The sequence below is a fragment of the Girardinichthys multiradiatus genome, chromosome 1 (genome assembly GCF_021462225.1).
Source record: "Girardinichthys multiradiatus isolate DD_20200921_A chromosome 1, DD_fGirMul_XY1, whole genome shotgun sequence".
NCBI classification, from domain to species: Eukaryota; Metazoa; Chordata; class Actinopteri; order Cyprinodontiformes; family Goodeidae; genus Girardinichthys; species Girardinichthys multiradiatus.
Genome location: NC_061794.1, coordinates 48,831,957 through 48,903,078, shown reverse-complemented (window position 1 = coordinate 48,903,078; position 71,122 = coordinate 48,831,957). Strand labels below are relative to the sequence as shown.

Here is a 71,122-nt window from a genome sequence, read left to right as displayed (position 1 = left end):
TCCAGCAGAACCAGAACCAGGCTCAGTGTGAGCGGCCATCTGCCACGACCCACTGGAGGTTTGAGAGAACAGAGCAGAGACACAAAGAGAACAAAGAAGCACTGATCCAGGAGTACTTTCTATGGGAAGGAAAAGTAAATGTTAATGGATGTAGCTCCTTTAGTCGTTTCATCTAGAAAGAAAGAACAGATAAACTCTGATCCAGTTTTCAAGGTTAGAGTCTGAAAGAGAGCACATAGAGTTAGTCACAGTAGAAGCTCAGTCAGTAGCCATGTCTAGGAGAGAGAAAGGGTTAAACACTAAAAGACAAGGCCATGTGGATCATCTGTAGAAGGTGAGCATTAAGTTGTTGCCAGCAGAAGTTCGGACAATGCCCCTCTCCAGAAAGGTGTCACAGGTAGACACAGAGTCAGGCCAGGTGTAGCTTCTAGGAAGAGAAAAGAGAGAACAAAGTTAAAAGCTGAAATAACAGCAAATAATACAAAATTGGAGAGTAGTATGAGAATGTAGCAAAGAGGGTGAAAGTGGTCATTATGTCCTCCAGCAGCCTACAGAGATAGTTTCAGTTCAGATTATTTAGTAAAGCGGCGCTTATTTACAACAATGTCGTTTCAAGGAACCTCATAAAGGGTCCCACTGATGGTCATTGTTCTACTAAAACCACAAGGATTGGGATACCTCTCTCTGTCAGACTGATTATAACCATTGGAAAAGAGAAGGGGTCATACAGGTAGCAGAAATGGAGGGTGTGTTTGCACCTCAACCATAACTGAGCCGGTTTAGGCTAAACCTGACTCCCCCTTACTCCATCCAACAGGGAGGGAGGAAGGCTCCCTCCCTGATAAACTAAGCCACTCTAACTATAAGCTTTATCAAAAAGGAAAGTTTTACAGGTCCTTCTCAAAAAATTAGCATATTGTGATAAAGTGAATTATTTTCCATAATGTCATGATGAAAATGTAACATTTATATATTTTAGATTCATTGCACACTAACTGAAATACTTCAGGTCTTTTATTGTCTTAATACGGATGATTTTGGCATACAGCTCATGAAAACCCAAAATTCCTATCTCACAAAATTAGCATATCATTAAAAGGGTCTCTAAACGAGCTATGAACCTAATCATCTGAATCAACGAGTTAACTCTAAACACCTGCAAAAGATTCCTGAGGCCTTTAAAACTCCCAGCCTGGTTCATCACTCAAAACCCCAATCATGGGTAAGACTGCTGACCTGACTGCTGTCCAGAAGGCCACTATTGACACCCTCAAGCAAGAGGGTAAGACACAGAAAGACATTTCTGAACAAATAGGCTGTTCCCAGAGTGCTGTATCAAGGCACCTCAGTGGGAAGTCTGTGGGAAGGAAAAAGTGTGGCAGAAAACGCTGCACAACGAGAAGAGGTGACCGGACCCTGAGGAAGATTGTGGAGAAGGGCCGATTCCAGACCTTGGGGGACCTGCGGAAGCAGTGGACTGAGTCTGGAGTAGAAACATCCAGAGCCACCGGGCACAGGCGTGTGCAGGAAATGGGCTACAGGTGCCGCATTCCCCAGACCTGGGCTACAGAGAAGCAGCACTGGACTGTTGCTCAGTGGTCCAAAGTACTTTTTTCGGATGAAAGCAAATTCTGCATGTCATTCGGAAATCAAGGTGCCAAAGTCTGGAGGAAGACTGGGGAGAAGGAAATGCCAAAATGCCAGAAGTCCAGTGTCAAGTACCCACAGTCAGTGATGGTCTGGGTTGCCGTGTCAGCTGCTGGTGTTGGTCCACTGTGTTTTATCAAGGGCAGGGTCAATGCAGCTAACTATCAGGAGATTTTGGAGCACTTCATGCTTCCATCTGCTGAAAAGCTTTATGGAGATGAAGATTTCATTTTTCAGCACGACCTGGCACCTGCTCACAGTGCCAAAACCACTGGTAAATGGTTTACTGACCATGGTATCACTGTGCTCAATTGGCCTGCCAACTCTCCTGACCTGAACCCCATAGAGAATCTGTGGGATATTGTGAAGAGAACGTTGAGAGACTCAAGACCCAACACTCTGGATGAGCTAAAGGCCGCTATCGAAGCATCCTGGACCTCCATAAGACCTCAGCAGTGCCACAGGCTGATTGCCTCCATGCCACGCCGCATTGAAGCAGTCATTTCTGCCAAAGGATTCCCGACCAAGTATTGAGTGCATAACTGTACATGATTATTTGAAGGTTGACGTTTTTTGTATTAAAAACACTTTTCTTTTATTGGTCAGATGAAATATGCTAATTTTGTGAGATAGGAATTTTGGGTTTTCATGAGCTGTATGCCAAAATCATCCGTATTAAGACAATAAAGGACCTGAAATATTTCAGTTAATGTGCAATGAATCTAAAATATATGAATATTAAATTTTCATCATTACATTATAGAAAATAATGAACTTTATCACAATATGCTAATTTTTTGAGAAGGACCTGTAAGCCTAGCCTTAAAAGTAGACAGGGTGTCTGCCTCACGGACTAAAACTGGGAGCTGGTTCCACAGGAGAGGAGCCTGATAACTAAAGGATCTGCCTCCCATTCTACTTCTAGAGACTCTAGGAACCACCAGTAAACCTGCAGTCTGAGAACGAAGTGCTCTGTTAGGAACATATGGACCAATCAGATCTCTGATGTATGATGGAACTAGATCATTAAGGGCTTTATGTGTGAGGAGGAGAATTTTAAATTCTATTCTGGATTTAACAGGGAGCCAATGAAGGGAAGCTAAAATAGGAGAAATATGATCTCTCTTTTTAATTTTCATCAGAACTCTTGCTGCAGCATTTTGAATCAGCTGAAGGCTTTTAACTGCATTTTGTGGACATTCTGATAGTAAAGAATTATGTTCTGGAGGTGAAAGAAGGAAATCCTAGAAACCTGTTTAATATGGGATTTAAATGACATGTCCTAGTCAAAGTTAACACCAAGGTGTTTTACTTTATTATCAGAGGTCAATTTAATGCCATCCAGGTTAAGTGATTGACTAAGCAGTTTCTTTTTTAAAGACTCCAGTCCAAAGACAAGTTTTTATATCTTCAAGACATGCTTGTAGTCTATCTAACTGGTTGGGTTCATCAGGATTTATGGATAAGTAAAGCTGAGTATCATCAGCGTAACAGTGAAAATGTATCCTATGCTGCCTGATAATTTGACCTATTGGAAGCATATATATAGTAAAGAGAATTGGCCCAAGTATTGAACCCTGTGGTACTCCACAATTAACCCTGGAGTTTAAAGATGATTTATCATTTACATGAACAAACTGGAATCTGTCAGACAGATAATATTTAAACCAGCCTAGCGCTGTTCCCCTGATCCCTACAGCATATTCCAGCCTTTCTAAGAGAATATTATGGTCGACTGGATCAAATGCAGCACTGAGATCTAACAGAACCAGAACAGACACAAGTCCATTATCTGAGGCCATAAGAATATCATTAGTGACTTTCAGCAGAGCTGTTTCAGTGCTATGATGAGCTCTGAAACCTGACTGAAACTCTTCAAACAGGTCATTGTTGTATAAATGTTCACACATTTGATTAGCAACTATTTTCTCAAGAATTTTAGATAAGAATGGAAGATTGGATATAGGTCTGTAATTTATTAAATCATCTCGATCAAGCGAAGGTTTCTTAAGAAAAGGTTTAATTACAGCTAACTTAAAAGCCTGTGGTTCTGATCCATTTACTAAAGATAGATTAATCATATCTAAAATGAGGCTGGTAATCAGAGGGAACACTTCCTTAAATAATTTGGTTGGGATTGGGTTTAACATACAAGTTGAAGGTTTAGATGAAGCTAATATTTCTGATAACTCAGGAAGCTTCACAGGATCAAAACAGTCTAAACACAAATCAGGTTCTGCAGTTATTTCCAATGTTGTCTCCCTTGCTGAGGATGAAGTAATCATCTTCAGGAGTATGTCAAAGATTTTCTTTTTAATAGAATCAATTTTATTTAAGAAGAATCCCATAAAGTCATGACTGCTGAGAGCTAAGGGAATGGATGGCTCAACAGAGCTATGACTCTGTGTAAGTTTAGCAACTGTACTAAAGAGAAACCTAGGATTATTCTTGTTCTCTTCTATTAATGATGAGAAATAAGCTGTTCTAGCTTGGTGAAGTGTCTTTTTATACAACAGTAGGCTATTTTTCCAGATTAAGTAGGAATCCTCTAGGTGTGTAGAGCGCCATTTTCTCTCCAATTTTCTAACATTGTGCTTTAAAGTACGCAGCTCTGAATTAAACCAAGGAGCTAGCCTCCTATGAATGATTACCTTCTTTTTCAAGGGGGCTGCATTGTCTAATGCATCACACAATGATGAAGAAACACTATGAACAAGAGAATCAATTTGTGAAGGGGAAGAAACAAAATTATTGCCCTCCATTGTGTTTTTCAGTGATAATGAGGAAATTAAAAGTGGAACAGATTCTTTAAAGGTTGTTACAGCATCACCTGATAATGATCTACTATAATAAAATTTTCTTTCAGGTGTGGAGTACTCGGTTAAATTAAACCCAAAGGTTATTAAAAAATGGTCAGACAGGACAGGGTTATGAGAGAATATTGTTATGTCTTTACACTCAATGCCATATGTCAGCACAAGGTCCAGTGAATGAAGACAAAGGTGGGTAGGTTTGTTAATGTTTTGAGCAAAGCCAATTGAGTCTAAGATAGCATTAAACGCTATATTTAGGCTATCACTTTCAGCGTCTACATGAATGTTAAAATCTCGTACTCGTACTCATCGTCTTCCGCTTATCCGGGACCGGGTCGCGGGGGCAGCAGACTCAACAGAGACGCCCAAACGTCCCTCTCCCCAGACACCTCCTCCAGCTCCTCCAGGGGGAGCCCAAGGCATTCCCAGGCCAGCCGAGAGACATAGTCCCTCCAGCGTGTCCTGGGCCTCCTCCCGGTGGGACGTGCCTGGAACACCTCCCGAGGAAGGCGTCCAGGAGGCATCTGGTATAGATGCCCGAGGAACCTCAACTGGCTCCTCTCGATGTGGAGGAGCAGCGGCTCTACTCCGAGCCCCTCCCGGATGGCCGAGCCCCTCACCCTATCTCTAAGGGAGTGCCCGGCCACCCTACGGAGGAAGCTCATTTCAGCCGCTTGTATCCGGGATCTCGTTCTTTCGGTCATGGCCCAAAGTTCATGGCCATAGGTGAGGGTAGGAACGTAGACCGACCGGTAAATTGAGAGCTTTGCTTTTCGGCTCAGCTCTCTCTTCACCACAACGGACCGGCACAGCGCCCCCATTACTGTGGCAGCCGCACCGATCCGTCTGTCGATCTCCCGCTCCATTCTTCCCTCACTCGTGAAAAAGACCCCGAGATACTTGAACTCCTCCACTTGAGGCAGGAACTCACCTCCAACCTGAAGAGGACAAGCCACCCTTTTCCGGTCGAGAACCATGGCCTCGGACTTGGAGGAGCTGATCCTCATCCCAGCCGCTTCACACTCGGCTGCGAACCACCACAGCGCATGCAGTAGGTCTTGGCTAGAGGGGGCCAGCAGGACCACGTCATCTGCAAAAAGAAGAGACGAAATCCACTGGTCCCCAAACCCGACCCCCTCCGGCCCTTGGCTGCGCCTAGAAATCCTGTCCATAAAAGTTATGAACAGGACCGGTGACAAAGGGCAGCCCTGCCGGAGTCCAACATGCACTGGGAACAGGTCCGACTTAGTGCCGGCAATGCGGACCAAACTCCTGCTCCGCTCGTACAGGGACCGGATGGCCCCTAGTAAAGGGCCCCCGATTCCATACTCCTGGAGCACCCCCCACAGGGCATCACGAGGGACACAGTCGAATGCCTTCTCCAGGTCCACAAAACACATGTGAACCGGTTGGGCAAACTCCCATGAACCCTCGAGCACCCTGTAGAGGGTATAGAGCTGGTCCAGTGTTCCACGGCCGGGACGAAAACCACACTGTTCCTCCTGAAGCCGAGGTTCGACTATCGGTCGGACTCTCCTCTCCAATACCCTGGCGTAGGCCTTACCAGGGAGGCTGAGGAGTGTGATCCCCCTGTAGTTGGAACACACCCTCCGGACCCCCTTCTTATGAAGGGGGACCACCACCCCAGTCTGCCAGTCCAGAGGCACTGTCCCCGACCGCCACGCAATGTTGAAGAGACGTGTCAATCATGACAGCCCTACAACATCCAGAGACTTGAGGTACTCAGGGCGGATCTCATCCACCCCCGAAGCTTTGCCACCACGGTGCTTTTTAACCACCTCGGTGACTTCAGCCTGGGTGATGAAAGAGTCCAACCCTGAGTCCCCAGCCTCTGTTTCCACCACGGAATGCGTGATGGCAGGATTGAGGAGATCCTCAAAGTACTCCTTCCACCGCCCGATAATGTCCTCAGTCGAGGTCAGCAGTCTCCTGCCCCCACTATAAACAGTGTTGGCGAAGCACTGCTTCCCCCTCCTGAGGCGACGGACGGTTTGCCAGAATCGCTTAGAGGCCAACCGGTAGTCCTTCTCCATGGCCTCACCGAACTCCTCCCAGGCCCGAGTTTTTGCCTCTGCCACAGCCCGGGCCGCAGCACGCTTGGCCTCACAGTACCCGTCAGCCGCCTCAGGAGTCCCACAAGCCAACCACAGCCGATAGGACTCCTTCTTCAGCTTAACAGCATCCCTTACTGCCGGTGTCCACCACCGGGTTCTGGGATTGCCGCCGCGACAGGCACCGCAGACCTTACGGCCACAGCTACGGGCAGCAGCATCGACAATAGATGCGGAGAACATGGTCCACTCGGACTCTATGTCTCCAACATCCCCCGGGATCTGGTTGAAGCTCTCCCGGAGGTGGGAGTTGAATACATCGTTGGCCGAGGGCTCCGCCAGGCGTTCCCAGCAGACCCTCACTATGCGCTTGTCTGTCCGGCTTTCTCCTCCTCCAGCGGATCCAACTCACCACCAGGTGATGACCAGTGGACAGCTCAGCCCCTCTCTTCACCCGAGTGTCCAAAACATGCGGCCGAAGATCTGATGATACGACAACAAAGTCGATCATCGACCTCCTGCCTAGGGTGTCCTGGTGCCAAGTCCACTGATGGACACCCTTATGTTTGAACATGGTGTTCGTTATGGACAATCCGTGACTAGCACAGAAGTCCAATAACAAAACACCACTCGGATTCAGATCGGGGAGGCCATTCCTCCCGATCACGCCTCTCCAGGTGTCACTGTCGTTCCCCACGTGGGCGTTGAAGTCCCCCAGCAGAATAATGGAGTCCCCGGGAGGGGCACTATCCAGCACCCCCGACAGGGACGCCAAGAAGGCCGGGTACTCTGCACTACCACTCGGCCCGTAGGCTGAAATGATAGTCAGAGACCTCTCCCCAACCTGAAGGCGCAGGGATACGACCCTCTCATCCACTGGGGTAAACCCTAACACGAGACGGCTGAGCTGGGGGGCAACAAGCAAACCCACACCAGCCCGCCGCCTCTCCCCGCGGGCCACTCCAGAGTAAAACACAGTCCAACCCCTCTCAAGGAGATGGGTTCCAGAGCCCACGCTGTGCGTGGAGGCGAGCCCGACTATTTCTAGTCGATATCTCTCGACCTCCCGCACAAGCTCAGGCTCCTTCCCCCCCAGCGAGGTGACATTCCACGTCCCTAGAGCCAGCCTAAGCATCCGGGGATCGGGCCGCTGAGGTCTCCACCTTCGTCCGCCACCCAATCCTCTTTGCACCGAATGTTAAAATCCCCCACTATAATAACTTTATCTGTATTTAACACTAAATCAGATAAAAGGTCCGAAAACTGATCTAAAAATTGAGAGTAAAGGCCTGGTGGACGGTACAAAACAACAAACAGAAGAGGTTTTAGTGCTTTGCAATTTGGATGAGGAAAACTAAGGATTAAATATTCAAAAGAGTTGTAGCTATTGATTGGTCTGGGACTAATCAATAAATCGGACTGAAAGATGGTTGCTACTCCTCCTCCTCGCCCAGTATTTCGAGGAATGTGAAAATTTAAATAATTAGTAGGGGTTGACTCATTTATAGTAACATAATCCTCTTGCTGCAGCCAGGTTTCTGTGAGGCAAAATAAATCAATCTGATTGTCACAAATCAGGTCACTAACTAGCAATGTCTTTGAAGAGAGAGATCTTATGTTCAGTAAGCCACATTTAATTTTTTTATTTTTCTTTTTAGTCTAAGTTGTGTTTATTTTTATGAGATTTTCCTGATTTCCTCGTTTTAGATTATTTTTTAATCTATTCAATTTTGGCCGTGTTGGGACCCACAGCCATGGATTTCAACATTAAACTCCGGTACGGACATTTCTGGAACTTTCAAAATAAAGTGCATTAACCTTCTTCCGGCACAGCTAGGAAACGGGATAACTGCAGACATCCTGTGACGCCACTACCCGAATAAAAACACAGCTGTTGCTACATCCGCCCTCTTTCCACACGGCCTTCGAGAATGACCGGTCAGGGGAGGCCAAGCGCGCTGATGTCTTTTGCTGGCAAAAAGACATAAACTCTTCTTCTGGATCCAAGGAAGCCATACGATCATCGATCATATGCAAAGATAAGTACGGATGAAATACTGTCTGTGTATCCGGTATTTTCATTCATGAACGGGGGTAATTAAGGTACCAGCATTGCTTGACTGTCTCTCCGAGGCCCCGCAGACGCAAGCGGTGTTCGAGAGAAGCCCCTGCAAAGACGTGGTCTCCCAGCCTGGAAGGAAGACAGCAGAGACCGCAGCGGACAGGACGAGCCGCCCAGCTCCAGCTCCGGAGCTAACCCTTTTGTTCACAGAGCGAACGCACCTTCAACCCCCGAGGTTAGCTGAAAGCTAACCTCTTGTTGACTGTGGACGTTTCATCAAGCTTCACCCCTTGGACAACGTTTCCTCACCATGGTTCATGAGGTTAAGTGTTTTGGGCAGAGACAGATTTAGGATGAAATGATCTAAACGTTTTTCCTTTTATGAAGTTTGTGTGAAACTCAGCTACCTTTGTGCTAGCAGGCTATGTGTAGCACACGTGCCAGTTTGTGTTCTTTGTATGTTTTAAGGTTAAGATAAACTTTATTTAAAGGGTGATTTTAAACAGAACATTGCTCATAACGCGCCGTCCGCGCTTATGCATTTTAACCCTTATATTAACCCTGGTGTTTTAAAGGTATGTGTTGATTCTGGTGCTAAGCTATCAGCTTCTTTGTTAGCTAACCGGTAAGAACACGTGCTTGCTGCTAAAGACTATTGAACAGAAAGGTTGTTGGTTTTCAAGCAAGTGAATAATAGTCCCTGAACATCATTTACTAGATTTGATAACTAAGTAAACACCATTAAGCTCCATTTCTCCAGAAAGATTTGGCTCTTTTCCAAAATATTCCCTTAATAATATTTCTTCGAATATTATTTCAATAAATAAAGGCAGCTAATTAAACAACGTTGAGAATTAGTCATCCAGAAGGTTGGCTTTATTCAGCAGATCATTCTTTAAAACATTATTTTATTAAAATAATATTTAATCTGATCTTACATTGTGAATGGTTGTCTAAACATTTGCTGATTATTGCCTAAGTTGGTTCCAAGACTAAGTTAACTTCATTTCCAGATTCTTCAAGATAATCCTTGGTTCTCAGACATAAACATTGCATGGTAATGTTGCATCACTCTTTTTGGTCATAATTATCAATCATCTTTAATCAACTTGTTTATATTGTACATAGTCCATGAGTCTTCATTATTCTTTAATTCTGCTTGGTAGTTTAGTTGGATTGTTTTAGCAAAGTAAAGAGTTTGTTGATTGAAATATGTTTGACTTTGAGTTGACTTATTTTTGTTAATAAATTCTTGTATTTTAAGAAATTGTGTGAATTTATTCCATATATGTGCAGAGTTTATGCTGTTCAATAATGTCAGAGCTCGTCTCACACCTTTCTATTTTGTCCTAATACCATCGCCTTACTGGGCTGGTATTCACAGGACAACCCTTAACAGACCCAAATATTATTTGATAAAATATTAAAATATTAATGTTAAATATTAAATAATATTCTCAGATTCATAATTACAACAGCCGTGGGCGAGACACTGTCTTAATAGGGTAATGGGTGGGTAGCAGTACAGAAGCTGCAGAGAGGAGTGTTAAACTACGACCCTGCTTCCTGGTCTGAACCCTGGGTTGTCAGAGGTTTGGAGAACTAATAAATTCGGCCAGATTCCTAGAAAGAAGAGCTGCTCCATCCAAAGTGGGATGGATGCCGTCTCTTCGGATCAGACCAGGTTTTCCCCAAAATGTTCGCCAGTTATCAATGTAACCCACATCGTTTTCTGGACACCACCTAGACAGCCAGCGGTTGAATGACAGCATGCGGCTAAACATGTCGTCACTGGTCAGATCAGGAAGGGGACCAGAGAAAATGACGGAGTCCGACATTATTTTGGCAAACTTACACACCGAAGCAACACTAACTTTGGTGACCTCCGATTGACGTAACCGGGTGTCATTACCGCCAGCGTGAATAACAATCTTACTGTATTTACGCTGATCCTTAGCCAGCAGTTTCAGGTAGGATTTGATGTCGCCCGTTCTGGCCCCTGGCAGACATATGACTATGGTCGCTGGTGTCTCTAGTGCCACGTTTCTGACTATGGAGCTGCCAATTACCAGAGTTGGCTTCTCAGCAGGTGTGTCGCTGAGCGGGGAAAATCTGTTAGAAACGCAGACGGGTTGGTGGTGACCTGTGGGCTGGGATCTAGGACTATGCTTTCTACATACCGTCACCCAGCCGGCCTGAGGTCCCGGCTGCGCGGGCTCTGCTGAAGGACTGCCACGGGGAGCTACCCTCGTTGGCTCCAATTCCGACAGCCTCGCCTCCAAAGCCACAAAAATGCTACATTTATTACACGTACCATTATCACTAAAGAAGGCAGAGGAGTAACTGAACATCTGACACAGAGAGCAGGAGAGAGGAGAAGACTCAGAGAGAGAAACAGCAGAATGGGTAGCCATGGTGGAACTAAAGCTAACGCTAACCTAGCGACCCCTTACCATTACTAGAAAAACCGTGTAAAACACGGAGGTCCCCAAACATTAAAAGTAGCAACAGAGAGTATGCATTTTAACGTGCTTATGTATTAGAACAAGTAAGAGATATCACAGTAGAGAGAAATCAGATCAAACGAGAGAGCTTCACACACCAAACAATCCACCGAGAGCAACAGTGGAAACAGGAAGTGACGAATACGCCTTACCACGTCTTCACCGTAAGCAGCATCTGCAACAGAGCAGATCAGAGAAGTCATAAAAACTTATAAGTAGAGCTTCACAATTCTAAGAGAAGAAGTGGGAGCAGGAGAAAAAATATTCTGAGCAGGCACTTTATTGAAAACAACAGTTGAACTAAAATAATTTGTTCATCAGCTGAGCAAAAGTTTAAACACAAAGCTCAAAAACCCCTCAAAACAGAAATCAAAGTATTAAGAAAGGACTCATTAATGAGAAGCTCCACCATTCTTAATGATCACTAAACAATCGTTTCGGTGCTCTGGATGCAAGTGTCTCCAGGAGGCCAGTGGGAATGTTGCTCCATGTGTTAAAGATGGCTTCACGAAGGGCATCCGATGTATGAAACTAATGTCCATTCTTGTAAACTTCTCTAGCCATCCATCCCCAAAATGTTCTCAATCAACTTTAGATCAGAGGAACGCGCAGGATAGTCCAAAGAATGACGTTAATCTCCTGGAAGAAGTCCTTTGCCAGGCAGGCAGCATTGGCCTGTTGAAAAACCCAGTCATCACCACACAGAAGAAGGTCCTCAGTCATGAGGGATGCCCGCTGCAACATCATATAGACAGCTGCTGTTTGACGCCCTGCACAACCTAAAGCTCCATTATTCCATTAAAGGACAAAACACCCCAAATTATGATGGTGTGTCTTGACAAATAGCCAGTCAGATCCTGTGGCCCAGCACCGGTGACATTTTTTGGGTCTACCACTAGAACTATTTTATGACCCTCAGAATGTTTTAGGAAAAAGCCAATGACTGTTTTACTGTGTCCAACCTCAGTAGCCATGGCACGTTGTGAGAGGCCACTCTTATGCACCTCAACTGTCAGTCTGTGAATGGGTGGATGACTGACTGTATTGTAAAATGCTTTGGGGTCATAGATAAAGCTCTATACAAGTGCAGGCCACTTACCAACAACCATGCCACGTTCAAAGACAGCTTTTTCCCTTTGTCATCAGGAGGTCCTGGCAGTGGCAATACTTGACAGAAAATAAAATGGAATCCAATTTTTTGGACAGAATTTGGATTTTAAAAGCTGTGGTCCAAGAGTTTGATCAGCTGACACAAGCATGTTTGAGTTTAAATGCAGTTGTCAATAAATTGTCTGTTCAAATTATTTTGTCTTTTTCTCCCATCTCTTGTTTTAGCATTGGCTGACTGCCCGAACGAGGGCTATCCCCCAGTGGGCCCACCACCTGCAGGGGGAACCATGAGGAACCAATGCAAAGAGGATCGGGCAGCGGACGTAGGTGGAGACTTCGGCGGCCCGATCTCCGGATGCTTAGGCTGGCTCTACGGACGTATTAGTATTATATGTATTATAATATTATATTTTAACCCACCATTTCTCCTGCGACATCATTCCAATTACTTCTTATTCATCAAGAAAACATACTTCATTTCATACAAATTTGTAATTCAAAACTATTGAAAAAATGAAAGGATAAAGTGCGCAAAAGCAGAACCCCCATGATTATGGAAGCAAATCGTTACCATATTTCATATCATATTTCAAGTGAAAAAGCATTTCCAGAAATGCTTTTTCATTTTAAGAATGTGACTACATTATTTGACCCATAAATAAAATTAGTAATCAATCATCCTATTTGCATTTTCGTCTTCATGACTTCACATTTTATGCCATAATCAAAAAGAAAACAAAGCAGACATTGTTTTTTCGTGGTCTGCATGCAAAGTTCTGCCCAGAACTCAAAAACAAAAAAGCATTCCGAGCTGCGGGCGCAGCAGAGTGACGTCAGCAGCCGCTCTTCCTCAGCTCCCTGCTGACCGAGCTACCCATCTTGTTCGGTAGGGGGCGCTGTGCACGTCTGCATTGCATTACATTGCAAACGTGCCGAGAAATTGATTGAATTGCAGCAGGGCCGAGCTCAGTTTGTGGCAGTGGCAGGAAGAACTGGTAGTTCCGGTGGCAGGCTGTGGCATCCTCGTGGCAGCCTTATGGCCTGGGACATCCAGCGTGTTTTTAAGCATTTATTTATAATTTTCTGTGAGTGACAATTCAGAATAGCCGCTCATGCTCTATAATAAACCGTCTGTTTGTGCAATAAATCTTCGTCATCCTTTCAACACGTCACACATACACATAGTGCTATTTATTTTCCATGTCAAGTAAATACAATCACCTTATGTTATGGGTTTAAAGCTGTTTATTAAATAATAATCAATAATGAAATCATTATTTAAAGGTAACAGGCTATAACAACAATGACATCCCGTTTGCCGATAATCAGCATCAGCTTCCACAAAAACAGCGGCAACCGCATTGGCAAGCTTTTACGGCCGGTCTGGCACCTTCTGGCATCCTCGCGGAATCCCCTGCCACCCTGCGGCAGGCTGTGGCAGCGCCGGTGGCAGGCTCTGGCGGCCACCAGAACTGCCAGTTGTGCCTGCCACTGCCACAAATTGAGCTCGGCCCTGCTGCAATTCAATAAATTTCTCGGCACGTTTGCAATGTAATGCAATGCAGACGTGCACAGCGCCCCCTACCGAACAAGATGGGTAGCTCGGTCAGCAGGGAGCTGAGGAAGAGCGGCTGCTGACGTCACTCTTCTGCGCCCGCCGCTCGGAATGCTTTTTCATTTTCGGGTTCTGGGCAGTACTTTGCGGGCAGACCACGAAAACGAAAAAGCAATGTCTGCTTTGTTTTCTTTTTGATTATGGCATAAAATGTGAAGTCATGAAGAAGAAAATGCAAATAGGATGATTGATTACTAATTTTATTTATGGGTCAAATAATGCAGCCACATTCTTAAAATGAAAAAGTATTTCTCGAAATGCTTTTTCATTTGAAATATGGTAACGATTTTCTTCCATACACGATGATCATCTAAAAGACAATAATATAAAGGTAATATTCCCGTACCAGGGGAGAATGCAGTACTCTGAGCTTCCACAGGAAGGCGTACAGGAGCAGGTCTTAGCTGGATCAGTTCTGGACATGTTCACTTTTCTAACAAATTCTACACACCCTCCATTTCTGCTACCTGTATGACCCCTTCTCTTTTCCAATGGTTATAATCAGTCTGACAGAGAGAGGTATCTCAATCATTGTGGTTTTTAGTATAACAATGACCATCAGTGGGACCCTTTGTGAGGTTCCTTGAGACAACATTGTTGTAAATAAGCGCCGTTTAACAAAATAATCTGAACTGAAACTATCTGTGTAGTTATGCTGCTATAGGCTTAGGCTGCTGGAGGACATAATGACCACTTTCACTCTCTTCGCTACATTCTCATACTACTCTCCAATTTTGCATTATTTGCTGTTATTTTAGCTTTTAACTTTATGTTCTCTCTTTTCTCTTCCTAGAAGCTACACCTGGCCTGACTCTGTGTCTACCTGTGACACCTTGTGACACTGAACCTGGTTCTGGTTCTGCTGGAGGTTTCTTCCTGTTAAAAGGGAGTTTTTCCTCTCCACTGTCGCTACATGCATGCTCAGTATGAGGGATTGCTGCAAAGTCAACACCAGTGACTGTCCACTGTCTCTACATGCTCATCCAGGAGGAGTGAATGCTGCAAGTCACTGACTGGATGCAATCTGCTGGGTTTCCTTAGATAGAAAAACTTTTTATCCAATTTGAATAAATAACTGAAGCTGACTGAACTGTTCAATGGTTACGATTAATTGGAATGTATGAACCTGACTGTTGTGAAGAACCTTGAGACGACATGTGTTGTGAATTGGCGCTATATAAATAAACTGAATTGGAAAGAAACCTTACAGTATTATAACTGTAATACTGTAAGCCCAGATTCAGACTGGAGACCATTTTGCTGTGAGGTCACATTAATTGGTGGCCATCAATGTGAGGTCACATTGATGGCCACCATACAGTCTTTTTTTCCATAATTTTGACCATTTTAACATTTTGATTGTGAATCAGATTGGAAACAGGATTGGTTTTAGTGTGAGTCACTGCCAGGGGGTGGGTAGCCAGGGAGAGGTTAAGGAGCTGGGTGCGCCTGCTATAGTCTGGTGGGGCCTACAGGTTGTGTCGCAAGGTGGTCTGGGGGAAAGGAAAGGGGGTCTCTGCTGTGCCTAAGTGGAGTTTCTTAGGTTTGGGAGGAATTTGTGATATGCAGAATCGTTTGATATGATTGGTCAGATTGAGTATTTTGGGCGGGGTCTGAAGAAGCCCACGACGGTCAGAACAAATTACTTACTTTCCTGCTCCCAGCGAACCCCAGTAAGCTATTGATCTTAGCCCCAGTTAGATAGTGATCTTAGCCAGCATGCTAAGCTACACACTTTTTCAAATTGATTTGGATTTTATTAAGCTATGCTACACATTTTGACTCAGTTGCCATGGTGATAAGTGACAAGACTGTCATCAAGCAGTAGTCAGAAGCACCAGCAGCTCACCCGTTGCTTCTGCTCAGTAGTCTAGCAATTAGCCATCAAGCTAAATCAGGCTACACCAAAATGTGTAGACGATATTTTAGGAACAGTTAGCACAAAGCTCTTTCAGTACACTGGCGGCTAACTAGTCTGTTAGATTTTATTCCACCGCGGTGAAGTTAGTTTTAACTTGGATATTGGATTTTTGTGCTCCATGAATTTAGTGGCTTCTTCCTCCCGTTTGACCCGATGCTGGCAGTCTGATTGTGGGCAGCACCTCCCTGCCTGCTCCCTCCTCCACAAGGTGGTTCGGTAAGGACCGTCAATACATTTCTGAACCAAACACTCTTGAGAAACAAAAATTAATAGCTTTCATGTCTTGAGATACAGTGACACAAAGATAACAATAAATCATTCTATTAGATTATACAGATGAGACACCATCATTTTTTTCTGATTTAATGCATTTTCTATTTTTAAAGAATTTTTAAATCAAAATTCCTGATTTTTTTTATTTTTTGATACCTTTCAGGTCATGTGACCCAGTGGTACAAAATTAATGTTGAGATTCGTCAATGTCAATGTGTACTGCTAAGGTAGACATACACTTCTGGGGAATAAAATTGAGTACCAAGTAAACACCCTAGTGTGTAACAAAAAATTAATATTACTGTCTAAACATGTATTATATATTGTTTTATACTTCCAGTGTGATCCAGTGTGATGACTGTGATACATGGTTCCAGGCCCAGTGCCTAAACACAAACAGCACAGAATATGAAAATGCAAAGAAAGGCAGCTGAAAATGTCCATAATGTTAGAAATAATGCTTGAAATAAATTGTTATACATTATATAATGGAAATTAAACTGTATATCGGTTAGATTACTTTAAGCCTGTGTCTCATCTGTCATGTTAGAGTAGAATAATTTAACAATTTTTACTTATCATTTATGATGACTCTCCACTAAAATACCAAAATGGCTTCCCAGAACATTAATAAGTCTCTCAAACCTAAAGTTGATTTGAAAAAGAAAGAAGCAATTCAAATCAAAGACCATGTCGCTGCCATGGAGCACTGCACTCAAAATAAAAGGGAACGAGGTGACGCTGAACCCACAACTCCAGCAAGACACCGGGTGAGAAATGACTCAGGTCAGCTGAAGAGGAGGGAGAGGAGGACATTTCTCTCAGAGAATATAATGAAAGGTATCACACAGGTTGGAGAGAAAGTGGACAATATTGAACAACAGGTGAGACACAGCAGTATCATGCTCGCTAGCCTAGCGAAATGTATGCTAAAAAAGTTAAAGAATGCAAGACTAGGGGGAAAGAGGGGAATGCTGACCTTAAAAAGAGGCTCAGAGAACAGGAAAGATACAGAATGAGGTGGAGCCTTTGTATGAAAGGCTTGAAGGAGGAGAAAGATGAGGATATCAGGTCTTCAATCATTGATCCTTTAAAGCACATCATTCCTGAATCTAAGGCAAGGCTTGAGGAGGAAGTAGATGTTGTAAACAGACTGGGAAAGAAGATGAGAACAAACACAGAAACGTCAATGTTCTGTTCACACGATAATGAAGGAAGAAATCTGGAGGAAATCCAAAAACACTGCTTACTGCCAAAGAGCTGAGCATTAAGTTTGCCGAATGCTACCCAAAGACTTTTGGGAGGAAAGAAATCGTCTTTGGCCACTTATTGAACAAGCCAGGAACGCGGGCAAGGTGGCCTATTTTCGTGGTCCCATTGGATATATGTGGTCGCCAAATCAGAGGGGAAGGTATTCATTCAAGATAAGATGGAGATGCAGGATGTGTTAAAGGACCTGCTAGTATAACTCTTCAGATAAAGTTCCCTATTGCTCATTTACTAGATATAATTCATTGTTATTTGTTTAGCCGTTCTTAGTTTTAAATCAGGTTTTCCTTTTTAATTCAAGGGTTTGTTTTTTGTTTCTTTAATGTTAAATGAGAAAAGTGTATTTGGTTCACTCAATGTTAGAATCTTAAAAGACATAGTCAAAAGGAAGGCATTATTATTAAGTCAAACTGTTTTTTATTTTCAAGAGATTCAGTCTTCAAATACAGATGAAACTTTTTGGGCTAATCTATGGGGTGACAAGATTTTCTTCAGCCATCAAATGGAAGGTGTGGTAATCTGTTTTAACAATTTCCCTGGATAAATTGTTAAAACACCAAGGAGACACAAATGGATACTAGTTAACAGTCGTGACCAAATCTGACCACCTGATCCTCATAATAGTTAGGGTTTACGGCTTTAATAATTATACTCTCTAAACAGAATTCCACTGGATGAATATCTGAATTTAAAACTTACTGATCATGTCCTTATGGTGGGGGGGGACTTGAATATGACTCCAAATGAATGGTTGGGTAGGTGGCCTCCAAGACTGGGCAGACAACAATACAATGGCCTGATAAACAGTTTTATGACAGATAATAACCTAACCTTTAATCCAGGGTTTACTGAATATTCATGGATAAAACCTAATGGACACTGTAGGTCTAGACTGGATTATTGGTTAATAAGGGATGTTCTTTTAACATACGCCACAAAACTGGCAATCTCTAAAGCACCACTATCTGATCATTGCTTCATAAGGTTAACAATAGGACCTAAAATAAAGATAAAGATACACCCGGTATTAGACAATGATGAATATTGCAACAGGATTAAAAATTATTCAAAGATGTGGAAACCGATCACTAAATTACAGATGACATAAATAAATGGGAATTTTTTCAAATATTAAATAAGATTGGATACAATATATTTCTGCAAAGAACTTAGGAAGAACAAAAAACAGTATGAATGTGATCTATTCAGAGAAATTTATCAAATTTGTAACTCTTCACATCCAAATAGTCAAACATTAATGGAGCTACAAGCTAAATGAGATGCTTTATATTTGCAAAGGGCACAAGGTGTTTATGTCGGGTCAAGAGGAAAATGGATTGTTGCTGGAAAAAACGATTCTGCATACTAAGAAAAAAGTAGACAGCAAAGAAACTCTATAATGTCTTTATTGATCAACGATGATGAATACAATGACAGTAAAATTGTTGAAGGAGAAATATTTGACTTTTTTTCCAAACTATACACCACTAACTTTTCAATTCATGATTATCCCTTGCAACCACTGTACAATATAAAAGTGAGAAAAGAGGTAAAATATTTAGCAATAATCGTCTTTAAAGATAAAGCAATATCTGAGGAAAAGAAAGTCTTTAGCAATATGGAAAACTGTGAATTAAATGGCTGCAATGAGATATCACCATCTTTAGAAGAATCCTCCTAACCAAAACAGATAGCTTATCCAGGCTGATTCACCCAGCATGCTCTCTGTCGGCGCCGCCATACATTATTTAGACCATAAACAAAATCAATCTTAAATTTGTATAGAAGAACAGATGTCATTACATCAGACAGCAAGATATGTTTAAACGCTGTGAGGAAAGTTGTGGTAGTGTAACTGATTTTAGTTTAATGAATGGCATCTTAAAACTGGCCTTTCTGGTTTTTAATTCCTAATCCTGTCTTTCAAACTGTCGCTGGAATGGATTTTCTTCTGAAATGTGATTTCGATTTGAAGAAACAATTTCACACCACATAATACTCCACCATGAATCTACAGGCATGGTCTGTTTCATAGGTAAGCTGTATTTTTTGAACTAAAATGTTTAGATTTGAAATTAATCTGGGTTATTTCACATTTTATAAATGACAATTAATTAAATGATCATTTCATTAATTTCCCTTCGGGATTAGTAAAGTATTTTTGAATTGAATTGAATGGTGATGTACTACTGTTCAATGATTTCTGTTAGAAATTTAATCCTGTTCTTGATTTACAACAAACTGATAAAAGCAAATCCAACACTTCTTAAGTCTATATTTAAAGAAGATTTGGTTCACTCCAAAACTCTCCCTGGTCTGAGTCAGCTGCATACAGAAAACAGAGTTTACAGATAAAAAATTACAAATAAATCCATGAGGACAGTTTTACAGAAGAGATTGCACCCTGCTCAAGTTAAACGGCAGTATATTTTTATGAATTTTAGTACAGATTTAAAACTAGGACAAAATATCTCTTGTTCCATCTTCTTCTAAAAGTTAAAAGAAAGGCACTTTAAACCTTTTAATGACATCTACTAATTTTATGTTTTTATCAAGTTAGGATTTAAATTTGATGCCCCAGATGCACATTTTGTGAGGATGAAGATCATCTCTTCTTCATCTGTAGTGCCACTGCTTTTTGAGTCTATAAGGTTTGTAACGTCTGTAGCATCTGTAACGTCTATACGTTCTGTAACGTTTGTAACGTTTGACTGACTGACTGCTTCATGTTTTAAAAATTCATTTTAACTGAAAAATTAAAAAATTAAAAGATATTTTTGTATTTTTTCCCCAAACTCCCCTCCTATTTACTGCAAAGAGCCCTACTTTAAAGGAGCCCAGGTTTTTCTGCTTGTACTGGCCGACGGTCCTGCTTGCTGGCTGGTTGTGCTTGTGACCTCTGATCTGCAGTTGGTCACCGACCTTGGAGCTCACACTAGCTGACTTGGCCAATGTTGCTTGTTTTTGCTTTCACCTTTACTACCTTTACCTTTATGTTTGCTTCCCAAAATAGGTTCTTCGCTGCATCCTAATGGCTGGATCTGAATTAGGAACAGGTGGAAGTGAGTGTTTGTCTGCTTTATTTTTACCTGAGTCTAAGCTTTCCTCAGCTGTTTGTGACTGACTGGGTCCTGGAGGTGTGCTCTCCCCCACCTCAGGTTCTGTCTCCGGGTGCTTTTCCATCTTTTTGTATGACGCGGTCACATAAGGGCTGTTGGTGGCCCCAGACAGATGTTTCATGGTGATAAATTCATGATTCAATCCATTAATGGGAGTGATCCGTCTTGAAGGATTGATATCCAGTATGTATTTGAGAAGATCAATGAAAGATAGTAAATCTGCCTTTTCAAAAGGATCCTTTGCCTGTGGTCGCATGTTTTGCAAGTCATCCAGAGAGTTCAAGTCGGAATAAACTCCACGACGTAGGACAATCTGCTCTCCGGAGTCCTTAACATATTCATCTGCTGTTTTCAGCAACCAACTGTGTGTAAATTCCCCCGTGACACACTTAAAAAAGGTGTCTGTGCTAAATGCACAGGTCAACAAAGTATCATGAGGCTGACCTAAAAGTTTAATCATCACGCTTAAAGTTTCGTATTCAGAGCCTGAGGGAAACAGGTGGCGACCAAGGTATAGAAAAGATAGAACACATCCTAGACCCCACATATCTATAGCTTCATCCAAAGGAAGGTCCAGGATGACATCCGGGGATCTGTAAGAGAGTGGCTGCTTGAATCTTAAATTCGTTAAATTATAGGTTCTGGTAGAAAGACCGAAATCTATCAACTTGACACTCAACGGCTGCAGCACATGGTCAACTAGCATGATGTTGTCACATTTTATATCTCTGTGTGTCACACCTATGTTTTTAAGGACATTTAAAGCTACAAGCAATTGCTGAGCAATAACTCGGATCTCGTTGACGTCTAAAGGAACAAAATACTTACATTTGATGAAGTCATGCAGATTTATATCCAGCCTTTCTAAAGCAAGGCAGAACTGGTTCTGGTAATCAAAATGTTCCAAAAAACACACTATATTTGATTTGTCACTCTTAAATTCTCTGAGTGCCTTTAAAATTTTCATTTCATTCTTACCTGAGGCATACTTACTTTGCTTTACTACCTTTATGGCCACTATCTCATCAGTGCCCAGTTTTTTGCAACTCACCACTTGTCCATAACCTCCGCACCCCAAAATATCTTCCACTAAGTATTGGTTTGTTTTGCTACAAAGAACAGTATTTTTCTGGATGTTGAAATCTGCTTTGGAAGGAATTCCTGCCATTTCCAAGAATCAAAGGGTTAAAAATATCTCTTAAAACCAGGATGTTCCTTCAGAGATCAGGGGGAATTTCAAGTGGCAGAGAAGCTTAGAAACTCGTCTGTGACGTCAAGAGTCAATGGCGTCATTTAACTTTGATCTTTGTCAGGACGGGATAACGTCATAGCGCACCATGGAACCGGAGATAGAGCTTTGAAGCCTAGGGAAACTCGTATCCAGGAAGTAATACGGTCGAATTGATTTACTGATCCAGGACCGGTTCTAACTGTCGGTGTGACGTGTTATTCCTACCTGAGCCTGGCGACAGCTGCTCTCAGGTCAGTTTATTCCACGGCTGCCGGGACCTGAGATACGGAACAGCAGCGGCTCGTCTCCCGCTACCGTTCCAGCTTCAGTCTGTGGTCCATTACCGGCGGGTAAGGTTGTTTCCTGTTAGGAAACAGCAAGTCAAGATCCAGTCTCTGAGAGTTTTCCACTGTGATGGAGTTTCCTTCAACAGCTGAAGCGCCCCCTTGTGGTTAAAGCAAAGAACACCCTGCAGGAACCAACCATCTTCCTGTCTGCTGAGAACCAAGCAGGTTCGCAGTAATGCAGAGTTTCAGTCTTTTACAGACTGATTCATTTATGTTTGTTTGGGTTGTTCTGATCTACAGCTACTGAAAAACTTAGAAAAAGAAATGTTGGCCTAGGGAATCATGGGGAATATATATATATATATATATATATATATATATATATATATATATATATATATATATATATATATATATATATATATATATATATACGCACAGACGCAATAGGGATTAAATAAAGATCACTTTACTTACATCAAGTTTCAACACTAAATCTCAACCAATATATAATGTTAAAAAAATCATACTGAAATGAATACATTAAAAATATTAATTGAATCAAGAAAATAACAGTACAACATAATTTAATTTAAATAATAATGATTTAGGAATAAAAACAGGATGAAGCAACTGAACATTAAAGTCTGATAATAATAATAAACGTTATAATTCATAGACTTAGATACTGTATTTCTTTTGTTTGCGTTACTTTCCGGGTCACATGACGTATCGCCATCATCATTATCATCATCGTCGTCATCCGCTCCTACTACAACCCCCCCCCCCCCCCCCCCCCCCCCCCCCCCATTGTGTTTTTGTCTAAATTTTAATACATTTAAAAACATTGAAATGAAAGCGTTATTACGCTCCCTCTCTCCATATTGTTTGTTGTTGTTTATCGCCTCTCTGATCGTAAATAAAGACTAATTGACGCAAAGCACGCCCTCCTCCTCCTCCTCCTCCTCTCCATCCCTCCATCTCTCCTCTCCAGGCAGCAGGATGGACGTCGTAAATAAGGTACAGAATCGAAGCATCCTACTCTTATTTAGGCTCGGTCTGTCCGGTCGGGGTTCGGTTTCGGCTCGGGGGCGTTTTGTTTGTGTCCTCTTTTGCACTGATGCAGTTATGAGCCTAAGCTCGGGTCCCGGACCAGTATTCGGGTGTTTCTGTTGGCTTGGTTCTGGTTTTATTCCTGTCTGCAGGAAAATCATCTGAATCAGGAATTTTTCTGCGGGAATGAAGTGAAATCAAGGTGCGCGGCTTTGTGTGTGTGGTTGTAAAATGGCAGCTGGGGGAGGAAGAGGAGGAATCTTCCTCTCTGTTGCTGCTGATGAACATCATCGCTCGGCGCTGATGTTGTTTCATTTCGATCCGAATCTCTGGGTTCTGGTAGATGTTTCCCAGTAACTAAGGGGACGTTTTGGGTTCTTCTCATCTTCCTCAGGAACAGCTGGAGATGAGGACAAGTTTCAAATCAGTTCCCTGCAGGACCTGAGTCAGTTTTCTGGAGGATTGGCTGTTTAGCTGATACGAGGCACAATTTGTTCTGATTTAAGGGAACCAGGCCAGAACCAATGAAGCAGGGTGTTTCTTGATTTTCTTCTCCAGAAGGTCTGACTCAGCCAGGAACAGCCAACAATGAGAATCTGGAAAAATTCTTGAAAACTGTTGAAACATTTCCCCATAAACAACAAGGGGAGTTGTAATGATAAACCCTGTCCTGTTTGGACCTCCATCTCTCTGCCATCCTTTCCATCAGAACCATCAGGAGGTTGGGCGTTTGTTGACTGAGATTCGCTCACATTAGATTTCAGCTTAATATGATTCTATACAAACTAGACCTGAAGGTTCTGTTTAACTTGTCAGATCTCCTACAGAAAGCACCGTAGGCACGCACAGTGACTGTTAGTGGTCCGAGTTCTATGGAAATCACCATAGCAACCAGCTGAGTGCCTGGTTCTGACACCATCGGATTAGCTTTAATCAGGGAGAACTGAAGGAAGCAGATGTGTTGGATCTTCATGGTTCCTCAGTCATTTTCCCTCAGTGTGATGTAATCATCGCTTCCTGCTTCCAGCTGGTCTCATCAAGCAGGAAGCAGCTTCATAAATAAAGTGATGAAAACAGCTGTCAGCTCTCACCTTAACAGGTAAGCTGCTTCGTCTGGACATCTGGATCCTCAGAGTGATGGATGAACACTGGTTCACCATTGGAGGAAATCCAAAGCTTCAGAGAAATCAAACATTGATCTAATTTGTCTCCCAGGCGAAATTATGATCTTATTTATCTCACAATTCTTTCTTGTAATTTTATTTTATTAATATTGTAATTTCAGGTTCTATTTTGTTGCAGAATCTGGTCTTGTTTAAAAAACAGTTTATTTTCTTCTGAATGAACTGAGAAGGGTGGCGATAATAACCAGTTTTCCAGCCATCAATAGACACCAGAGGAAGAAGAATAAAAAACTACAAGGATGAATTCATAGATAAAGGAAGGATGATGAAGAGATGCACAATGCAGCAGGAAGTAGTACTGTTAGCTTCTAGATCTTCATCACTTGTCTTTGCTCTGGATGATTGATTCCAGGATCTGACTCCGAATTATCTGGATCATATGAGGCCATCTGTGAACTGGAACACAAAGATCCAAAACAGAGGTGATCTACGTCTGTACTGTAACAGATGAAACCTGGGGCCTGGCTGGAAGGAGACAGAAACTTGCCCGTCACCATGAAAGGAGATTAAATCTAAAAGTTTTGAATATGTTACCGGGTCAGAATCATCATCACACTCTAAACTAAACATTCTGTAGGAAAATCTGAGAAAAATCCTGAAACTTAAACTGTGATTTCAGAAAAACCGAAAAAGGGAACTAAATGATAAGTAAGTCAAATAGAGTCCAGCTTTTGTGACCCAGTTAAACTTTGAATGACGGTTCTGATGGAAAGGATGGCTGACATATGGAGGTCCAAACAGGACAGGGATTATTACTGCTGTAATCCAACTACCATTACTGTCTATGTTTAGCAGGTTTTTGTCCTAAACACCATATGATAATCAGAACCAGAAGCTGACTGTGCTGCACATGGTCGGGGTTTACCAACTCTGTGGGTGGAGCAGAAACAGAAGAAGAATCTCATGCACTGTGACAGACAGTGAGAGTCTGAAAACTACCAATGAAGACCAGCCTACCTGCCCGAGAAAGGATCACACGGAGAAAGAGGAAGGCCTGAGAACTGGATAAGCTAGAGATGGACCAATTAATCAGTTGGAGGTCCAAATCAGCCAGTTTTGGTTCTGAAGAAATACTGAAAACTTTTTTCTATTCATTAAACACCAGGACTAGCTGAGTCCAAGACCTGCTTCTATCAGAAAAGACCAGGACCATCTATTGCTCAGTATGAGGGATTGCTGCAAAGTCAACGCCAGTGACTGTCCACTGTCTCTACATGCTCATCCAGGAGGAGTGAATGCTGCAAGTCACTGACTGGATGCAATCTGCTGGGTTTCCTTAGATAGAAAAACTTTTTATCCAATTTGAATAAATAACTGAATCTGACTGAACTGTTCAATGGTTACGATTAATTGGAATGTATGAACCTGACTGTTGTGAAGAACCTTGAGACAACATGTCTTGTGAATTGGAGCTATAGAAATAAACTGAATTGAATTGAATTGAAAAGACCAGAACCATCAGAGTCCGAGACCCGTTTCTATCAGAAAAGACCAGGACCAGCACTGTCCGAGACCCGTTTCTATCATGAAAGACCAGGACCATCAGAGTCCGAGACCCGTTTCTATCAGCAAACACCAGGACCAGCAGAGTCCAAGACCCGTTTCTATCAGAAAAGACCTGGACCAGCACAGTGTGAGACCAGTTTCTATCATGAAAGACCAGGACCATCTGAGTCCAAGACCCGTTTCTATCAGCAAACACCAGGACCAGCACTGTCCGAGACCCGTTTCTATCAGAAAAGACCAGGACCAGCACAGTGTGAGACCAGTTTCTATCATGAAAGACCAGGACCATCTGAGTCCGAGACCCGTTTCTATCAGCAAACACCAGGACCAGCAGAGTCCGAGACCCGTTTCTATCAGAAAAGACCAGGACCAGCACAGTGTGAGACCAGTTTCTATCATGAAAGACCAGGACCATCTGAGTCCGAGACCCGTTTCTATCAGCAAACACCAGGACCATCAGAGTCCGAGACCCGTTTCTATCAGAAAAGACCAGGACCAGCACAGTGTGAGACCAGTTTCTATCATGAAAGACCAGGACCATCTGAGTCCGAGACCCGTTTCTATCAGCAAACACCAGGACCAGCAGAGTCCGAGACCCGTTTCTATCAGCAAACACCAGGACCAGCAGAGTCCGAGACCCGTTTCTATCAGAAATGACCAGGACCAGCACAGTGTGAGACCAGTTTCTATCATGAAAGACCAGGACCATCTGAGTCCAAGACCCGTTTCTATCAGCAAACACCAGGACCAGCACTGTCCGAGACCCGTTTCTATCACGAAAGACCAGGACCATCAGAGTCCGAGACCCGTTTCTATCAGCAAACACCAGGACCAGCAGAGTCCGAGATCCGTTTCTATCAGAAAAGACCAGGACCAGCACAGTGTGAGACCAGTTTCTATCATGAAAGACCAGGACCATCTGAGTCCGAGACCCCTTTCTATCAGCAAACACCAGGACCAGCACTGTCCGAGACCCGTTTCTATCATGAAAGACCAGGACCATCAGAGTCCGAGACCCGTTTCTATCAGCAAACACCAGGACCAGCAGAGTCCGAGACCCGTTTCTATCAGCAAACACCAGGACCAGCAGAGTCCGAGACCCGTTTCTATCAGCAAACACCAGGACCAGCAGAGTCCGAGACCCATTTCTATCAGCAAACACCAGGACCAGCACTGTCCGAGACCCGTTTCTATCAGCAACTGAGACCAGTTTCCATCCTTCAAGGTTTCCTTCATGGCATCTTTCTATGGAAGAACCAACTGGTTTGCTTTTCACAGTGTTACACATTAATCCCTATTTAAAGGTGTGATTAATCATGAAATAATTCAGGATTACTTCAAAAGCTTCTTGAGTTCCTAAACAAGTAAAATGACATCGCTGATCCAGGAAATACTTGGACCTTGCTGACAGCCTTTCCACCAACCAGCTTCAGACTTTAGCAGCAGAACAGGTTCTTATAGTCAGAGGGTACAGGATAACAGGTTTCTTTGAGCCCATCTGAAGTTGAGCTGAGCTAGACGTAATGAGGTTTGTGTAAAAGTTGAGATCTGAGGTGTTCCTCAACACATCACCATCAGGTCTGTAAACCACTAGCACCAGCATTCATCTGGTTCTGTCTAGTCTGGGTCAGTCAGATTTTATTTTAGCCAGATCAGTCTGCTTCTGATTTTGTTAGATATGAATGGTTCTGATCCAACCGAGCCAGGCTGCTTCTGACCTACATGGCTCTTGTTATGACCCAAAGCCAACTTTTGGCCAGATTTAGATTTCTGGGACTTTGATTTCAGTCAGTCTCAAATTCATTTCTGGGCTCCTCCCACTTTCAGCCGGCTCATACACCTGCTGACAGAAAACAAGCTGAGCTGGCATGTCTGTCTGTTTTTGTGCTGTTTATTAACCACTGTGTCTCTGTTTGCTTCCGCAGCTTGTGGCCCAGGGGCAATTCAGGGTCCTGAAGGTTCCTCTGGGCTTCATCAAGGTCTTGGAATGGGTGAGTTCTTCAGAACACACACAGGTTCTGTCTCCTCACATGTGATGATAAGGTTTCTGTCTCGCTGGTGAAATTTAGCGTCTAGCAGATGCTGGGACTTTTAGTTCCTGCGTCAACTCATCTGTGGAGTCTCATCTTTCTCAGCTCCATGACTGTGATATCTTCTCCATCTCGCACCAGTTCTTCGCCATCTTTGCCTTCTCAACCTGTGGCAGTTATTCTGGGATGTTCAAGATGGCAATGGAGTGTAAGAACCGGACGGAGAGCAACCTCGGAATAGAAGTGCAGTTCGAGTATCCATTCAGGTCCGAACATTTCTCTTTAAATGTCTGAGCGTGCTGATGGAAGAACATTCAAAGTTTGTGAATTATTTCACTTGGCAAAAACCCCGAATTAAAATAGACCAATCAGAACTTGTTTGTCTCCATGTTGCTGCCCCTGTTTGCTCTTCATCATCACTGACTGACTCTTCTTCTGTTAGACTTCACCAGGTGTACTTTGATGCCCCCACTTGTAAGGAGAGGAACACGAAGCGCATCTTCCTGGTTGGCGACTACTCCTCCTCGGCGGAGTTCTTTGTCACCATTGGAGTCTTCGCCTTCCTCTACTCCACAGCGGCTCTCAGCATTTACATCTTCTTCTATGAGAAGTACAAGGAAAACAACAAGGGGCCACTGATTGTAGGTGCATCATGTGGCCGCCCAGATAACATATGAGAGATGTTGTTCACACTCTGAGAGTCCCTGTTGGTGCTGTTTTAGGATCTAGGAGTGACAGGAGTTTTTGCCTTCATGTGGTTGGTGAGTTCAGCAGCTTGGGCCAAAGGTCTATCCGACGTGAAGACGGCGACTGATCCGAATAAGGTCATCACCTTGATCAATGCCTGTGATGAGAAAGGGAACACCTGCCGTGAAGTCCATGACCCGGTCATGTCTGGACTCAACACCTCTGTGGTAAGACTGAGTTAGGCTGAGTCTTTGTGAAACAAGGAACTGACTCCAGAATCTGCAGTTTTCTAAATATCCTTCATCCAACAAAAGTAAATAAATATATTTTCAGTCTGGTCTGCTCCCTAGTACCCAGTGTGTTTCCACCCAAAACAGAAACCCCTTTCCTCACAATGTGTATGGGGGGGCGAGGAGATTAGTTCTCATTTTCATTCTGAGGCTGTAAAAACATCAGGGCGTGTATTCCCAAAGCTCCTCAGAGTTTCTGAGAGAGCTCCTATCTTAGCCTAAACATTCCTGCCTAGGACTCCCAGCTTCAGAGTGATTCAGTTCTCTGCTGAGAGCAACTCCGAGGAGACGACAGAAACTCTTCTTAGTTAGTAGGTATGGTTGACCCCATTACTAGGTGTGATGCTGTCTTCTAAGAGCTGTGATTGGTTGTTAAAAACGACACAAAAAAACAAGTGCGCTCCCAGTAACCAATGGAGAGAAATTAACTGATAGAATTTAGACTGGATTCAAAAATGTTTAAATGATGATGATGAAACTTAGCAAAATTAAATTAATGTCACACAGCATCAACATGTTTGAACGTAGCTTATTTACATGATTATCATTATTATGATTTATTATTACGTTTACTCTCCATGCTGGTTGTTTTCATGCTGCATCTATTTCATATTAAGTCATTTCATGTTCATATTCAGCATTTTACTGTGATCTTCTTGTTGAATGAGGTTTAGTTTGGTCAAATGTCCTCTGGTGGAGGAGAAGAGAGGAGTGTTAAAGGTAGATTTGGTTCTGGGATCACGGTGGGAACCAACAGACATTCCCAGTAGATCAATGCGTCGTTCCCTCTGCTTTCAGCACCAGCCTGGAATGTGAGCAGTTCTGGTTCCTGCTGCATTCAGAAGCTAGAGAGGAGATAGCAGCACCAGAGAACTTTTTGTTCCCTTTTTATTCATGGTTATTAATTATTGTTTCTAGTATTTATTGATCCTTCCTAGTATCATCTTACTAGAGGTTGACCTTTAACCTGTCCTGCTGCTGAAACTATTTCATTTCCTCCTAGAGGGATGATAAAGTTAATCTTATCTCTATATTAATAATTATATGATTGTTCTAGAAGTTTCTGTTCTCATTGACTCGACTGTTTAGGAGGTGGATCTCTGCACCATGGAGCTGGTAGCGTTTTATTCAATCACTGTTGTTCATTGGAGGAGAAGATCTCTCCTTTCTCTCTGTCTTTCCTCCATCTTCTCTGCTTCAGACACTCTTAGGTTCACTAAAGGTCCTCCTCACTGCTCTGAACATCTCCTCACGTTAGGAGGAGGCTCTCTGAAGATGCTTCATGAATAACTTTTATCTAACTGAGGGAAAATTCTTAGACTTTTCTTAGAATGACGTCACTAAGAGCTACTTTTAGTCTCAGGGTTCTCTGTGAATACGGGCCTGATTGAAATAAGAAGAAAATCTGAAAATATTGGAAAAATCCAGTAAATGAAGCATCTGAAGGAAACACAGGGATGCACTGGTAAAAACATCGGGTTGAAAATGTTATTGTAACATATATTTTCATAGATTTATAAATAAATACAATCTGATGGGAAACTCTGTTAAACGATCTAATTTATAGTGTTGAGACCTATACTCACCGGCCTCTTTATTAGGTACACCTTGCTAGTGCCGGGTTGGACCCCCTTTTGCCTTCAGAACTGCCTTAATCCTTGGTGGCATAGATTCAACAAAGTACTGGAAACATTCCTCAGAGAGTTTGGTCCATATTGACATGATAGCATCACACAGATGCTGCAGATTTGTCGGCTGAACATCCATGATGAGAATCTCCTGTTCCACCACATCCTAAAGGTGCTCTATTGGTCTGAGATCTGGTGACTGTGGAGGTCATTTGATTCCAGTGAACTCATAGTCATGTTCAAGAAACCAGTCTGAGATGATTCGTGCTTTATGACATGGCGCGTTGTCCTGCTGGAAGTAACCATCAGAAGATGGGTACACTGTGGTCATAAAGGGATGGACATGGTCAGCAACAATACTCAGGTAGGCTGTGGTGTTGACACGATGGTCAATTGGTACTAAGGAAAGAAAAATATCCCCCACACCATTACACCACCACCCTAAACCGTTGATACAAGGCAGGATGGATCCATGCTTGACACCAAATTCTGACCCGACCATCCGAATGTCGCAGCAGAAATCGAGACTCATCAGACCAGGCAACGTTTTTCCAATCTTCTATTGTCCAATTTTGGTGAATCTGTGTGAATTGTAGCCTCAGTTTCCTGTTCTTAGTTGACAGGAGTGGCACCCGGTGTGGTCTCCTGCTGCTGTAGCCCATCCACCTCAAGGTTTGACGTGTTGTGCGTTCAGAGATGCTCTTCTGCATGCCTTGGTTGTAACGAGTGGTTATTTGAGATACTGTTGCCTTTCTATCAGCTGGAACCAGTCTGGCTATTCTCCTCTGACCTCTGGCATCAACAAGGCATTTGCGCCCACAGAACTGCCGCTCACTGGATATTTTCTCTTTTTCAGACCATTCTCTGTAAACCATAGAGATGGTTGTGCGTGAAAAGGTGGACAGGTGTACCTAATAAAGCGGCCGGTGAGTGTATAAGGACAGTCCCAAATAAACCCCAACATTGACAACAGGCTACAGTAATAATGCACAGACAGACAGTTTAGAGGAGTCCTCAGAACAGAACATGTGCTGTTTTTATTACAGAAAGATGTACTTTAGGTTTAAAATAAATGCTGTACACTGTGCGCCTCCTTAAATAATGAGGATTTAAGGGAACATAAGTCACAAAACAACAGTTTCAAATGAATTCAGTAAACATGCCTCCCGTCTAATCCAACATCCTGGGACCTCTTGTTGGTCTCTTTACATTTCTATCCTGGTAAACAATCTGCGCGCTCTAGAATAATCCTCATGGATGGGTTATGCAGTGAGGGATGCGTTCACCAGTGTTAAGAGAAACTGAGTTTCAAGCGAATTAGATGCAGAAAGGCAGTGGTTGCTATGGTAATCTATACCAGAAAACTCCTGACATTGTTATTTTGGATGTATCACATGGCACAAAGTGTTACATCAAAAAGCTTCATTATATGACTACATTCTATATATCTACATTATATCAGATAAGTTTTTTTTTATGGTATAATTCTGAAGCTCTTCAAATTTCCGATGACTCCTCCTTTCCTCAGGTAATGTACTAACACTGTCCAAGGAGATGAACGATGCCTGATCCGGCCACTGGAGTTGACCAATCAGAGTAGAGAATCCTCATTATAGGAAATAGACTCCACTCTCCGGATCAATTTCCTCCTACAGTTCTTCCACAGAATCTTTTACAAAGTTTTTCTTCATTACTGAAGTAATGAGGAACCTGTAAGCTGTGTTTCTTTGCAGGCATTTGGTTTTATTAATCTGGTCCTGTGGGTCGGAAACCTCTGGTTCGTCTTTAAGGAGACAGGGATCATCGCTCCTTTCATGCGAGGTCCGCCTCCTCAGGGTAAACCTGCGCCCGATGCCTACAGCCAGCAGGGGGCATACGAACCAGACCCATACGCCAGCAACCAGGGAGGTTATCAACCTGAATACAACCAGCAAGGATACAACCAGGTGAGCCAATGAGCAGGTAACTGCCAAAACAGAACTAGGACCAAGTGTGTGGGGGGCGGGGCATTCAAGTATCTAATAAATCTACAGAGATATTTAAGACCTTTATTCTCCAACCACTCAGAACTGATGTCCAGGCAACCCCTAAAGGCCATTTCTACCACCTAAAAACATGTAGAACTGAGTCCCGCGGCAACTACAGATCATTTTCATCAATGTCCTAGCTCCAATGTAAACACTCAGCCAGAATGTGGAAGTGACACAGTGTTGAAGTTGGCTGAGGGGTTTCCAGTATCATGGCAGTTTGTCAGCATCATGGTAGCAGCTGGTCAAGATGCTGGGTGAACCATAGTGAAAGCATATCCATGATGCAGGTCCTGCTACGGCTCACTAGTGTGGTCTGGTCATGGAGAACATGAAGTGTGGCTGATGACGCTCATGTCTAGAAATACTGTAACTGTCAAACCCAGGGTGGCTGGCAGTGCTTCAATGAAATTATAATATTCTTGTTGCACATAGGAAGCTTCATGCAGCTTCAGCAACTCACCAATAAACCTCATACCACCCTCGGACACCCTTCATTAGCCTTCAGGATGCAAAGCAGTTTCATCACAGGTGGACCTGAAGGTTCTGCTCAGAAAAGCCCTTCACCTCCTCCACCATGCTGTTGGTCTGCTAATGAGCTGACATAAAGTCTGATAGTGATTCCTCCTGCTCTGCAAGGCTGTAAATGAGAACTCAGAAGCTTCACACTCACCGGTGACCTTATTAGGTACATCTGTTCAAGTTCTGTTAACGCAAATGGTGAATTAGCCAATCACATGGCGGCAACCCAATGCATTTAGTCATCTAGCCATGGTAAGGAGAACATGCTAAGGGTCAAAGTGAGCATCAGAATGCAGAAGAAAGGGGATTTAACTTTGAGTGGGACATGGTTGTTGATGGTTCCTTTGAGCAGGATAATGCTCCATCTAACAACACACAAATGATCTGGGTTCTTGACCCTAACATTGAGTTTACTGGCCTCCACAGTCACCACATCTCAGTCCAACAGAGAACCTTTGGGATGTGGTGGAACAGGAGATTCCCACCATGGATGTCCACTAGACAAATGTGCTGCAGATGTGTGATGGTGATCTGAATATCTTTGATGCAATAGACCATCTGTTCAGAGGGTAACCTGAAGCTGTGGCTCACTCTGCTGTTTCTGTCTCCAGGATACAGAGTATGGTCAAGGCTACGGCCAGCAGGGGGCACCCACCTCTTTCTCCAATCAGATGTGAGGTGACAGGAAGCAGGTGAGTCCAGCTGATGTTTCACAGTGAAGGCTGGATGTTGTGAATACGTCATCATCTTTCTCCTTCACAGGAAGCACCGGAGTGGACCAATAGTGGGTCGCCTGCAACCTACCCACAGTGCAACACTCCTGTCTGTCTGCGGCATTACTGGGTGGGGTGGGTGTCTGGGGTTTGGGATACATGTCCACTGCAGTAAATCAGTGTGTAAATGACAAAAAGAGTCTAAATGAGAAACCCAAAACTTGAACAAGCAGTGCTGAGTAGAACCCAGTGGCAATGTTGATCTTCATATTCGGGTCTGTATCTGTGGACAGAATGTATGTTTGTGTTGTATAGATATCAATTTGAACAAATATACAATATCATCTCAAGCCTTTCTTCTTGTTTCCTACTGGACCCCAGGATTTGTTGTTGCAATAAGCCCCACCCCCAAAACCAGATTCTCAGCTGCCAATCATGATGCTGTTCAGACTGGGTTCAACAATCAGATTCAAATAAAACCCAAACAACAATCTGGATAAAAAACAACAATCTGCCCGTCCACCAGCATTGTCTCCCAGCTGTTTGTCTTGCTGCATGTAAATAACCACACAGGAAGTGATGTCATTCTGGACTTGTAGTGAACGCAGTCTGAACGCAGACATGGTGGCGCCCATGGAAACTAGACCAAAAATAGCTTCCTGCCACTATGAGTAATTAATGAGCTGTGTTATCTATTACATTCCTGCTGGATAAATGTCCGCCTGAAGGTCCAAACGTCCACCTGAAGGTCCAAATGTCCACGTGATTTACTTCAGCTGTGACACAGTTACTGAGTGGGAGTTTTCCTTGAAACCCTGTTAGAAATACAGACATACAAGCAGAATGCAACCAAAGAAATCCACATCCAGCAGTCTCTCATCATAACCCTACTCTGCTCTGATTGGTAAACCCTAGTGGCTGATCAGCCTCCACCCAGGTCAACATTAACCTGGAACAGTTTGCTTTTACTGATGGTACCAAAAACCTGCAAAACAATTTCCCTCACATTGACAATTAAAAGGATCTCAGTTTCAGCAGTGATAATCCCAGTCTTATTTAGACCATCACTTCCATCAGAACCATGATTCTAAGTTTAAACGGGTCACAGAAGGTTGGCCTCTACCTGACCCAGTTAGAATTCTGATTTCTCTTTCAGTTTTTCCACCGATCACAGTTTAAGTTTTAGGATTTTTCTCAAATGTTTCCATAGAATGTTTAACTTGGAGTTTAATGATGGTTCTGACCTGGTGAAATCTTCAGAACCTCCTTTCATGTCCACTGCCTCATCTTTCTCCATCCAATCGTAGATATTTCAGTCTCTTTCCAGCCAGGGTGTCTCCTGCTGCTGTTGGACTGGCAGTTTTCTGATCAATCAGAGCCCAGAGTGCAGAGAGACACGCCCACAATCCCCTTCCATTAGATTTCAGTTCTGGATGGTTCTATAGAAACTGGACCTGAAGTTTCTGTTTAACCTGTTAGAACTCCTACAGGAAACACAGCAAACCCATAACCATCTACATGTGAGGATACCAAAATGCTCAAGAATGTCACTACTTTTAGTTTCCACACAGTAACTGAAGCTTAAGTTCTTGTTGGTGGTTCTGTCTGCCGGTCTCATAAAGACTGCTCCTTGTAGATCCCAGAAAAGGAGGGAATCACTACAGCAACCAGTTTATTGTGCCACAGATGAATTCTTCCTCAGGTCCGGTCCTGTTTCTTGGAGGATGCTGGGTTTCAGGCAGCGGCTCCATCCTTTAGCACAGGGTTCCCCTACTAAACTAGCAGGAGGTCCACTACCTCCATCATCCAAACACTGAACATTTTAAATCAACTAACAAATATATTTTCTTTTATTTGTATTTACCGTTTAATTAACACTAGAGGTTTTGTTTTTTTAACTACTGATCAATTATTCATCTGCCCATGAAATGATCTGCTGAACAGAATAGAGCAATTCAGTTTAAGCACCAATATTAGATGCTTTGAATGGCTCCGTCTAGCTGGGTCAGAACATCTTGGTAGAACAGTTCTGCTCTCCTTGTGCTTGTGGCAGGCAGGGCTATTTGCTGAACCTTTTCTTGACGTTTTTGTCCTTCTTTTGCATCTAAAAGTGTTTCTGCCACAGCTTCCAGGCACCCTTTAATCATCTCCCAGTCAGTGAAAGGCTGTTTGTGTTTTCCTGAACTCCACGGTCCTCTCAGTGAACCCTCTATGCTCACTGTTAAGATATTATCGGGTATGTCCCAATTCAGGGGCTGGATCCTTCGAAGGACTCGGTCTATGTGGGCCGGGTCCTTCGTCGACCGCTAAAACCACGGAGGCCGGAAGTGAGCAGCTGCGGATTGGCACGGTCTTGCCTCACGGCCGCGAAGGCTGGCAAGGCAAGGCGGCAGTTACTACGGCGGCAGCGGACAACTCCGAACACATCGGAGCACGTTTGATATTAAGCGATGTCTTGATAAATCAAGCAGATATTTCACGTCTACACAGTTATATTCCCACACTAAAAACATTGCAAATATGGCCTTCGAAGGATCCAGCTACTCATGCTGTCCCTCAGTTCATTTGTTCTCCTTCTCCTACAGTCAGACCCAGGTTGATGGCTTCGGTTGAAGTTCTTATGTTTGGTTTCTTAATGTCTCTTTAGATTTCCACTCCTTAAAAGTCCAGCTGATTCAGAACATATAAGGCAGGCTGACCTTACACCCTACGGAGGTCAAACGAAAGCGTTTGCGTCTGTCCATTCATCTTTAAATGTGTGATTTTCATAATCCACTTTACGTATTTCTGACAAAGCCGTCGTCTTTTACTCACCAAGACATTGTACTGTCAGCAAGCGTGAGCTCCCAAGCTAGTACCCTAACAGCTGTAGCTGCCATAGCTCCAGCCGTCAGTGACTCAGTAGAAACACAACCGGTACCGTACCGAGTGGAGTGGTGCCGCGCTGCCTACATCGAGCAAGGACCCGCATAGCTTCTTCTTTTGTCGTTTTCTGGTGGTTGTTGCATTACCGCCATCAGCTGGCTGGGAGTGTGGACCAGAACATCACTGACCCACATAGCTGCCCGTCGCGCCTGTTCAAAAGTCAGACGCAGCAGCCGACAGGAGTGAAATGTCTATCAACTTAGTAAATAAGAAAATGGTTTGCGGTCCGGATTTGGACCGGAGTCCAGGGTTTGGGGACCGTAGAACCTTTTCTCAGGTTTTGCAGTGAGCTGCTTGAAATGGGTTTTTAGCTGAAATCAATCAGTAAAAGTTTATGAAGTGGCCATGAACAGTTCAGTTCAGATTTGTGATCTTGTCCTAAAAGCCCCTATGGAATGGTGTTGAAAACTAGTGCTAGTGCTAACAAACCTAAGCAGAACATCTGGTTGCCCATTGTATATGTCATGTCCATATCAAATAAATTAAGTAAGTAAGTGCTCCAAGGACAGGATGAATGAAATAAAGCATCTTCATGTTGAGACATAATGTCTTATTGATGTCCTCATGTTTTTCCTTCCTCCTGAAGGGAAAGTTAGGAGTTTTAACCTTCAGATGGACATTTCTTCTAAGCCAATCAGAAATCTCTCTGGAACGTTCTCCTAAAAACATGGTGATGCTTCTTCCTCTTCTTCTTCTTGGGTTGTTTTTTTTGACAGGGAAGCTGTTTCTGGCATTGGTATCTTCCTTCGTATGATGAAGTGTTTTCATTTGAAGTTGAATGAAGATTAGTGTGATTCTGGTTCCTGTTTCCTATGTGTGAAATTATTTCCAGTCGATACCTCATCAGTCATATGCTTTTTTTCCTCTTCCTCACCTATGCATCATTTTCACTCTTCATCCTTTTACCTCCTCCTCTTCCTCAGTTGTTCTCCATCATGGCTCTCCTCTTAGCCTCTGTGATGTAACTTCCTGTGATATTAAATTCTGCCCAGAATCAGTAACCATGGCAATGGTGTTGACAGTAATCATGTGTGTTTGTGTGACTTGTTGCCATGGAGACCGCCCCTCCCTATTGTTTCTTTAGTGAAAGGTTTCAATAAATCATAATCGATGATGGTCTCAGTGACTGTGTTTATTGACCGGACTGAACAGACGGATCGGGACCTGAACGGATCCAAGGAAGAAAATCAGCAACACAGACCAGGAACACACAAATAAATATAGATATTAAAAATGATCAGAGTTAAAAGATGAACATTTTGATGACCAGAGGCCTGTTTCAGGAAGCAGGGTCAACAAGCCCCAAGTAGACCTACTCCACTCTATCATGCTGTGGGTTTTCGGTTTCAGAACATGGGGTGAAGCTCGGGTTACTCAACTCTGAGTCAAGTTAACCCTGAGTTCAGCACAAGCGCGAGTAAATAAGAAGCCCTCACCATGGCAACGTGAGCAAGTTAGAAGCCTTGAAGTCTCACCGATGGAATCAGAAATGTTGATGATGTCATATGGAGAACATTGGCACATATTTCAGAAGAAAAGCAAAACTGTTCCTGCTGCCAAACAGAGTTAGCGAGGCAGAGACCAAGTCAACGCATGAGTGTGATTAGACAGAGAATTAAAGTTAAATTCTCGACACGACACTAATTCAATGTCCAAAAACTGAATAAAGTGTGTGTGTGCAATAAATGTGTGTCTAGGTGCAGCCCAGCAGGCACAAAAAGGACATAGCAGGAAATCAAGATGAAATATAAAAACCCAGTTAAATCGGGTCAGGTCCCTTTAGAAGCTATTGTTCTGTTTAACCTTTACCTGCTGAATTACACAGCATTCACTGGATATATTCAATATGTGCAATTAATGATGTGTCAGAGGTTAAAGGTTGGCTCAAGACTTAATATTAAATAGAGGAGACATGCAACTGAAACAGATATTTTCTGTCCATAAAGCTTCCTGTGAAACACCTGTATGAGGTGTACCTTCAAGGAAACATAGAAACATGGAATTAGAAAGGAATAGCTAAAAAATGCAGCTGCAGAAAACACTAAATCCAATGGCTAGAGCATCAGTTAAATGTGGGTGAGGTCCCCACAGAGGTGGAGGATTTTATGTGTTTGAACAAAATATCAATAACTACTAGATTTACACTGGCAGGCAATAAAGAACCCTCAGTGAAATGAAAGGACTATTGTCTTTAGTGGGGATTTTAACAAATATCGATTATATATATATATAATGATATATATATATCAATATATATATATATATTGATATATATATATATATATTGATATATATATATATATATCAATATATATATATATATATATATATATTGATATATATATATATATATATCATTATATATATATATAATGATATATATATATCAATATATATATATATATTGATATATATATATATATATATATATACACATACATACAGGGATTGGACAATGAAAGTGAAACACCTGTCATTTTAGTTTGGGAGGTTTCATGGCTAAATTGGACCAGCCTGGTAGCCAGTCTTCATTGATTGCACATTGCACCAGTAAGAGCAGAGTGTGAAGGTTCAATTAGCAGGGTAAGAGCACAGTTTTACTCAAAATATTGAAATGCACACAACATTATGGATGACATACCAGAGTTCAAAAGAGGGCAAATTGTTGGTGCACGTCTTGCTGGCGCATCTGTGACCAAGACAGCAAGTCTTTGTGATGTATCAAGAGCCACGGTATCCATGGTAATGTCAGCATACCACCAAGAAGGACGAACCACATCCAACAGGATTAACTGTGGACGCAAGAGGAAGCTGTCTGAAAGGGATGTTCGGGTGCTAACCCAGATTGTATCCAAAAAACATAAAACCACGGCTGCCCAAATCACGGCAGAATTAAATGTGCACCTCAACTCTCCTGTTTCCACCAGAACTGTCCGTCAGGAGCTCCACAGGGTCAATATACACGGCCGGGCTGCTATAGCCAAACCTTTGGTCACTCATGCCAATGCCAAACGTTGGTTTCAATGGTGCAAGGAGCGCAAATCTTGGGCTGTGGACAATGTGAAACATGTATTGTTCTCTGATGAGTCCACCTTTACTGTTTTCCCCACATCCAGGAGAGTTACGGTGTGGAGAAGCCCCAAAGAAGCGTACCACCCAGACTGTTGCATGCCCAGAGTGAAGCATGGGGGTGGATCAGTGATGGTTTGGGCTGCCATATCATGGCATTCCCTTGGCCCAATACTTGTGCTAGATGGGCGCGTCACTGCCAAGGACGACCGAACCATTCTTGAGGACCATGTGCATCCAATGGTTCAAACACTGTATCCTGAAGGCGGTGCCGTGTATCAGGATGACAATGCACCAATACACACAGCAAGACTGGTGAAAGATTGGTTAGATGAACATGAAAGTGAAGTTGAACATCTCCCATGGCCTGCACAGTCACCAGATCTAAATATTATTGAGCCACTTTGGGGTGTTTTGGAGGAGCGAGTCAGGAAACATTTTCCTCCACCAGTATCACGTAGTGACCTGGCCACTATCCTGCAAGACGAATGGCTTAAAATCCCTCTGACCACTGTGCAGGACTTGTATATGTCATTCCCAAGATGAATTGATGCTGTATTGGCTGCAAAAGGAGGCCCTACACCACATATGTCAAAGTCAAGGCCCGCGGGCCGAATCCAGCCCGTGAATTAATTCTCTATGGCCCCCTGGATGATATTTAATTACTATTAGAACCGGCCCGCAGGACACAGCCGCCCGCTGGAGTTTTGCACGCACCAACACTACATTCCCCACAATGCAACGGTAGTCCGCAAAGTCACTGTAGCACGCACAAGCGGCTTCATTGTTCATCAGCAATCACAGCAGAGATCAACTTTCCTCAAAAATGGAAAGAATGACTTTTTGGTCTTTAGAACACAAAACGAGAACCATTTGCGTAGATATTGAAAAAGCTGTTTCGCAAGCCCGAAATAATGACTTTTTGGTCCCACCTGGCTTGAAAGCCAGGTGGCTTTCAAGCCAGGTGGGAGGCAGAGTACATGTTCACAGAGGTAAAAGGGAAACCTGTGTGTCTTCTGTGTGGAGAAAGTTTGGCTGTAATGAAAGAATATAATCTAAGAAGGCACTATCAAACTTCTCAGAAACACACAGACAAAGACAAGAATATGGACACGGAACAAAGGCTACAGAAGGTGGAAGAATTAAAACAAGGCCTTAAGTCCAGGCAGGCTATGTTCACATATGCCAAATCACAAAGTGAGGCTGCTGTCAAGGCTAGCTTTATTGTGGCAAAAGAGGTCGCAAAATCAGCCCGGCCCTTTACAGAAGGAGAGTTTATCAAAAACTGTATGCTTAAAGTTTGTGACGCAGTGTGCCCAGACAAAAGACAACTATTCTCAAATGTGAGCTTGAGCAGAAACACCGTTGCTGAACGTGTAGACCAGCTTTTCACCAATATAAAAGAACAACTTGTGAGTAAGGGAAAAGATTTCATTGCATATTCTCTTGCTGTGGATGAGAGCACGGACACATCTGACATTGCCCAGCTGTCAATTTTCGTCCACTCCAGCCTGAGCATAACAGAAGAGTTTTTGGCATTACGTCCTATACATGGCACAACTACAGGACAGGATTTGTATGAAGAGGTATCCAGATGTGTAAATGAGATGGGGCTGCCTTGGGAAAAACTTGTGGGATTAACCACAGACGGAGCACCCGCAATGTGTGGACACAGGACTGGATTGGTGGCAAGGATGCGTGAGAGGATGTGGGAGGAAAACGTCACAGATGAGCTGACAGCTTATCACTGCATCATACACCAAGAGTCGTTGTGTGGCAAAGCCTTGAAAATGGAACATGTAATGAGCACCATAACGCGAGCAGTTCACATCATCTGAGCCAAAGGTTTAAATCACCGCCAGTTCAAGGCATTTCTGTGCGAGTTAGATACAGAGTATGGTGACTTACCGTATCACACAGAGGTGCGATGGCTAAGCCGGGGAAAGGTGCTGCAAAGATGTTTTGAGCTGCGTGAGGAGATCTGTCTGTTCATAGAAAGCAAGGGGAAAGACACAACAGAGCTCCAAGATGAAACTTTCCTGTGTGAAATGGCGTTTCTCTGCGACATCACGAGCCATCTGAATGTGATGAATCTGCAGCTGCAGGGACAGGGACGTGTTATCTCTGAAATGTACAGTACAGTGAAGGCCTTTAAAACCAAGCTGAGTCTGAGGGAGACGCAGATGAGGAAAGAAAACTTGAGCCACTTTTCCAGTTGCCAGACCATGAAAGAGAAGCTCTCTTTCGCTGTGTTCCCAAGTGCACAGTTTGCTGATAAACTCAACATACTTGCCGCCAACTTCCAACACCGATTTGCTGACTTTGAAGCCCAAAAAAGCAGGTTTGAACTGCTCAGCAATCCCTTTGCAGTCGATGTAGAAAGCACACCACCAAATCTACAAATGGAGTTGATTGAGCTCCAGTGCAATGACACACTGAAGGAAAAATATGAGAGAGTGGGTGTTGCTGAGTTTGCACGTTTCATCCCAGACACAATGCCCCAGTTGCGCTTCCAGGCTGCTCAGACGCTTTATGTTTGGCAGCACATACCTGTGTGAACAACTTTTCTCTTTAATGAAGCTAATCTAAACATCACACAGGAGCCGTCTTACTGATAATCACCTTCACTCAATCCTGAGGATTTCCTCAGCTCAGAGCCTAACCCCGAACATTGATGAACTTGTACAAAAGATGAGACACCACCAAGTATCAGGCTCAGCCTCAGACAAGTGAGCATCACAAAGCAGTAATGTATTTTTCAGTTTTTAAATCAGTTACATTTTTACATTTGTTTGTACAAGATATGATTTTTCTATGAAGGAAGTATTGTTTTGTCTGTGTGCCATAGATTTTTGTATTATATTTTATTTATTCATATTTATTTTTCAGTTGAATGTACTCAGGGAAAATTGCAGATAAGAGTCATGAGAAAGAATACAACTGATTTATTTTTTTAATTTTCTTATTTTACTATTTGAAAGCAATGATCAGTAAGATCATAGAGCAGCACAGTAATGCATTTTCAGTTTATAATGCATGCACTTTTATTTATGTATTTATCTTGAAATTAAGATACATACTTTGTTTTTCAAACCAATTAAATGTTTTGCTGTTTTCCTGTTGAAAATGTTTTCCCTTGAGGTTACTGACAGATCCATCACAAAATATTGCTTTATTCTTTTAATTATTAAATAATATACTCTGTGTTAGGTCTTGGTTCAATAGGCTATGTGCAATCATTTCAATATGTTTTAATAAACATTGAACCAGTCTGGCCCTTGGCTTGTAGCAAATTTGGTTTTTTGGCCCTCGGTGTATTTGACTTTGACATCCCTGCCCTACACCATACTAATAAATTATTGTGGTCTAAAACCAGGTGTTTCAGTTTCATTGTCAAAACCCCTGTATATATATATATATATATATATATATTTATTTTAATTTTTTTCATGACTATTTACATTGTAGATTCTCATCAAAGGCAACAAAACTATGAATGAACACATGGAATTATGTACTAAACACAAAGTGTGAAATAACTTTAAATATTTTATAGTTTAGATTTTTACAAAATAGCCTCCCTTTGCTCTGATTACTGCTTTGCTCCCTTGGCGTTCTCTTCATGAGCTTCATGAGGTACTCACCTGAAATGGTTTTCCAAAGAGTCATGAAAGAACTTCCCGGAGGTTCATTGAGAGAAGGTCAGAGGTTAATATTTCAGTCATCACAACAGAGGGCGGCTACTATAAGGAATCTAAAATATAAAACATAATTAAAGTTCTTTTACAATTTGTTGTTTACTACATTATTCCATAGGTGTGGCTTACACATTGCTGATTATGTGTCTGCATCACGTCTGAGGAGTATTTGCGCTCCAGCATCTCCAGGCCCCTCCAGAAAATACCTAGCCATTTCTGACACTTTCCTTCTTCCAGATCTCAGCTAGAAAGTACACCAAACCCAGAGTTAGTTCAATAAACCCTGCTACTGAGCAGGGTTGGTTCATAGAGTAAGTTGCAGGACTAACTTGACTCAGGGTAACGGCTACCTGGCTTTCTGAAACCCAAAACACGGAGTATCACAGAGGCAAGTAGGTCTACTCAGGGTATGTGCTTTCTAGTCAGAGCTTGTTTTCTGAAATGGGGCCCTGGGTGAATCAGTCAATGAAGGAAAACAAGCAAACAAGGGATAAAGGAAATAAAATGAATGTTTTAACTCTCCTCGGGTCCAAATTCACAAATGGATGGATAGATAGATGAAGCCCCGCCTTCCGCCATCAGGTCGTTGTGCTGCTCTTAACGCTACTGTGTGATATTGTCGCATTAAAGTAATCTGCATGAAACAGTAAAAAAATAGGAAATAAAAACATAAACAAACTGAATACTATTATATTATTGTATCTGCAAGAATGTTATACAAGTTTTTTTCATGTGTAAAATGATCCACTGGGATAATTATCTGGACCACAGCCCAGCCAGAACTTTGAAATTATGGCTCAGAAGTTCTGATGGGAGGCGGGAAGGTGAAACGGAGAGAAGGGTCTGGATGGTGTGTCATTATTTTCGTAATAGATCTGACCCACATACGGAAGAACACTCTGAGGAAACAACTGAGTCAGTAAAAGGTGTTTTATTTACAGCAAGTGAGTCTGGAACATGAACGAGTGAATCGCCAACTGTATGGAAAGAGGGGGAGGAGAACTGGTCAAACAAGGAACTATTAAGTTGCAGAATTAACGAAAGGTAACTGTTTTAGTCAGGAAAACAGCTTACTAAATAAAGTGCAGTCAGGTCGCCAGGGGTAGAGGGATTCGGGGTCCAGGCTTGCAAAACGGAGTAATCCAGATGGTTTCACTGGTGCTGTTGAGTGAGCTCTAGTGAGATCAGGAGTTAGTTCAATGTACAGGTCCTTCTCAAAATATTAGCATATTGTGATAAAGTTCATTATTGTCCATAATGTCATGATGAAAATGTAACATTGATATATTTTAGATTCATTGCACACTAACTGAAATATTTCAAGTCTTTTATTGTCTTAATACGGATGATTTTGGCATACAGCTCATGAAAACCCAAAATTCCTATCTCACAAAATTAGCATATTTCATCCGACCAATAAAAGAAGTGTTTTTAATACAAAAAACGTCAACCTTCAAATAATCATGTACAGTTATGCACTCAATACTTGGTCGGGAATCCTTTTGCAGAAATGACTGCTTCAATGCGGCGTGGCATGGAGGCAATCAGCCTGTGGCACTGCTGAGGTCTTATGGAGGCCCAGGATGCTTCGATAGCGGCCTTTAGCTCATCCAGAGTGTTGGGTCTTGAGTCTCTCAACGTTCTCTTCACAATATCCCACAGATTCTCTATGGGGTTCAGGTCAGGAGAGTTGGCAGGCCAATTGAGCACAGTGATACCATGGTCAGTAAACCATTTACCAGTGGTTTTGACACTGTGAGCAGGTGCCAGGTCGTGCTGAAAAATGAAATCTTCATCTCCATAAAGCTTTTCAGCAGATGGAAGCATGAAGTGCTCCAAAATCTCCTGATAGCTAGCTGCATTGACCCTGCCCTTGATAAAACACAGTGGACCAACACCAGCAGCTGACACGGCACCCCAGACCATCACTGACTGTGGGTACTTGACACTGGACTTCTGGCATTTTGGCATTTCCTTCTCCCCAGTCTTCCTCCAGACTCTGGCACCTTGATTTCTGAATGACATGCAGAATTTGCTTTCATCTGAAAAAAGTACTTTGGACCACTGAGCAACAGTCCAGTGCTGCTTCTCTGTAGCCCAGGTCAGGCGCTTCTGCCGCTGTTTCTGGTTCAAAAGCTGCTTGACCTGGGGAATGTGGCACCTGTAGCCCATTTCCTGCACACGCCTGTGCACGGTGGCTCTGGATGTTTCTACTCCAGACTCAGTCCACTGCTTCTGCAGGTCCCCCAAGGTCTGGAATCGGCCCTTCTCCACAATCTTCCTCAGGGTCCGGTCACCTCTTCTCGTTGTGCAGCGTTTTCTGCCACACTTTTTCCTTCCCACAGACTTCCCACTGAGGTGCCTTGATACAGCACTCTGGGAACAGCCTATTCGTTCAGAAATGTCTTTCTGTGTCTTACCCTCTTGCTTGAGGGTGTCAATAGTGGCCTTCTGGACAGCAGTCAGGTCGGCAGTCTTACCCATGATTGGGGTTTTGAGTGATGAACCAAGCTGGGAGTTTTAAAGGCCTCAGGAATCTTTTGCAGGTGTTTAGAGTTAACTCGTTGATTCAGATGATTAGGTTCATAGCTCGTTTAGAGACCCTTTTAATGATATGCTAATTTTGTGAGATAGGAATTTTGGGTTTTCATGAGCTGTATGCCAAAATCATCCGTATTAAGACAATAAAAGACCTGAAATATTTCAGTTAGTGTGCAATGAATCTAAAATATATGAATGTTAAATTTTCATCATTACATTATGGAAAATAATGAACTTTATCACAATATGCTAATATTTTGAGAAGGACCTGTATAGGTACTTGCATTGGAGGGTGGACAGGGTACGCTTCTGCCTTGGTTCGGGAGACGGAGGAAAACAGGAAGCTGCCAGCTTGGTCCTTGAGAACAAAATCCACAAGACGTAGGTAATCTTGTATGTCCAGAAAACCTCTGGAAACGAAGTCAACATTCAGCAAAGTAATCAAAAGCCTGCGAAGGAACATACACAAAGTCAGCTTACAACAAAGCATAGCTTAGAGGTGGCTGAGCTTGTTACCAACGTAGGCAAACACTCTGGCATCGAAGTGCTGGCAGCCTCCTGCTTAAATACTCCTCCATCCAATCAGCAGATCAGTCACACCTGTCACGCAGCACACCTGAGAAATTCCAGCACCATCTGGAACAAAGTTGGACACAAAACACAAACACACTCTAACCCAGACATAGACATGGGGAAGCTCCAAAGTTTGCTTGAAGAGCATTTTGGGATTTATGAGGAAGTTCTTATCTTATCCATGGCAATAACGAGGACCAGGACTTTAAAGTACAGAACCATGGACTTCTGACCGCGGTGAAGTTAGTTTTAGGTTGGATCTTTGTGCTCCATGGATTCAGCAGGTCTTCCTCCCGTTTGACCTGATGAAGGCAGTCTGATTACAGGCAGCTGCTCTCTGCCTGCTCTCTACTCCTGCAGACGCTGGTTCTCGGTAGGACCGCCAATAAATGTCAGAACCAAACACGTCGTTTTATGGTGGCTTTGTTTTGGGGGAAATATTTGTGTGTCTGAACAGCTGATTTTATGGGTTATCAGCTGGTTCAGGATGTTATTAACTACAGCGCCCCCTATCTGCATATAATTCAGAAAGCTGATGTGTCCTTTTTCTTTTCTGTCAGCCTTCAGGCTGGTTTACGATTAGTAAATAGTTAAATTAAATTTGCATTTGAGCCGCTGTCATCCTTAATATTACTGTAGTCTTCTCTCTGCACAACCTCTTGGAAAACCTTCTCATTTCTTCTGGTCCCACGGCCAATCAGTGAACAGCAGTCTGTTCACATCACATGTAGTCCCTACTCCGCTTCGGTCGGACCTGCTCAGGAACAGGAACCAACTGGTTTTGGTACTGGTACGTAAAAAACAACGGTGATGGATTCAGTAGAAAAGGGGTAATAAAGGGCTAATCATCAAGTGAATTTGACCAAACTATTAATAGTGCAGAACACACTTACTATTATAAATGGTCTTTGAAGTCATGGCTTGTAGTCTCAAACAAAACTAGTGTTATCTATAAAATATAGGACCAAACATGTAACCATATATCCCTATCATAATCGCATACTGTACATTTACTTGAACCAAATCCTCACCTTAAAATCCTAAAACCTCACATATTAACTTCTTTTGCTCCACAAGAACACTGAAACATCACTAATCTGACTTTTACAATTCACACCACAAGTTCATAAACATTATTATCAATGAGGCAACAAACAAATGCAACCTTACCTTGAATAATCGTTTAACATTTCTAGGTGCAACCATGTTCAGACTCTGATGCAGAACTTCATCCAGCGGCACATGAAGCTCCACTAAACATGAGCTTCACAACTAGCAAAAAATCTGTTATCCGGCTCACGGAAACCCACAGTTTCTCCTCTCCATGATCCAAAAATCCACTGAAACAATGCTAGACCTAATTCCTTTACAATTACTGGTTGTGCAATGCCTAACGTCACACTGTCCAGGAATCCAGGAACTCCTCTCAGAGGTGTGTTGGAGTTTATGAGGGCCAGGCGTTGTCAGGATCTGAACTGCTGAGCATGCCGTTAACCAGCTTCCTCTCTAGGTGTCGCAGAAGCCCTGGAGATCTGGAGGCTGACTGCTGCAGCCTATCTGGTCATCAGCCACTGTGCAATAAAAGGGAAGACTGCCAGCATATCAGCGGCTGACTGTTTTGCCCCAGTGGTATTACAACCGGCTCTCCTGGAATCTTGCACTTTAAGTGTTTTCCGTGTTAAGCTCCTTGTTTACCCTCTACCTCTCCCACGTAGGTGCTGCCCTATGCCTCACTAGCTTTGTTGAGGAGAACCTCTGGAAGCCCATGGACCGTGAACTTCACTGGACATCTTACCTGGCAGGTAGTCCGAACGGGTCAGTGTACCGCTCCAGTCGCGAACCCTGTCCACCCTCCCACGAAGGATTATCTCCAGGCTTCCACAAGCACCGTTCTACAGATCAGCTCTCAGTCCGGACACGTCCTCTCCCTGGCGGATACCTGTCTTCTTGTTAGTAAGCTTACCTGCATCTAGTGCATTTGTTCTGATTTACTTATTACTTACCCTTATTCCTCCTTAGCAGCCCAGCCCTGGTTACATGGTTCCTGTATTTAAATAAAATAAATTAAAACATTCTCTGTTCTTGAGTGTTCTGTGCATGTGGGTCAAGTCGGGGGTCAAAACTATGACAGGCATGTGACCTGCGCCCTCTGTCAGCAGCACACAGACGTTAACAACTATTAGAAATCAATCACCCAGAAGATTATTCCTTTCTTATTCTGCAAATACTATTAAAATATTTTATTAAAATGTTTTATCTACCCTTCTGACCTGCATTGTGAAATGTTTATTGAAGACAAAGAAATTGTTGTTTTAATTTTGAGTATTTTAACTTGAAGTTGAATCATTTTTGTTGTTTGTGTTTGTTCTACATCTATGTGCAGGGCTTGCAGTTTGAGAGCCAGAGGTCCAGTTCGCTCTTTCACCGATTGTTCTATAATACCATCACACTGGGCCAATTTTTAATCCCTGACAGACTGAAACTTGTTTGGCTAAATTTAAATACTCAATAATTTAATGATTTTGTTAATAATTACACATTAATTATTAACTTCTTTAAATTGGTAATAGAAGTTGTTCAGTTGGGGAAGAATCCAACCTTCTGACTAGGGTTGGAAAAAGACTGATCTAATTATCGTACATTAATATAATTTAAAGCAGCATATCAGATATATGTCTTTAAACTCTGTGTGATGCTTTTTTATTTGAGGTGTTGATTGGTTGTCATCCTCATGACTCTTCTAAAGAGCTCTCCTCCTCTTCCTCCTCCTCTACTGAGTCATCGCTCCTCCTTCCTTTGCTGTGTTGGAGCAACAGCCTCAGAGTGTGTCTCCCTCCGTCTGCAGCATGGCGTCTCTCGGCCTCCTGCTGCTTGGTGCTGCTCTGATTCACGCCACTCAGGTAAGAAGATGTCCAGATGTTTCCGCTTGTCTTCATAACAATCTATCTCCTCCATCCATGACCATGATGCTGCGTTGTCACGGTAACTTGATATAAAGAAAGATGTTGATCTTCAATTACTCTTACGTCACACACACACATATCTTTGTGTATCATGTGATATTAAGATGTTTGTGTGAAACATGTACATCAGACATTTACTCAGAATGTCTGACTTGCAGATAGCTGTTGGAGGGTTCTGTTATTGTTCAGGTTTTAACTGGGTTCAGGTCAGACCAAGAACCCATTTAGAACCAGGTGTGGGTATGCATCATGCATTTGAGGGTTCTCACAGGGACAACAGTTAATACATAAGTGTGCGCGTATGTGTGGACCTACTGCGACATTTTATTTCATCTGCTGTCACCATGACGACAGAAAATGGTCACCCACGGCAACAAGCCTGCATATTACACAGGATGCAGCAGGTCACCCTGCACCACAGCTATGTATGTATACATATATCTATATTTTTATTTATCAGACATCAGAAAAATAAAATAAAATTCTTAATACAGAAATATGGGCTTAAAGAAAAGTATGTTTAACACCTGCTTAAAGGTTATTTTCAAAAGGTTCTTTTAATCTGACAAACTGGACGCATATTCTGATGAATTCAGTATGACTGTGTGTGTGTGTGTGTGTTTCTTTTGCATCATTGGACCTTTTTTTTGTGGACCAACCAGCCCAGTGGGGACATTAGTCGTTACAGGGAGTAGAGCTCAGCTGAATTGGTTCTACTGAGAAGAAACATTAATCTGAGCTTCTGTTAACAGGTCAGAAGACTGTCCTCATGAGGACAGGTACTCAGGCCGGTGCTTGGACTGTACATTCAATACGTTCAATATTTGTGAGCAGAGGGAGTTCATCTTGCTGTAATTTACTGATAGTAAAGCTGTAAATCATTAACACCATTACCCTGCCAGTAGATCACTTCCATCCCAGGAGTGTTACATCATGTTCAAACCCGGTTAGAAAAACATGGGGTAGCATTCAAAGTGCAAAAACAAAATCTGATTCGGTACCAAACAGTCAGAAGCTGAAATATTTTGTTATAATATTAAGTTTCCATCAGCATCGTTACATCTTTCATCACCAGCTTGTTGTAGTGCAGTTTTTCTGAGCTCATTCCTTCTCTGAACACTTAAAGATTTTCAGTATTAAAAAGTTTCAGGTGATATTTGGAGCAGTGGTTCTCCAGAACCCCCCTCAGCCCCAAGTAAGTCAGAGAGTGAGGCTGCTCAGAAGACTCATCAGCTCCTCCTCCTCTTCATCACACAGGCAGACAGCTTTAACTCTTCCTGAGTACGGTAATCAGCACTACTGCAGTGACGTAGATATTGCAAATCAGAGAGTGGAAGCAGGAAATTAAAGCTGCTGTGGTGGGATCAATCTGAATCATTCTCCAAAGAGAGAATCTGTATCATCTATCCAAAGCTTATTAATCCCTGGAGGAAGAACAAGAGAGACAGGACCAATCTCGTCTCTTTCTCTGGGCATCACATCTAGCATCACATCCCTGGAGATGAGATGAAGCCCTCTGAAGGATCTGCAGAAACAGATGCATCTGACTTCCTGCCTTCAGCTGGTGCAGAAACCTCTACTGAGTAACTGTTCAGGATAGTCACTCTTTAGGCTGCTAATTCACCGTTAAACTGACTGGTGATGCTGACAACTTGTTAACTTTCCTCGTTGTTGAGATGGAACAATAAACCTTTATTGATCCCACAGCATGAACAAAACAGGGCTGCAACATCAGAAGGGCCAAATACAAAGAAATCTGTGAGTTAGGAATATCATACACAAACAGCAAACAATAAGAGTTAACAGAACTACAAAATTGTCAGGACTTGAGCGACAGAGGAACCCAGAATGCAGACTAGCAGGCAGCATGACGGTAGGTAAAGAAAGGATTTAATAAGCAATAAACAAAAACTCACTCACAGGAGGAGGCAGGAACCAAAACAATAAACAGGCTGGTGAGACAAGCATGACATGATCTAGAAAACAAGGTTTGAGCATGATTTGAAAATGTTTCTGCGATGTGTAACAGAAACAAAAACAAAGTTCAGGCGGGCGACCAGGTGGTCGTCCTGAGCAGGCACAGAGTTCAGGCGGGCACCAGGACCCGCAACACAGAGTCCTGGGCGGTCGGCGGCAGAGACTTGAAGGCCGACAGAGACACAGAGACCGCAGCGGCCGGCGACGGCAGCGGGAACCCGGAGGCTGACCAGGAGGCCGTCCGAGCAGAGTAGAGGATATTTGGTCAGGAGGTTGGCCATGCCGAGTAGACGACCCTCGGAGCATAGAGTCAGACGATTCATTGTCAATCAGCTAGGGAGCACAGTCACTGGGCCCTGGAGCTATGGTCAGAGGCAGTCCTCCCACGGACCCCTCTGCCACAGGAAGCAGAGGAGGTTCGTCCTTGGACCCCTCTCGAACTTGAATGGGAGGCAGTTCGTTCTCGAACACCTCTCTGAGTGCCCAGGAATCAGGCTTCAGTTCCATGAACATCCGCCAGAGGAAACCTAGGAGGTGCTCCGGACCAGGACGTGGAGGCACTCCGCCCACGGGCTCTTCCGGAACACGACCTGGGGAACCCTCGGAGACCAGAATGAGGACATGCTGCTCCTTGAACCCCTCAGGAACAGGGTCCGTTGGCGCCTCCTCCTCGAACCCCTCGTCTCTGGATTCAGAGGCAAGAATGAGGACAAAACTCTCAGTGGCGTGAGCAGAAGCTGAGGCGTCGCCGAGACCCTCAGTGGCGTGAGCCGGAACCTCGGAGGCTTGGAGTCTGGCTCACGCCAACGGAGCCCTCCGGAAACTCTGCAGCAGGCTGTAGACCTGGCGTGGACTGCTCAACATCAGCTGCAGTTTGGAGACCTGGCGTGGACTGCTCAGCAGCAGCTCTCTGAAAACGTGGTGGGGGTGAGGGTGGGCTGCAGTTAAACTGCCTTACTGCAGTCTCATAATCCCTCTCCATCTGCTTGATCTTCTCCATCAGTTCAGGAGAGGAATACAAGAGAGAGGTCCTCCCGAAGCTCTTTATTTGACGTGCATAGAACCTTAGACGCTCCTCCAGTTCATCGGGCGTAGTCCCAGAACACCGGACTGGAGCGAGCGAAGACGGCATGGGCGGAGGTGCAGCAAGCCTGGCAGACAATGCTGTGGCAGACGAGGATGCGGGCTTACTTGCCGCAGGAGGAGGGCGAAGACTTCACTACCGGATCAGAGTGCACAACCAGGGGAGCAGGTGGAGAACAGCGCTGAACCGCCTCACGCTCCATCTGCTCCTGCAGCAGTGGAGAGGACAGAATCTCCAGGTCGGTCGGCAGATTCCTCATTGTCCCCTCCTTCTGACACTGAACCCAGCGTCTGCCTTCTGCTTGTCCGCGGGGTCCGTGGTTGATGGAAAGTCAGGACTTGACCAACGGAGGACCCCAGAATGCAGACTAGCAGGCAGCACAATGGTAAGTGAAGAAAGGATTTAATGAGCAAAAAACAAAAACTCACTCAGAGGAGGAGGCAGGAACCAAAACAATAAACAGGCCGGTGAGACAAGCATGGCATGATCTAGAAAACAAGGTTTGAGCATGATCCAGAAAGCAAGATTTGAGCATGATTTGAAAATGTTTCCGCGATGTGTAACTGAACAGGTGTGTATTTATGGAGCGTGAACCAGGTGGAGCAAGGAGACAGATTAGTTTGGAGCAGGTGAACCGAATAAAGATAATTGACAGACAGAACAAAACAGACTCTTGAATACAAACTAACAGAAACTAGAACAACATGAAAGTAAAGCATGACCAGATCCAAAAACCAAACTTGACAAAACATGCTGCACATGGACCCTCTGCTGCACATGAACCGTCTGCTGCACATGGACCCTCTGCTACACATGAACCGTCTGCTGCACATGGACCCTCTGCTACACATGAACCGTCTGCTGCACATAAACCCTCTGCTGCACATGAACCCTCTGCTACACATGAACCGTCTGCTGCACATAAACCCTCTGCTGCACATGAACCCTCTGCTGCACATGAACCCTCTGCTGCACATGGACCCTGTGCTGCACATGAACCCTCTGCTGCACATGAACCCTCTGCTGCACATGAACCGTCTGTTGCACATGAACCCTCTGCTACACATGGACCCTCTGCTGCACATGAACCCTCTGCTGCACATGAACCCTCTGCTGCACATGGACCCTGTGCTGCACATGAACCGTCTGCTGCACATGAACCGTCTGCTGCACATGAACCGTCTGCTGCACATGAACCCTGTGCTGCACATGAACCGTCTGTTGCACATGAACCCTCTGCTACACATGAACCCTCTGCTGCACATGAACCCTCTGCTGCACATGAACCCTCTGCTGCACATGAACCGTCTGCTGCACATGGACCCTCTGCTGCACATGGACCCTCTGCTGCACATGGACCCTCTGCTGCACATGGAGCCTCTGCTGCACATGGACCCTCTGCTGCACATGGACCCTCTGCTGCACATGGACCCTCTGCTGCACATGGACCCTCTGCTGCACATGGACCCTCTGCTGCACATGGACCCTCTGCTGCACATGGACCCTCTGCTGCACATGGACCCTCTGCTGCACATGGACCCTCTGCTGCACATGGACCCTCTGCTGCACATGGACCCTCTGCTGCACATGGACCCTCTGCTGCACATGGACCCTCTGCTGCACATGGACCCTCTGCTGCACATGGACCCTCTGCTGCACATGAACCCTCTGCTGCACATGGACCCTCTGCTGCACATGAACCCTCTGCTGCACATGGACCCTCTGCTGCACATGGACCCTCTGCTGCACATGGACCCTCTGCTGCACATGAACCCTCTGCTGCACATGGACCCTCTGCTGCACATGGACCCTCTGCTGCACATGAACCCTCTGCTGCACATGGACCCTCTGCTGCACATGAACCCTCTGCTGCACATGGACCCTTTGCTGCACATGAACCGTCTGCTGCACATGGACCCTCTGCTGCACATGAACCGTCTGCTGCACATGGACCCTCTGCTGCACATGGACCCTCTGCTGCACATGGACCCTCTGCTGCACATGGACCCTCTGCTGCACATGGACCCTTTGCTGCACATGAACCGTCTGCTGCACATGGACCGTCTGCTGCACATGGACCCTCTGCTGCACATGAACCCTCTGCTGCACATGGACCCTTTGCTGCACATGAACCGTCTGCTGCACATGGACCCTCTGCTGCACATGGACCCTCTGCTGCACGTGAACCCTCTGCTGCACATGGACTTTATGAGTGTGCTGCCCTGAAGCGGCTGAGTCTCTCTACAGTCCCGTTTAGAAAGTTGTGTCATTCCTGGGAATTTTGAGTCCCAGATTTATCTGTTGATACTAACATGAATTCAACAGAAAGTAGCACGATGCCACCAGTTCAAGAGTTGAACAGAATTTAAACAAAGTTCTACCAAAATAAGATAGAATCTAATGAAAATCTGAACCACATTTAAAACAAATTTAACCAAACTTTAACCAAATCTAGTCAAACTATAACAAGATTCTGACCCAGCACTGATCAGAATTTACACTGAGTTTAACTAGTAATTAACCAGGTTTAAACCAGCATTTAACTATTTATTGGGCCGATGGTGGAGACAGTGGAAGAGGTTTGTCCTGTAACAGGTGGGTTGCCGGTTCGAACCCACACTCTGCCTGTCTCAGTTGTTGTGTCCTTGAGCAAGACACTTCACCCTCCTTGTCTGCTGATGGTGGTCAAAGGGACCGGTGGCGCCAATTGTACGGCAGCCTCACTTCTGTCAGCCTTCCCAAGGGCAGCTGTGGCTACATTGCAGCTCACCTGTGTCAATGGGTGGATGACTGATTTTTGTGGAAAGACCTTTGGGGTCTCTGGGGACTTGATAAAGCGCTATATAAGTTTAGGCAATTTACCATTCATCTCGGTTCTTCTCTTGACCGTTTTCTTCTTTGTGTATGAATGTTGTATCTTGTTATGTGACTGTCTTGTTCCTTCTGGGTGAATATGAACTAAATGACCCTTTTTTCTATCAGATGTAAATTTCTAGGTTCACTTATTTCATTTGACAAGAGTCCCAAACACACAGTCGAGGAAACTCTTCATTGGTTCCACCAGATACAGCACTCCAAAATAAAAACCTCATACCAACTGTGAAGCATGGAGGTGGAGGTGTCATGGTATGGGGATGCTTTGCAGCAGCATGAGTTTGAAAGCTCACCCTCATGGAGTCCATCATGAACTCTAGCGTCTATCAGAGACCGTTTGATTAAAATGCACCATATGTAAAACATTAAAGCAGAAGCAGAACTGGACCCTGGCCCAAGACAATGACCCAAAACATTACATTAGATCCACCAAGAACTGGCTCTGAAGTAAGAATGGGTAAGTCCTGGGTGTAGTCAAAACCCAGATCTGGATCTCATTCAGATGCTGTAGGCAACAAACCTCTCAAACATCATGCAGCTGAAAGTGAGAAGTGGGACAAACTTTCCTCAGACTTCCTCAGAGACGGTGGAGACAAGAAGCTCCTCACTGAAGTTTCTTCAGTCAACAGCAGTAAGACCAGATATTAGGGGCAGGGTGTACTAACTTTTCCTTCAGGTAGAAAACACACTGTTGTTGATATCTTTTGTTTAATGAGTAAAACCTGTTTTTCAACTGAGGAACAAGATAAACAATAAAAATGAAATAAAATCTCTTTCTGTCTGAAAAATAAATAAAAGCTGAGATTAAACATTTGAACATTTCTTTTGAAATGACTGAATATTTAATGGGATGTCCACATTTTTTACGTGATTGTAAAACATTTATCATCTTCCTTCCATTAAGATGTTTGTTAACCGACATGTTTTTGCTCTTTCCTGTGGTTTTATCTATTATTAACCTACCTGTTCTGCAGTGTGAAGCTTTCTGGAGGTTTCTCAGTGTGGGAGGGAGAGTCGTCTGTTTCTTCACTTCACATTATTCTGTATGAAGGTCTGGAAAATGAAATGAGGCATCTTAAAGGAGTCTCTTTAGAAAGAAAATCAGCTTTTGGTTTAAATGCACAGAAAGGTTTATTTTATTTTGATGATGTAAAACTCTGAATATATTTTTAAAGCATCTTCCTCAGCCATGATCATGAAGGCGATCAAGGATCCAGACGTACCTGTGTCCTGAACCAGGTGATTACACGAGTGAAATCACTGCACCTGGAGCTGGTAACACCAGCGTAAACTCTGGTTTCAGAGAGCAGTCCGACAAAAGAGAAGTGATTCAGTTTTGGTGTGCCACAGGCATCCACATTAAGTCCTCTTTGATTTAGTAGTTTAAACTAAAATTATTTGTTGAAGTGATCTTATTGTCTCGTAGGTGACAAACTGCTTAGTTCCTCATGAAGCCCCATCAGATACATCATGAACACAGATAAATGATGTTTCTGAGAATTGAGATGCAGTACCTAGAGTGACCACAGGTGCTGTAAAACACACAGTTACAAATATCACTCTGTGCCCTAACCTCTGACCTTTTTGCCTCAGACTCTACCTGCAGCTCGTGGTGGTGGGCGTGGCCTGGACATTTCAGCGAATGGGATCAGACGCCAGCGCAGAGACCTCCGCAACCGGCTGCCGTATGAAGACCAAATGATGCCATATCCTGCCATGCAAGCAGGAGGTGGAGCCACCGACCCTTACTACCAATCAGACGACTGGAGAGGGCGGGGAATTGACCAGGCTCTGCAGCGGTTGGTGGAGAGAGACCAGAGGAGGGAGCTGGAGGAGGGGCAACGAGCAGGTTGGAAGAAGTGTAAAATATTAGTTACTATTCAAAAGGTTTGCATAGTTAATAGTTAAATTAACTATTCAGCAATTATGATTTTTAATAAAATATTTTATTACAACCTTGGAACATTCAACTTTTGCTAATTCTTTTTGTTGTTATTGTTAAAATGTTTACTTTTCACACGTAACTAAAATGTTTTCTTGAAAAACGAGTTCATGTCAACTTCTTTTTAGATTTCTTTGTCAAGACGCATGTAAACAAATTGCATTGCTCAGTTCCTTATTTAATGTTATGCTGTTGTAGGAGCCTGAGAGACGTGGGATTTAACATCTTGAGGTCATCAGACTTTACGATGTTTCTCTGATTTCAGAATTAATTTCATGTCTCAGTAAATTTTGATCATATTTATTCAGACCAAAACAACCTCAAAAGCCAAACGTGTCCTCCCACAGCTTACCTGGCTGCTCTGCTCCGCCTCCTGAGTGAAGCAGAGAGCGTGGGATTGGTCGACCCAGGGGCCATCGAGGTAGTGGAGGAGGAGGAAGATGAAGAGGATGATCAAGGACCTCCAGGGGACTTCCAGACCCCTGATGTTGCAGACTATGATGAGACAGGGCAGGGAATGAACATGAGGAGGCCCAATGCCCCCTGGTGGGACCTCGTGGAGCCACAGCTGGCTCAGGCACTGCTGGACAGGTGAGTGTGTGTCAGAGCACGTCGGAGGAAGAAGAAGGTGTAGATCTTAACAAGAAGTGGATGGTTTTCAGGATGGATCCTCTGCTGGTCCAGAGTCTGCTGCAGAGAGCTGGAGATCATGGAAGAACATCATTAGGGCTGAGCCGAGACCAGGACGCCCTCAGGTAGGACTACACAGCTGATTGATGTTTTAATTAAAAGAAGACAATTGATGCAGTTAAACCGGTTTGTAGAATCTATGAAAGGAGGAAAACTTTTGGATCCTTCTTCTCCTTAAACCAGGGCCGCCAGAGATAAAACTGATAAGGGGATACCTTACGATTACTCGAAGCTGTTGTGTCACCTCTCACTCAGGACCAACTTTGGGTCTTGGCAGGCAGCTCCGGCACGTCCTCATTTCTGCTCAGCTGAGGGGGAAAATCCTAACATACAATGATTGTTTTATCCTTAAGGTCGTCTTGTGGAAGTATCTGTCCCACTTGGATGGTTTCCCACTCTGGATCACTCTGAAACCATAAAATTCAAACACAATAAAAAAAATTTAAAAAAGTGATCCGGTTTGTTTGGACTTTGACGGGGTTCCTACCGTCTATGGTTCTGTTTGATGTCTGATCCATAGGTCTTTGAGGTCCACTCTGGGAGCTGCAGCTTACTGGAACAGATGACAGACCAATAATGGGCGGGATCTGAGAAGGGTGTGGCTACGTTGGGTCAGATAGACAATAAGAAAAATGGAATTAACTTTTTTTCAGCACCTTGTTTAACTTCATAGAGAATGAAAAGCCGTCAGCGTTGTAGAGAAGCAACAGAAAAGCTCTGGACCCTGGAGGATCTAGCAAGAAGAACTAAAAGGAACGTGTTCCTCTTGAAGCCCGATTCATACTTGACCTTTCTAAAAATAAGATTTAAATCAGTCATTTCAAAAAACGTTTACTTTTATTTCTGTGAAGACAGTGACGTTTTACCTGACGACTGTCAGGTGTACTTAGCAGCTTGGTGGTATCCCTGAGCTCCAACTTGCAACAAACATTTGAATCAACATGCAGATTATTTATGAAATATTGAAAAACAGCTTTTTAAAATAATTTTCCTTTGTAGGCGAATGGTTGCTAAGATACTGTCCAGCATCAGCCCTTACAACCGCCAGGCGATGATGTCATCAGGTCGCAGAGCAAAGAGGGACCTGTCGTCAAAAGGAAATGAACCCATTAGCCCCGCCCACAAAAGAACCCGCCGCTCCCTGGACAGCATGGCTCCTCAGTCGCCTAGCAACGGGCCACCCCTTCTCCGAGTAAAGAGGCTGGAGGATGAGGAGGAAGAAGAAGAAAAGCTCCGCCCACAAGTAACCGGGCTGCAAAGGATGAAACGCATTGATACCATGACAACCGGTGATCCAGAGGAAGTAAATCATGGGAGTCGTAGGCGCCGCAGGAGAGCTGTTCTAAACTACGATCCCCAAACGCTGATGGATCAGATTCTGGATTACCTGAGGGAGTGAGAGGAGGAGGAGGAGGAGGAGGAGAAAGAGGAAGATAATTCGGGTTGTGTCTCACATTTTTATTCTTCGTATTGTTTCTTTGGTTTTGCTGCTTGTGTAAAATCTAAGTGGATCAAGTGTTTGTTGTATAAATCAGGAGGAATCAGGAAGGATATTTAGGACAAAGGAAACTTCTCAAATGTGACATGTTTAAAAACTACATTACCCATTAGCCTCAGCTGCTGCTGGTGGTGGTGGTAATGCATTCAATTTGCACTCGGACGTTGGACTTGATGAGTTTCTAGTTGGAAAAACGAGAAGACCCACTAAAGTTGGATTTGGGAAATTTGGGAAATTTCAAGGTCACCAAGCAGGCTTAGTTCAGGATCCAATACGACTGCTGTGCAAAGAAAATCCAGTTAAAGTTTCATAAATGCACAATTTTTTGGCATGAACTGTTTATAAGCGCTGCTGACAGGTTGTCTCATTAAAGAAGAGACACATAGGGCTAAACAACATAGGTTCTTTTACTGTTTGAGCTACAAAACACAGAATGCTAACAGTAGTTAGCATCACAACAATTAGCAGGACCATCTGGTTTTCCAATTTGTAGTTAGACTGAACTCTATCGGCTCTAACGTCATTCCCAGATCCAAGCTCCAACTTCCGGGACAAATCGAACACATGAAAGCTTGTCTCTCAACTGCATACATTAAAGTCTCTCATTTCTAGCAGAAAGGCTTGCTGGGAGTTGTAGTTAAACAGAAGCATTATTACAGGTTTGTCATGAAATCAAGTTTCCCTCTGGTACTCTGGTAAGACAAACATGATGAACAGCGTTTGTGACCGTGGCAACGGCTTCTCAGCTCTGTGATTGGTTGCTGGTTGTCAATGTCCCTGTACCTTCAGCTTGTTGCTGTGCCGACTTGTCTGTCTGTGGAGAAATTTGATTTGTGTCACAAAAAGAAATAAAGTCAGTAAATTCACCTGCTTCAGTGTCTGCAAGTGAAATCGCTCCTCAGGATCCAGTTCAGATGGAGGGACCAAACCAGGTGCTGAAGTCCTGATGATTGATTACAGAGAGCTGCCACTGGTTGCTATGGGGATTTATAACAAACAGCCAACAATATTCGTAGACCTATCAGAAATATTCTTGACCCATGAGCATCAGAACCTTCTGATGGCCTCTCATGTAGATTTTTATTCAGTTCTTCAGTTTATTTATATGGCTCTAATTCACAACGTGTTGTCTCAATTCTTTACAAAAACAATCAGTTCAATGCAGACATCCAGACAGGTTCCAGGTCAGGTTCAATCATTTCAATTAATCCATCAAACAGTCAGATTCAATTTATTATTGAAATTGGTTAAAAGTTTTTCTATCTAAGGAAAACCAGCAGATTGCATCCAGTCAGTGACTTGCAGCATTCACTCCTCCTGGATGAGCATGTAGAGACAGTGGAGAAAGAAACCTAGAACCTGGCCCAGCTACCCCATTTCCATCAATGTGGTTCGGAGCCAGTTCCGGTTCTCAAACGTGATTTGGAACCAGAGTTGCGTGTTTCGATCACAATAAAGAGGTTCCAGGGCGCAAACTGTGGTTCACTCAGGTACCACAAACGAGTTGGTGTTTTTGTGTGAGTTGGTTGAACAGGTGGAGAAAGCTGGCCATGTTTGCTCTAAAGAACAGGTCATAAACAAACTAAATCTTGCAGTGGAGCGGGCCAGCTCCTTTACCCGCCTACTGTGCTGCTTTGACAACATATAAGGTGACGACCAGCAGACTGGTGTGCTGGAAAGCAACGACCTAGCCTCACTATCTCAGTTAACGGCTACTAATGATGGTAAGTGTACCACACTGTCCACTTTTCTAAATGTTGTTTTATAATATTACCATCTCTGTTATGTGTATTAACAAAACATCTTGTATTAGTTTAATAATTGGATTTGGTATGCATTACTTGCGCTTCATATTTTATTTCCCTGTGCATTATAAATTCAATAATTTGTTGTTATTATTATTATTATTATTATTTTGTGGGTGTTTTAACAAATTAAAGCGTCTGTGGAAATGTAGCTTGTATTGTGTAAAGAATATATACTGTATGTACGATTGTGCATATAAACCATAATTCATGTGTTAATATGTGCATAAAAACCTGTGTATTAGCTTTATATCGCAGAGGCCAGTGGACCATCAACCAGTCAGTCCAGACTAGAAAGCAGTAATTCACCTAAAGATGTTGATGATGCTTCAGAGACCACTGCCCTGGAACAGCCAAGGAGAAGAACACAGAATATTATTAAAAGGAAGTAATTTTGTGCTAATAAATGCTTTATTGTGTTAAACAATTGTTTTTTTATTTAGAAAAAAGGGAGACAATTAACACCCAGGGCATCCTGGAGTACCTGTCTACTTCTACATGTACATGAACTTTGATGACATCCTATTCTTGATCTATAAGGTCCAAGTTGTTCATGCAGCCACTGTTGTAACAGCAACTTGAACTATTCTGTAAACATCTTCCAAGGTTTATGAGTGAGTTCATCGTTATCAGAAACAGAACTGCAGCCTCTGCTGTAATTTATCTCAAAGGTGTTCAAAAGATTGAGATCAGGATTCTGCAGGTCAGTCAAGGTTCTCCACACACACCTGCAGCCATAGAAGTGATTGGAATTCACTGATTTGGTGCTGTGACCCAGTACTGTTGGCTCTACAGTGTGTTACATAGTTAACAATGCAGTTCTTTTAAGTTGTGTCAAAAAGACTTTTTTAGAATAAAATCAACTTTGCTTTTGCAGCAGTTTTTCTTAAATGCAACGGGTTTAATATAAAAGAAACAAATGCGCAGGAGACATGTTCATAATGCAAACACATTCATTTCCATGTATTTATTTGGAGGAACATCAGTCAGAGGTGAAATATTCTAACAGTGCTGCTCCCTTTGCTGTTGACCATCTGGGTCATAACTGCAGTCATTTCTCTTTAGGAGACACCTCCATCTATGACTCCCTTGACACCCAAAAGTTCCTCACAGATTGCTCGTCGCTCATTTGTGGAATGATAACCTCACACCAAGGTTACACTCATGTAACCTTGGTGTGAGGTTACATGAGTAACCTCACACCAGCCCTTCTCGTGATGTTTAACTGCATCACGAACTGCAGCCATTCTCGTGATGTTTAACAATGTCTACAAAGTTCATGTAAAACATCTTGATAAACATAAATATATAAACATTATTTATGTGTTCGTACAACAAACTAAACAAGCAAGTGAAACATTGTCATACCATTGTTATTGTTGGGCGTGGCGGTCTCCAGTCCCCTTTTAACGACAGATTTTGGATGCTCCTTTTTTGCCTTGAAAGGAGCATCTATAAAGACAGGAGAAACTTGTGCAGGTCATCAAGATCCACCATCTTGCTACCACACTTTCCTTCAACATTTTCTAACTCCCACATGGATGCATTCAAGGTTCCCAAAACACCAAAGTTTGAAGGTACTTGAACCAAAGTGGTTCAGGAACGAATTCTGTCAGTGGAAACACGCTCAGTGTGAGCAGCCAATGGCTGCTCAGTCTAAGTTAAGCTGTGACTGGTGGAAAAATGGGAAAAGGGATCAGAGTGATAAATGGGTCAGGCAGAGTCCTACTTTCTGTGACCCGGTTAAGCTTTAAGTGATGGTTCTGATGCAAAATATGGCTGAGTTACAAAGGTCCAAGCAGGACTGGGTTTATTCCATTATTTGAATTGATTAGTTTTGCAAACAGTTTAGACAGAAACAAACTGAAACATGCTTCATTGTTTTTAGGTCGCCATCCTTGAAGATGAATAAAATGCTGTTTACATCATGTTGATTCAGACGGAAACAGTTTATTTATTGTTTGTTATTGGGGAAGCATCTCATGGTTCTGGTGGGGATGGCACTATCCACACAGAGGTTTATATAGTCGGTTACACACTCAGTCATGGCATTGATGTCCTCTCCATGTGGCTGGCACAGTGTGTCCCAGTCTGTAGCCTCAAAACAACCTTGCAGAGCTTCTTCAGCTTCCTGTGACCATTTTCTCACAGTCCTCTTTATTACAGGTTGCCTCTGAACCAGGGGTTTATATTTCAAGCAGAGAAAAACAAGATTGTGATCTGATTTGCCTAGAGGAGGTCTTGCTGTAGAGATGTATGAGTCCTTGACATTTGCATAAAACAAATCCAACGTTTTGTTTTCTCTGGTACAGCAGTTGACAAACTGTTGAAAAGTTGGAAGTGTAGCAGAGAGTGAAGCATGGTTAAAATCACCAGAAATTTCCACAAACGCATTGGGATGTTGTGTCTGTAGCTTAGCAACAACTGAGCTGATGGCATCGCATGCAGTGTTGGCAACAGCTAAAGGTGGAATGTAAACTGTTGCCAAAATAACACTGGTGAACTCTAAATAAATAATAAATGATAAATAATATGGACGAAAACTTACTGCTAACAGTTCAATATCTGAACTGCAGAGATGACACTTCACAGTAACATGTTCTGGATGATACCATCTGTTGTTCACAAATACTGCTAGTCCACCTCCTTTAGTTATGCCGCTCCTCTTTAAATCTCTGTCTGCTCGTATGGTCAGGAAGCCTGGCAAGAGAGACGCTGGAGTCAGGAATATGATCCTGCAGCCATGTCTTAGTAAAACACATAATACTGCATGCCTGGTACTCTGGCTGGGTCCTTTGTAGGGCTTGGAGTTCATCCAACGTGTTTCCCAACGATCTCACATTGCCCATCAGAGTCAATGGAAGAGATGGTTTCAACTTCCTCATTCTCTCTCTTCTCTTTGCTCCTGCTCTGCATCCAGGGTTCCTCCTTTTCAAGTCATCAGGGATTTGGGGTTGTAGTTGAAGTATTATTTGAGCTTTTGAGATATTAATCAGCTGCTCCCAGTTGTAAAAAACAACCCCGTTGTCATGATGACACATAATGCCAAATGTCCAAAACATTATAAGGTATCAGCAAAAATCTCTTCAGCTGCACAGCATCTGATGCCAGAGAGGATAATTGTCCAAAAAATCTATTTTATCCACCAGGAGAGGAAACTGAGTTCTTAAAATGAATTAATCAAAATTAAAAGTAACAGAGCTACTTCAACTTGCTACCACCTTGAGTGGCGCAATTCTATTCGATTCAATTGGAGGACTGTCGGTTCTGGCTCTATTCTGGAAACCTTGGTGGAGAACTTAATTGGATATAAAGTAAAAATAATGCTAAAGGAGAGTCAATGAGGGATGCTGAGCAGGTCGAAGGTGTGGAGACAAAGAAATCTCTGTAGGAACATCACACAGACTTCAGATAAAGGTAACAAAGCATACAGAACAAGAACACCTTTATCACAACAGAACCTGACACAGTGACCAGACTCTGTCCTGGCTTGGCTGGGCAGAACCTTTTTGCTGGTTCTGTGTTCTGTCTGTCTCTTTGTAGGTGTCTGATTCAGCTTCTCACCAGCTTCTGAGAAGGAGTCGGCAGAAAGATCTAATCAGCCAATCAGAAGCTGAAATGTGTGGCCATGTTGTGCTACTCAGCCATTAAAGTGCTTGTGGCATCAAATTTTCATGATAAAACTAATTACATTTATGGAAAAGAAACAGTAATGAAATATTTTCAAAAGTGGATGGCAATGACCAGCAGGATGGAGGAGAAGACAGACAGGAGGTTGGATGGATGGTTCCTGTACCAATGCTTCTTGCCAAGTCACAATTAAAAGACTCAATGAAGAATGTATGAGATTAAGGAGTGAAATCTGTAAACTCAAGGGTGAAGTAGATTCATTAACATTCAGTAAAGAAAGTTTCCAAAGCAAAGATGAGAAAGTCAAGTTAACTGGCCTGCCTTCTTACTGTAAATTGATTGTTGTATTCTCTTTTATATCACCATTACTTAATGTTAAGTCATGTTTGTCACCTTTTCAGCAGTTTTTACTAACATTAAAGCACTTGAGAATTAATTTACCACTTTTTTTCCTAGGTCATTGTTTTCATACATCGACATCAACCGCTAGTAGGGTTTTCAACAACACACTGAATGTTATGTATTTCCAGCTGTGTAATATTATAAGGTGGCCAAGCAGAGATCAGATTTTAATTATTCTTCCCATGTGTTACAGAAAAAACTTCAAAAATTGCACTAGTATTATTGACTGCTTTGAGATATTAATTGAAAGACCTAAAGAGATGAGAGCACGTGCACAAACCTATTCACAATATAAACATCATAATACAGTTAAGTATCTCATTTTCATAACACCACAAGGGGTCATTAGCTTTGTTTCAAAAGGTTGGGGTGGTAGGACAAGTGATAAGTATGTGACGGAGCATAGTGGATATCTTGACCTGTTGTCCCCTGGGGATGTGGTTCTTGCTGACAGAGGGTTTAATGTAGCAGATTCTGTAGGACTTGTCAATGCACAACTCAAGATACCTGCCTTTACCAAAGGAAAAGCACAGCTTCACCCAGAAGAAATCGAGTTGTCGAGAGGACTGGCAGCTGTGCGCATCCATGTGGAGAGAATTATAGGACTTGTAAGGAATAAGCACTCTATTTTGCAAGGAACCATACCCATATCACTTTGTTATTCAGCCTCAGATGGACTCACGCCACTAGACAAAATGGTGAAAGTGTGTTGTGCCCTCTGTAATCTTTGCCCTCCTGTTGTTCCACCAGAGGGATGACATGCAGAATTAAACATCCCAACCCACAAAGTATTTCATTTTGAAAGGGTTAGGGTTAACCCTAACCCTAACCCTAACATTAGCTGTTATGCAAACATGATCTAATTATGCATTGTATACATTATCTAACTCTGTAATTACCTGACTTTTCGACAGAGCAGAAATGAAATAGTGGAAGTGTTAGGACTGGGATCTTATCTTGAGCTTACATCACTTAAGTCTTTGACGTGTAATGATAATAACTTTGTTACTCTGCAATATCTCTTAAAAATTAAATAAAAACCAACCCTTGGTAAACCTGGTTGGTTATGTAGCCTTTCCATATGCACTTCTGTCTTTACCTCACTGCCTCAGTAGAAACCTGACAGGATCGAGGGTAACAAATCCTTTTAATCAAGGATATGGCACTGTCCATCCTGCCTGCCTCATGGAAGACCGATGCTGTGACTCTGCCTGCTCTTTGCTCAAACCACACCTTGCTGGCTGACTCTTCTCTAGTTGCCTTTTCTACTGAAAATGACTGCAAGATGTTTTGAACACTGAAGATTAGTTAAATGCAGTTTTTAATGTTGATACATCTGTTTATATTAGTGTTAAGCCAGGGGTCTGCAACCTTTACGATCCAAATTTGCCCTCGGCCCAGCTAAATAACACTCGTTTAGAGCCACAAATGTTACATGACCTTTTAAGTAAAAAGTAGTTTTTTAAAAAGGTTTTCAGGAAAAAAACACATTAGCTGGTTCTTTTTTATTTTTAGCCTATGTTATCAAGACCCACTGTGGAAGATCCAAAGAGCCACTTGTGGCTCTGGAGCCTTAGGTTGCGGACCCTTGTGTTAAGCAAAGTACAAATAGTATACTTAATACCAGTACTTACCCAATATGCATTTACCAGAAGCTTTTACCAAAAGTGTAGTAATCTTATTGAATATACCAATAATATAAAAAATAAGGAAGTGCTTTACAAATTTAGTGAAGAATTAGACAGCCAATGTACAAAACCTCTTTTTCCATTAGCTGAAGATCATCAAAGACCTTTTCACTCTCTACCAGTAGTGATGATAAATCTGCTTGTAATCTTGCATTCGAGAAGAGACTTGTCAAAGGTTGTGGCAAGTTCAGTTGGACAGTCTTTGGTATGTATTTGTCAGAGTGACCCGCGATGATAGACAAAATAGCCGTTCCGTTGGGATTTCCTTCCTGGACATCACACTCATGCAGCTGTTGGAAGAACCTCATGTATTCATCCTCTGAAGGGACAGGAATGCTGGGCAGTGTAATGGATTTTGATTTATTCTTCTTGGTCATTGATATTTTGCTCAGTTCCTTATACTGGATTGAGATGTTTTGCCTGGAACGACCCAGGCACAGGCCTTCTGAGTGCTGGACTGTCCATCTTTGACATTGACTGCTGCCAGTAGTGCATACATCAGTGCAGCTGCATGGGAGCATGCTTCACCCAATCCTGCTTTACGACGGGTTGTGTATAAGACATATGTATAAGTCGTGGAAGAAAAAATCTGGAAGCCTCTCAGTTGAAAGGTGTTGAAAACAGTCTGCAGGAACTTCGTACGGATCGCATCCAATAACAGCGATTTTTTAAATGAGAACAATCCATTCTGGTCTGAGAGAAAGCGCCACAGAGCTTACCTTAGCGTTCGGTACTCAAAATGGCGGTAGCAAGGTAGCGTGCGTGATGACATCATCCTCCTGAAAGCATCTATAGACATGTATATATTAGCAGTTGTTAACATTAGATCAATTAGATCAGTTATGGGTTAACTAAAATATTATAAACCGAACAATTAAACATTAAATGCATCAATCTAAGCAACAAATGAACTCAGTGAACTCATCCATTGTAGAACAAAACACATAAAAATATCTGGATGCATCAAATGAGAAATTAAGCAGTTTAAACTGGTTTAACTTCCGCAGAATGACTTGTTTTGGACCTGCTAACGTATTTATCACTGGCTTTTATTGAGCGATCTGGTTCTTGGAACTCCTCCTCGCAGCGAACCGGACCAGAACGGACCAGATACAGTGTAAATCCAGTAAATACGGTACTGACTGAACCAAACGGAGGTGAAGCTGAGCAGCATGGAGCAGCAGCAGCGACACAAGAGATGATTCAAGATCTGAAGACACCACCTGGTGTCATTTTTAACTTTATATCAGAATTTTTAGAGAAACATAAATATTTTATATGCGTGTATAATTTATATCATTAATAATAATTTCTTATTTTTAATAATCAACAATAACTACTGATATCTAAATGTATTTTGGCAACCAGGAAGTGTTCTTACCTGCTGAGCCTGGATCCGTTTAGCAACAGCAGCAACAACCTTTTCTTTGGAGATCTTTCCCCATCAGAAACGAGGCTTTAGACTCTGCTTCAACTTTCTGCTTCATCTGCAGATATCTGACCTCTGACATCATTTCTCTGGTAAATTCAGAGGTTTCTTGTTAGAAGCACTTTGCTGAGAAGTCCTCTGATCACACCTGGCTGTGCTTGGTGGAACCAGCCCATCTGTTCCTCAGTTTTCCGGCTCTGATCCAGGCAGCTCTGATCCTCTTTGCTTCAGTAAAGTAGTGCAGACTAACGGCTGCTGTCATAGTGTTGCTACCATCTCCATCAATGCAACGTTTCACCGTATTAACGCAATGTAGCTTCTACCTGAACCGTTTATCATTGACACTCGCACCATGAATGACCCGAGACTTCCCCTCTGATGTCATTATGGGGCAACTTTGGACTTGCAAAATTTATCGTCAAAATATGCGTATTTTGTGTCACAATTGTCTTTAATCAGGTGTTTGATGCTAATATGATGTCAATTGCTGCCCAATTTCTTAAATATTAAGATATTTCCTTTCAGTATCTGCATTTGAGTGAAACGAGTGTCACAGGCACTTTAAGAACTATGGATTTGACTGTTTCTCTGCTAACAAACTGTCACTGTAGATAAAAGTATCTCCATCCTTGAGCTACTTCACATTAAAGTTTTCAAACATGTAACCGTTCTGCTAAATAGACGCACATCTAGTTTAACATGATGAAATATGAAATATTAAAACACCTTTTCTGAATCTCCACATCAGCAGCAGGATGTTTCAGAAAAGAGACCCATATTCACAGACAGGGTCATAAAACCACTAAAGCACTCTGAAGATCTGGGAGGGCATCAGTGTGGGTTTCATTCAGGTCCCAGGAAGTAACTCGGTGTCTGCATGAACTGCACTGACAGCAGATTTATGTTGAATTTTATTATTTAATGATTTAAAACAGGCAGAAAACCTAAACAATCTTCTCACTTTAATTCTTCCATGAGGATATATCCACCCTGTCTCTGCTGGATTGGACCGATTTGACCCATAAAACGTGAATGAATTTCTCATTTCAGATGTTCTGGTGTCAGTCAACACCGATTCTAACGCACAGATGAAATAATACCTTCTCAGACCATAAGCAGCTGCCACATCACTCTGACGTCCGATCATCTGCAAGTCCAACATAGACATCCATCAGATCACAGCAGAACCAATATTAGCTGCTCGGTGTGGACCCAGAGCTCCTTCACATGCCCAATCTGCCTCTACGGATTAGAACATGTCATCAAAACCTTCTTCAGGTCGTGGTGTTTCTCTCCTGAGCAAGGTTCCCGCTCATGTAGCTTTTATGGATGCATCATCAGAGCTGACAGCATCAACAGACATTTGGAAAGTTCTGCCTGTTTCCGGAACCATTCTGTGGATCTCAGCTGTGGAGTCTAGTGTGCAGCTCTGGACCCAGAAGCGAGCACTAAGCACACTACTCTAGTTTTAAAGGTTCTAAGACTAAAATCTAACTAATTTGGGTCAGATCCAGAACCAACTGAATTCTGAGTGACCCTTTAATGAAATGAGTTTAAACTGCTGATGTCCAATAATCTGACCCATAAATGTGACGCACGCTGCTGTCTGCTCACTGACACCATGCAGGATGGACATCACAAGGTCTAAGGTTTGAACCATTACATCTAGATCGTATACATCTATCATGCTGGTGAACTGTGACACACCTGTCCAGGTAAATACACCGACCAATGATATGAGCTTTCTATAATAATGAGCAGGACGTTTATCCACAGGAAGGTCCGTGGGCCTGAAACAAGCTGCAGTCTCACAAGAGTTTAATCTTGTTGAGGAAACCTTTCTTCATGCAGGGCTAAAAGCATTCCATCCGCCTCACACTGTGGGTCTGCAGAGAACCTGCAAAGAACCTGCTTTATGCCCTAAACATCACACTTATAGGAACATTAACGAATAAGTTTCTCTAAAACAAGCCCAGCCTCTGGAGAATGTGCTCTCTGTTGATGAAGATGATGAAACATCAGAAGGTCTGAAGAAGATGAAGATGTGGGGAAATCTCTGAGGAGAAGGAAAGAGGAGAAACATCAGAAGCTTTGACAAAACTCAAGAAGCATCAGAAAAAGAAGAGCAGACTCACTTAATGACTTAAGCTGACATCAGCAGGCCTGCGGTCACTGCACAAACACAAAACAGTTTCAGTATCAAACAGTTTCACCTTCATCTCCATCCTTCTCCTACTCACCATCCGGGGTGTTCGGTGGCAGCAGAGCGTCCTGTCTGTTGGCCAGAACGAAGGCCAACGTGGCCAGGATGGCATAGTCCAGAATTCCCAGCATGGCCAGAATGTAGGCCCAGTGGACAGAGCAGTTACCTGGAGAGAAGCTGCCCACCTGAGGGAAACACATGATCAGACAGACAGAGGGCGGAGACTAAAGCTGAAACCTGATACCATGTACCCAGGAACAGCTGTTGCGTAGCAGGAGTAATCAACTGGGCTTTAAATGTTCTCAGTGACAGCCTCATAAACATACATTGTAAACATTGCCATGTTTAAACAGGCTGCTGCACTGCAGGAAAATCAAGCTCCGCTGCTAATGGTGCGTTCAGGGCCCACCACGATTCCAGCTAATTTTCGCCCCATTCGTGAATGCCTGTTCATCTGTCTTCCTCAAATTCTGCTTTATTATATCACTAACACAAAAGCAGCATTTATTCCTGTTCACATGGAACCAGCATCAGTACCAAACCATCCTGTGAGCTTCTATTGAAGTTT

The 71,122-nt window shown here is 43.1% G+C and overlaps 4 protein-coding genes, 1 long non-coding RNA gene and 1 pseudogene across 13 annotated transcripts in view; 3 read left to right on the top strand and 3 right to left on the bottom strand.

Moving 5' to 3' along the window:
• Positions 1 to 16,035: 16,035 nt before the first annotated feature.
• LOC124868591 (homeodomain-interacting protein kinase 2-like) lies at positions 16,036 to 21,641 on the bottom strand. The gene is made up of 2 exons (XM_047366024.1): positions 17,986 to 21,641; positions 16,036 to 16,403 (listed from the first exon to the last, which is right to left on the bottom strand). Exon 1 carries the CDS (start codon positions 21,571 to 21,573, stop codon positions 20,278 to 20,280), a length of 1,296 nt encoding a protein of 431 aa, XP_047221980.1. The 5' UTR covers positions 21,574 to 21,641; the 3' UTR covers positions 16,036 to 16,403; positions 17,986 to 20,277.
• A 245-nt stretch (positions 21,642 to 21,886) lies between these two features.
• sypa (synaptophysin a) lies at positions 21,887 to 33,913 on the top strand. Of its 7 annotated transcripts, none has more exons than XM_047366053.1 (8): positions 21,887 to 22,148; positions 27,592 to 27,657; positions 27,838 to 27,962; positions 28,139 to 28,337; positions 28,419 to 28,610; positions 32,035 to 32,247; positions 33,462 to 33,542; positions 33,613 to 33,913. In XM_047366053.1, exons 3-7 carry the CDS (start codon positions 27,883 to 27,885, stop codon positions 33,525 to 33,527), a joined length of 750 nt encoding a protein of 249 aa, XP_047222009.1. In that variant the 5' UTR covers positions 21,887 to 22,148; positions 27,592 to 27,657; positions 27,838 to 27,882; the 3' UTR covers positions 33,528 to 33,542; positions 33,613 to 33,913. The 7 variants fall into 7 exon arrangements, with proteins under 7 accessions (XP_047222009.1, XP_047221991.1, XP_047222000.1 ...); XM_047366035.1 differs by lacking the exon at positions 21,887 to 22,148 and adding an exon at positions 22,734 to 22,943 and having other exon boundaries at positions 27,802 to 27,962; XM_047366044.1 differs by lacking the exon at positions 21,887 to 22,148 and adding an exon at positions 22,738 to 22,943.
• Positions 33,914 to 35,287: 1,374 nt separating this feature from the next.
• LOC124869125 lies at positions 35,288 to 42,904 on the top strand (annotated as a pseudogene).
• Positions 42,905 to 44,171: 1,267 nt separating this feature from the next.
• Positions 44,172 to 44,435, bottom strand: LOC124868662. Its single transcript, XR_007038356.1, has 2 exons — positions 44,330 to 44,435; positions 44,172 to 44,232 (listed from the first exon to the last, which is right to left on the bottom strand). It is a non-coding gene; the product is annotated as an uncharacterized LOC124868662 (long non-coding RNA).
• Positions 44,436 to 48,090: 3,655 nt separating this feature from the next.
• pcsk1nl (proprotein convertase subtilisin/kexin type 1 inhibitor, like) lies at positions 48,091 to 60,263 on the top strand. The gene is made up of 6 exons (XM_047366011.1): positions 48,091 to 48,318; positions 49,148 to 49,269; positions 56,861 to 57,116; positions 57,557 to 57,800; positions 57,872 to 57,964; positions 58,899 to 60,263. The coding sequence occupies exons 1-6, from the start codon at positions 48,135 to 48,137 to the stop codon at positions 59,296 to 59,298; spliced, it is 1,299 nt and encodes a 432-aa protein (XP_047221967.1). The 5' UTR covers positions 48,091 to 48,134; the 3' UTR covers positions 59,299 to 60,263.
• An 8,986-nt stretch (positions 60,264 to 69,249) lies between these two features.
• The window catches only part of lhfpl4b (LHFPL tetraspan subfamily member 4b), a 6,316-nt gene continuing 4,443 nt past the window's right edge, over positions 69,250 to 71,122 (bottom strand). For all 3 annotated transcript variants that reach the window (XM_047366113.1, XM_047366129.1, XM_047366119.1), the window contains exons 5-7: positions 70,592 to 70,739; positions 70,487 to 70,523; positions 69,250 to 70,407 (exon numbers count right to left, since the gene is read on the bottom strand). In XM_047366113.1, coding sequence (XP_047222069.1) covers positions 70,495 to 70,523; positions 70,592 to 70,739 — 177 coding nt within the window. In that variant the 3' untranslated portion in view covers positions 69,250 to 70,407; positions 70,487 to 70,494. The remainder of the gene's footprint in view (positions 70,408 to 70,486; positions 70,524 to 70,591; positions 70,740 to 71,122) is intronic.

What these genes read in the sequence shown, in the direction of transcription:
- LOC124868591 (XM_047366024.1), bottom strand. Translation starts at nt 21,573, where the DNA reads ATGGCAGGAATTCCTTCCAAAGCAGATTTCAACATCCAGAAAAATACT.
- sypa (XM_047366035.1), top strand. An exon ending in TCATCAAGGTCTTGGAATGG is followed by an intron (nt 27,658 to 27,801) that starts GTGAGTTCTTCA and finishes CATCTTTCTCAG; the next exon opens with CTCCATGACTGTGATATCTT. An exon ending in ACAACAAGGGGCCACTGATT is followed by an intron (nt 28,338 to 28,418) that starts GTAGGTGCATCA and finishes GTGCTGTTTTAG; the next exon opens with GATCTAGGAGTGACAGGAGT.
- pcsk1nl (XM_047366011.1), top strand. Translation starts at nt 48,135, where the DNA reads ATGGACCGTGAACTTCACTGGACATCTTACCTGGCAGGTAGTCCGAAC. An exon ending in CTCTGATTCACGCCACTCAG is followed by an intron (nt 49,270 to 56,860) that starts GTAAGAAGATGT and finishes TTTTTGCCTCAG; the next exon opens with ACTCTACCTGCAGCTCGTGG. An exon ending in GGAGGAGGGGCAACGAGCAG is followed by an intron (nt 57,117 to 57,556) that starts GTTGGAAGAAGT and finishes GTCCTCCCACAG; the next exon opens with CTTACCTGGCTGCTCTGCTC.